Below are 72,089 nucleotides of genomic sequence, written 5' to 3' on the forward strand. Positions count from 1 at the left end.
TTTTCAATGTTTAAGTATGCAACAATGCTCAAAGCAAGATATATGAATAATTTATTTCAATTCACCTTATCCTCAAGCATTTCTACAACAATCAAAACTATCCTCCACCGGTAAACCAAAATAAATATTTTTATACAACAAATAATTTTCCAACAACATATATAATCTCTTCAATTTCAAAATGGGACTGATATTACATATCTAACTCCACCATCATCATCAACACATACATTGCTCCATTCTTACCGAGCCCAACATCATTTTCATTTTCTTTCATAAACCAAATGTCCATAATTTTGGAACAAAAACCCCCTTTACTTACAAAAATTAATTTTAAGTAAAGAGATCCACCATTTTAACATCTCTCAATCACAAGCACATTCTCGCAACCTTTGGAAAATTGATTTTGAATAAGAAATGCCAAAATTGGACTGCTTTGCCAGATACAGAGTCGCCACCTAGATATTTTATTTTTGGAGAAATTTAGGAAACCCATGACTCATACCAAAGGCCACGTGTCCGTCATCACCAAAGTTGCCTCGACCCGGAAACTTAGGTACGAGAGAGGAAGGTCATGAATTGAGCACCCTCGCTCGCTCGATCAAAGATCGGCCTCTACTAATCATGATATGATTTTTCTCAACATTATGTGCTCTTGTTCCGGTTATTAGGCTAACATTACTATGTGATGCGCGCATACAAGTATAGACTAGTTTGTCTGAATTTGAACAACTCAATTTCATGTTTGTTTTGCGAAAAGGGTTTGATTTTGCCACCTCAAGTGGGCTTAAAGTTTGCGAATTTGCCACTCGACAAAGTGGGCTTAAACATGCATTCTTTGAAACATTTCAATTCAAGCAACAAGCCTTCATCCACAGGCATTCAAGCAGTTTAGCAAGCAAGCACTTAGCCTCATGGCAAGCATGCTAGATATGGCAATCACTCACACTCATGCAAGTATGCTAAAGCATTAAAAACTCACCTAGTACTCCAAGCTAAGATAAAACAAATGAGTTAGAAAAAATGCATGTTTCCTAATTATGTCAAATGTTTAATGCAACGCATGCAATATGCAATTACTAGGCTCAGCTACTAAGCATGGCATATGAATTGATTCAGGACATGCGATCTAAGCACATATTCAACGAAGTATTGAAATAACAATGCAGTAAGAATGAAGCGCCGAGCCTTGGTGCACGCAATACAAAATGAATGGATGAAAGCATAAGGTATGCTAATCGGCACGTGATGCTCCTAATCTAACCATCAAAAGCAGTTAAATAAAAGAGAGAAAGACGTGGGGTTGGAAGACATACACATTATTACATTTTGCTCTCACGAAGTAGAGTCCGAATGAATTAAGCTAACTAGCTAATTAAGCTAATTAAGTTGATTATTACAAAACTTGAATGAATAATTAACTAACTATCTAAGCTAATTAATTAATAATTTAACTAGGCTAAGCTAATTAAATATTACATAACAAACTAATCAGCTACAACTAATAATTAAACTAAGTAACTAAACTAAGCTAATTAGCTACTTTGCCTCGGGAAACGTAGGCTATGTATGTGTATGCTCGATCTCCACCCGAAAAGACCACCGTTTGACTCCCGAAAGCTTCTGTTTGCACAATTGAACACTTCCAGAACAATTTTGCTCCACCTTACCAACACTCTGCTGAGATTTGCATCAGTGGCCAACCGGCCACTAGTGAAGATTGCCGACCATCTGCCGGCCATGGATGGTGGTCTGCCGACCACCTGCCGACCATGGAAAGTGGCCATCCAGCCACTGATGCACTAGTTCATCTTGCTGCAATAGAGGACAAACAGAGCAAAAAGAGCGTATACTCACAGATTGTTTGCACAACTCACCCGTCCTTTTCATGAACAAATCCAAGGAAAGGCGAACTTAAGCCACAAACCACCAACTCAAGAAGTTTCATTGCATAATGGCTTATGATTCAAGATGTGCAAGTTTAATAAATGCAAAATGAGACACAAACCTCCTCCCTTTCATGGAAGATCGAGGGAAGAAATTGACCTTGGAGACTTGGATCATTTCATCACTAGCAGGTATGAAATGGTCAAAGTTCCATGTGTTCAATTAACGTCCGATTGAACACACCAAGTTATTATCTTGCTCATCCTTTAGTCCCAAGTTTTAGTTACTCATTTTACTTTACCAACCATTCTTTAACCCAATTAAGTTCATTGGATGAATTAAAGTCCTCTAATGGAAAGAGGGCTCAAAACACAAGTTGCTTTAGGTATGAAAGAAGTATCATACTGTTAGTAATGAACCCCCTAAGGGATTAAACCATTAAGTATGAAACCTCAATTCCACACTTAGGCAAACAAATGATTTGAAACCACTTTCAAAGCAAAATTAAAAGCCAAGAAAGGAGGGAGGTTGCAGAGATGATTAGTGCTAAAATTAAGTGTGAAAAAGCAATAAAACATGCAATCAACTAAAAAAAGTGGTGTCTAAAGGCCTAAAACACCAGGCTTGTGAGGACTATTACACTACAACTATGCAATATGAGACTCAAATGGAATATCCAACACAAAACAGAGTTAAAATAGTTCAAAATAAAGCCTAAAGCATACTAGAATAAAGCTATTACAAGCTAGAAAAATAAGCTAAAGCATGGCACCAACTAGGCTAGCCAACAAGACACAAAGAGGGGAGGCTACCCCCTCTAAATTTGGAATTCAAAACCTGATTTTTAACGCTGAAAATATTTTGAAAATCAGTTTTTAAAGGCCCTAAAAAAGATGGTTTAAAAATTGGAAACAAAGGTGAAATGGCCTTACAAACAAGGAATGAAGAGGGGTGAACCACCCCGAAACCTTAAATGGCCAAAAACACCAATTTCAACCCACAAAAATAGAGTTTTTATAGTTCAAAAATAGCCCAAAATAGTGGGAAAAAGATAAGAAAACAAGTATGTAAAGCAAGCTAATAAAGCAAGTATGATACCTTTTGAAGAGAAAAGTAACTCTAGGCTACAATTCAAGCCAAAACCAACTTCAAGAGCTCCAAGAAGGTCTCAAGGAACCTCAGTTCAAAGGTGAGAGGATTTGGCTAAGTATAGACAAGAGTGTAGTGTAAGTAGGCAAAAGTGTAGAGCATTTGTAGAGAGAGAGGAACATTTTTTAGTCTACAATTTTCAAACCTCCAAACATGAGAGAGGGGGTCCTTATATATAGAAAATATGAAATTTCTACAAGGAGATCCAACTCTCCACGTGTAGACAGCTGGCATAAAATATCTACAGAAAACATTGGTGGTCAGCAAGCTACATCAGTGGCCGACAAACCAAAAGTGATGGCCGACAGCCTCTAGGGATGGCCGGCAAGCCACCAGAGGTTGCAGGCTGGAAAGACCAAGGTGTAGACACCCCATTTTTGACCGTCATCAAGACTTGGACGTCACCATTTGAACATTCGGTGATTATCCATGTTTGTGTTCGTTTGGAGTTCCCGGAGGTCTCGGCTCGCGCGTCTTGCCTCAGGATCTCCGAACTTGACTGTTTAGTGTCTGGTTTCACACCAAACACTTGTGTTTTGCCTTTGAGGGGCAGGGTAGGGCTTGTAGACCATCCCCACCCACCACCGGCAGTGGCTAGAGGCCACCGGCTGGTTTTTGCTGCCACCGGCAATGTATATTGCCGGTCGGCACTATTTGTTGCCGGTCAGCACTTCTTGGTGCCGACCGGCACTCTTTTTGGCCAAGATGGCATTTTTGGCCGGCCGACTACTGTGCATCTGCTTTTGCAGATATTTTAAGACAGCTGTCTTGCTTTTGGCTCCCCTCCATACACGTGTATGGAGGGATCTCTCTCTTGGAAGCTTGTCTTGTAAGCTTTACAAGACAAAAAGCTTCTATATAGAGAGAGGCTTGTCTCTTGGCTTAAGAGGTTAGACACTTAAGATATTTTGAGAGCTTAGACAGCCATTGTTAGGGTTTGAGTTCTAGGGTTAGGGTTAGATACACATCCTATCTCTCTTTCCCTCTCTTTTGTGCTCTTGTGTGTGTTTTAGTCCATACTATTGCACACAAGCACCTAGTGTTTCACCTTCCTCTTGGAACTGAGGTTCTAAGGGACTGATTTTGAAGTTTTGGTGTTGGATTCAAGCTAAGGAAGGCCATTGGAGCATCATTGTTGAAGAAGGCTTCAAGGGTAAGAATCTCACCCCTTTTTACCCCATTTTTGCATTGTATTTCTACCTATCTTAAATTCGTTTTTAAGCTTAGTGTATAATACAAAAAAGTTCTGTTTTTAAGCCCTCTTGGTTGTTTATTAAGAGTGTTTTGTGTTTTGGGTAAGTTTGAATACCCTTAGGCCTTGAAAGGCCTCATTTTGTGCCCTTTTGTGTGAACTCCGGGATTTTGGTGTTGGGGTCTCTTCACCACTGAAATCTTGAGGGATTTCAGTGGTGAAGGTGATGCCTTGAATTCCCAAGAAGGAGAGGGCCACCCCCTCTCCTTGTTGTCCTTGAAAAGGGCATGTTTTGGCCTCTTGAGGGAGCACCATGTTAGAGGGTGTATTGACCATGACTTTGCTGCTTTTTATGCTTAATATGTCATGTTATGCCTCTGTTTTTACTTGGTTTTGGTACTCCATGCATGTTTAGCATAGTTTCCTTGTAATGCCTTGTGATGCCTTAACATGTCTTGGGTTGTGTGCCTTTGTTTCTAGCATGTTTTAGGCTTACACTCATGAAGATTTTGTGCTTATCTTGACATGTTTTAGGTCTGTCCATAAGTGTTTGGGTTGATTTTGGCATGCTTGGTATAGCTCCTTTGTATTTGGGCTTGTTGGCCTTGAGCATATGAATGTATAGCATGACATCTTTGCATTGATTTGGTGATTTGGGGTCACTTTATATATTATTTCAGTCCCATTTTCATGCCTATGTGTTTGCCTTGAATGCATCTTTAATGCCTCATAAGCTTGTGTAGCAATGCTCCTTGTTTTGGCACTTGTGCATGCCTCTAAATTTGAGCCACTTAGATGCCATCTAAGTAGTCCTTTAGCCTTGTTTTAACATGCTAAAAACCTGTTTTTAGTTGCTTAATGCATGCCATGTTTGTTGTGATAAACGTGCTTCAAAGCTTCATGACTTGCCTCAAGTACTTGGACCATGCTTGCATGCATTTGCTTGTCTTGTTTAACATGATTTGGCATCATTTTATGACATGATTTTTAATGCTTATGTTGCATGCTATGTGTCCATAATTACCCCCTTTCAAATGTGTTTGAGGGTTGTTCAATTTGTGCCTAAGTGTTGGCCTTTCAACATATGTATGTGTGCATGTGTATTTGGTCCCTCATTATAGCATTTTGGCTACTGTTTTGGGCCCTATTTAGAGTTGCCTAATTCATGTTTAAGTCCATCTTTCCATCTATTTGCATTTCCATATGTATGCTTGTATGCTTGCATAAGTTTGTTGACATGCCATGTTGCATCCTTAGCTTGTATGCCTAGATTGCATTGCATCTTGCATGCATGCCTTGTTCCTTGGCTTAGTGATAGGAATTGGGCCTTGTTTGATTTGATTTGGTTTGCATGCATTTGAAATCAAAGTTGTATACTTGGTTCCTTGGGCCATCATGCATGGAAATGCGTGATTGGTGGTCCGAGAATCAAGGCACATGCCCCTTTGAGTCATTATCATGATAAGGGACATGGTTGGTGCATATATGCCTTGAATTGTGCTGCCATGCTTTGCCTTGCCCTCTGTTGCTGTCATTTGCAGATTCTGTAGGAAAACTCTGCCGACCGGCAGTGTAAGGTGCCGACCGGCAATAATTTCCTAGCCGACAGCTTCACTTTGTGCCGGTGGCCACATCCCACTGCCGGTGGCAATTCCATTCAGCCGATGGTGATCTCCATTTCCCAAGGAAGCAGTCCTGAGGTTTTGGCAACTTCCAGAGGAGTGAAGGAAGGAAAACAGAGGCAGCCTATGCATGGCGGCACGTTTCCCGAGGCGATTTTCCTGCTTTCTTAGTTTAATTAAATTTTCTTAGTTGATTAGGCAATTTGTAATATTAATTAGCTTGCGTAGTTAATTAATTTGTAATATTTATTTGGTCTCTCCGAGTGAGGGCAAATCTGTAATAAGTGTGTGTGGGTGGTGTGTATGTCTTCCAATCCCCACTTCTTTCTTCCCTTTTATTTACCTGCTTATGATGGTAGATTAGGGCATCTTTAGTTTAGCATACCTTATGCTATGCATGCGTGCATTCATGCATTATACTGCATGCATTAGGCTCGGTACATCACGCTAACTGCATCTGTACTTCAATTCAGATGATCACGCTAATAGCAGGCATACTGTCATGGCAACACTGAGATGATCACGTTTGGGACTCCATATCGACAAATGATGTTGTTTCGAATGAACTTTGCCACATGCATTGCTTTCAACATTGCGTAGGACTGAGCTTCCACCCACTTCGTGAAGTAATCAAGTACCACCAGAATGTATTCATGCCCATTTGATCCTTTCGGTGTGACTACGCCGATGATGTCAATTCCCCAGACTGAGAAACGCCATGGTAAAGTCATGTGGTATAGCTTCGATGGCAGGATATTCATGCGATTAGAATGAATTTGGCATTTGTGGCATCACTGAACAAAACCAATACAATCCTCCTCCATGGTAGACCAGTAGTAACCTTGCTTGAGAATCTTCCGGAATAACATTACCCCGTTCATGTGCACTCCGCACTCTCCCCTATGGATGGCCTCCATTAGGCACTTTGATTCCTCTGCATCGACACACATCTTGTACATTCCCAGATGTCCCATCTTGTACAGTTTACCTCCATAGATGATAAATTGAACAACCATCTGTCGTATTGCCCTTTTGTCGTTGACATTTACCACTAGTGGATAAACCTCCTTTTCCAAGAAGTTCCAGACATCATAGAACTAAGGGTTTTGATCTTCCAGGCTGGCGTATACCTCTGCTTAGGAAGTGTAGGCAAGAGTGTAGTGTAAGTAGGCAAAAGTGTAGAGAATTTGTAGAGAGAGAAGAAAAATTTTGAGTTTAAAATTTTCTAACCTCAAAACATGAGAGAGGGGGTTCCTATATATAGAAAACATAATATTTCTACAAGGAGATCCAGCCCTCCACATGTGGACAGATACAAGTATCTACGCAAACAGCTGGCACATAAAATATCTACAGAAAACACTGGTGGTCGACAAGCCACATCAGTGGCCGAAAAACCAAAACTGATGGCTGGTAGCGTCTAGGGAAGGCGGGCAGCCTCTAGAGATGGCCGGCAGGCCACTAGAGGTTGCAGACTGGAAAGACCAAGGCATGGTCCAAAAATGAGACAAAAAGGATGCAGGGTTTGAAAGGTTCAAAGTTGTGGCGTTCCACTAAGGACTTTGAGGGCTTGGTGAGCAAACAGACTCATCATCGGATGTATCTACAAGGACATCCAAGTCGTAAGGGCCGTCAAAAATAGGGTGTCTACAACGGCTCTGTTCATTTGCAATCCTAGGTTTGATTAATGTATATATTAATGCATAAAATGGGGATTTCTCTTTAACTTTAGTTATTGTTCAATTAAATCTCATTTAGTTACGTTGTAGAAACCCCAAATTTTCATAAAATTAAGATGCGTTGGGATTTTGGAAATTGAATTTGAAACATTGTGATTGATGAGACTCTTGACAGGTGATAAATATTGAATATTGAATATTGTGAATTGTTGAGATTTTGGGAAGCTATACTGATTTCGGAAATGCTGATATTATGTTGGATTATATCATTGTTGTTACTCTTTAATTTTTTAATTATAGTTAACTATTTTGGCTATTGGTGAAGGATAGTATTGCAGTGCGATAGAAATTACATGTGATTTAGGCAATTGATCTATTTACAAATCATGCATCTCATTGATCATATCATGGGTTTGTGAGCTTACTTTTGTATCATGGAAATGGTTGTGTTGAGAACACATAGTTTGTTTTTTAGAAAAATGAATAAATATTGTGGTAAATCTAGTTAGGGGGTGTAGTTGTGGTTAATTTGGCTTTCGGTCCATTGTAAAAGTTTGAAAACACAAGCATAGTAGGTTCCAAGTTCCTTCCGATTAGGAGCCGGTAAACTGGATTGGTAGTGCTGTTTGAGATAGTTGCAGACACCAGCCTAAGAATTACCAGTGTTGTATTTACTGCCTTGTTTTCTATTAAAATGAAAAGCGTTTGAACTGTGATGTTGGAACTAGTGCATGGCATTGTTTATCAAGTGAAAGCTCATATTTTTGTCATGGCATTTCATATCCATTCATCGTATGATATTGTTAAAAATCATATATGTCATTAAGATTATCATTGCTTCGTTTTCTTGCTTATTCCTACGTGAAAATAACTCTTCAAATGTTGACGTCGTGCCTCTGTTAAGGTGATGGTGTGGGAGGATCTTAGAGCTTGAGGCTCTTTTACTTTATATATATATATATATATATATTCTATGCTTAGCCAAGGGCTTGGATGTTTTGGACTTATGTCTCACTCTTCTGGTGTAATCGGGCTATGCCCTTGAACTTGTAACCTTTAAGGCATAAACTTGTTATAGTTTAAAGTTTCTTTTAAATACTAGTATGCTATGGATTTATGCTTTAAAGTCTGTGGATTTGATGTTGGATTTAACATGCAGTATTTATCGAATGAATGAGATTAATTATAGTTTTCGCTTGTTTAGTTGAGAAATGAACGTTAAATTGAAGGGCATGATGGTTAGTTCGGGTATCCATATTTTTGGGGCACTACAGCACTGAATTAAAAAATATGTAGGGCAAACTCTAAAATTTACAAATTGATTGGGTGTTTATGGTTTGCCTTCTTGGTGGTTTTTGTTGACATTTTTGTTGGCTTTTTTCCTTCTTGAATTAACATTTTTTTTTTAAAAAAAAAAAATTCAAAAGTTTTAGACTTACGGGTTCTACTTGATGAGACAAACCAATTTTTGTACGGCCGTGGCATAGAGCTACGAGCGTGTGCCACGGCCGTACAACAAAAATATACGGCTACGATAAAAACATACGACTGCGGTAAAAACATACGGCTACGGTCAAGATGAGCTGTAATCAGTGTGTTTCAGAGGATTTTCTCATTTTCAATCATTCTTATTCTATTCTTGCTCCTTTTCTAGAAAATACAAGGTTTTAATTTAAATATGAACTTAAACATCATAGAATGCTTGGATTTAACAAGCCTAAAAATAATTTGAAAATGGTTTTGAGGGTCAAAAAACTGTTTTGGCTAAAATGGGTGTAAGGTTGGGATCCACTTTCTGTTGTACAAATTGTGTATTGAAATAAAAATAAATAGATTCATAGTTAACTAAATTGAAATTATAGAATAAAAAATCATGGGACTACATTATACAACTTGATGAACAGAAACATTCGACAACACAAAATACTAAATAAAATAGTAAAAAGAAGCAAGCCAAAGGCTGTGTGATACCACAATCTCCTTAAAACAGATTCGTTGTCTCACCGTGGGTGCTGGTGGTATGTTGGTGCCTATCTCCCAGGATACAACGATTAAGAACTCGCTAACGCATAAGCACTTTCAGTTTGGCTCTAGCGAGCTAACAAGGGCAACACTCTCTCACACAGGAAGAATATATTATGAGCAGACCAACTATCACTCGAGAGCAAAGAAATTTTGTGTGACAAACAAAGAGGGAGGTCTCTTTTTATACACAAAGGGGAAGAGACGAGAAGCCTTTCAACAACAAATGTAGCAAAACTAAGGGGACATAAGTGTGTAAGTTACAATGCAACATCCCAAAATAAATAATAATGATCCAACTCATAACATTACTTACAAATGATCAACAATATCATATCATCTATTTCATCCATATCTTTGATCACTACAAAAGATGACATATGCAATACACATTCAAAAATCCTAGATTTTGAATCTGTAGCGTATGGCATGGATACATGATATAAAACAAAAGTAAAACCAAATAATTATATGCCCTAATGACTATAACTTTTCAAGTCGATGCTTGGGTACAACAAAATGAGTTTAACTTAATACAAATAAAGCCCAAGGCTTAAACAAAAATAATTATATCAATAAACAAAAATGAAGTCTTTAGCCCTAAATCCTCCCAAGCTACGTCCTTGGTGGAGACATATCAACACCTGAAAGTTGTTTTCCACATAGGTGAGCCACAGTCCAGTAGGGATACTCTAACACAGTATATAAATCTTAGCAAAATTATAAGTTGAATGCACATGCATGCCATTTGTCAAACATTCCTAGTTTTTCATCTCAAACAATGCAATATCATATTATAAATCAATTCATAAAGATAATCATTTTATAACAGAAAACAGGGTAGTGAATACAACACACTATGAATCTCTAGGTGTGTGTCTGCTAGTAGGCTATACAATCACTACCAAAGCCATTTTATCAGTACTAACTGAAAGGATCAGCACCTAATTGCGAGAGTTTCTGAACTTACACCAAGGATACACAGACCAACATAATAACCACAATTACACCCCCTAATCAGATTCACCAAGGTATTCACCATTTTTTCTCAAAATCAATACATTTACAATGTTCAATATGAATTGATACTCAATGCACAATGTATGAGAAATTAGTTTTAATTGAACCTAATCCTCATGCAATGTCTACAACAACAAAAAGTATCCTTCACCGATAGTCCAAACAGTTATTTCTATACAAAGATAGTTTCCAATCATAATATATAATTCCATCCATTTACGATAGGAGTGATATTACATATCTAACTCCACCATCATCATCAACATAATCATCATTTTAATCTTACAAAAACCCACAACATTTTTCATTTCCTTACACAATTCCAAATATTCGAAATTTAGGACAAAACCCCCTTTATTTTACAACATCAATTGCAAGAAGAAATATACACTATTTTAACATATTTCAATCATAAACTCATTCCCACAACCATTTTCAAGAATACATTTAGAAAACCCCTCTTTTCATTTCAAATCCAAACCCTGGGTCTTCCCAAAATTTCCAAATCATTAACCATTTTCAAAGAGCAAATAACTAGGCTAAAAGTTATATAAAAGAGTCAAATAAATCCCTACCTCAAAGTAGAAGACAAGAGGAAGCAAAGGGTAGAATTTGACAGAGCGGAAAACACTTACTTCTCCGATTAAAACGAAGCCCTTGACGCGCTCAACGTTTTTCTCTAAATGACCAGGGTGAGGAAACCAACGGATTTAGAGTATTTGGAGCTAGAGTACAAGAACTAAAGAGAGAAGGTAAAGATTTTAGAGTTTTGAAACGTTTAGGGAGAGAGAAAGAGATGAAAAAGTGACTCAAAATGGCCCTCTTTCAGACTGGTATACACATAGACTGCTCGATCGACCAAAACATTGCTCGAGCGAACAAACACAAAAAGTTGACACAGCTTAAGCGACCAAAACAATCACTCGAGCGCACAATGACCCCCTCCTAGTAGTTTTATAGACTGCAAAAGATTGCTTGAGCACAGATATCGCACTTCCAATAGTTTTACAGACTGTACAAGAGCACTTGAGCCAAGAAAAACCGCTCGAGCGAAAAAGTAAAAATCTGGGCAACAAATCATTAAAAACTAAATTCCCAACCTATTTGAAACGCAACCAAAACTCCTAATAACCAATCTCAACAAGAAATAAGATGCAAATGAGATAAACAACAATTAAGTACACGGGTTCTCAGATTCTAACGCAAGAAAATGGGTCGAGTCTAAACCAGAATCATTATATACACACAATATACACGTGTGTATATATATTAGTAGCCACTTAACAGACTTAGCCCAAAAAGAATAGGTTGATAGACCACCAGTCCGGCCCAGCTCAAACCTAACCCATTCCAACAAACCTTAAGCCCAAGCCCAAGCCCAAGTCCCAAGTCCCACGATTCACGACCCACGAATCACAGACCTTCGAAAAATTTAGATGTCCTAAATGGCTCATGCTCTTATCACAAACTTGGGAGTAAAATATTCATCAATGCTTTCCTCTACAATCAATGTGTGACATGTGATTATACACTATTTCCAATACCTTATTCATGAGCCCAACTTTGTCAGACAATTTCTCATTTAATTTTCAATAGTTTTTTATCATTCTTTTTGTGGTGTGAAGATCTTCTTACAAAGAATCTAAACCCATTTGATCCCACCTCAGCCTGTGGTTGGAACCTACTTTAATTTCACATTAAAGTCACCATCAAACCATTTTTTTCCCACACTTTCACCCATGGTTCATGCTGAAGATAGTTAAAGTCATGCGTATTTGTTTTTAACATCAGGTGACTAGGAAGAAGCACCCAAGTCTTAGGGCCAATTAAAATAGAGGTGTCTACAAACACCACCTGAATCTAGTGAGCCATAAGCAGCAATACTCTGTCAGTGACCATCACTAAGCGTCACCTATTGATTTCTAACTGGAAGGAACTTGAACCTACATCGTGTGAGTTTTTTAACTTTTACCATAGACTATCGAGCCAAATTATCCTCACCATCATTTATACATGACACAAATTTACCATTTCCATTAAATTAAAAATTCATGAAATTTAAATGAAATAATGCAACATATATATGCCATCATTCAATTTTAATAAAATGTGCTCAATGCACCTCCGTTCAACAAAGGGTTTTCATTCCATGAATTCAACAATTCATTATGCAATAGAAATAGGTCATCTTATTGTGTAAATTTCTACAACAATATCATTCTCCACACATGACCAACAACAATTTCTAACAATGATATAATTTTATGAAGTATACCTATGTATTCCCAATTTCAATATAACATCACTATTTCAATATAACAATTTATTTATTTATTTATTTTATTATATTTTTTTTGGGTGCAATGTCACAAATTATGGTTCTTTACAAAATTGGGGTTTTCTCAATATGAAGCATCCACATACAATTTTATATCATGAAAATAGGTTTAGCAAGAAAATTATAGAGAAATATCTAATTAGACCCAAACACTAATCCTCTATTATGAAATTTCCCAAAACTCTATCAACAACTCAACATTTGTAATCAAAATACCCACACATACATCGATAAACACATATTAAACAAATCAAAGAAAAATCCTACCTCTTGGAGAGAAGAGAAGAAACACAAATTCTTGAAATTATACGAATCAACTTTTGGTTTGGATAAAAACGTAACCCTCATCAAGATCTACAATGTTAATTCTCAGGTCAGAGAATCAGTTCCAACTCGATGGGCTCCAAATGCAATGTCGAAGTTTAGAGTTATGGTGGAATAATGCATAGAGAGAGAGAGAGAGAGAGAGAGAATGAAACGAGAAAATGAGAAGAGATGAAGAAATGGGTTGAGATAGAAAAGGGGATCCCAAAACGCGTGGTTGGGAGGTTGCCATGTGTAGCTTCTTAGCCTTGGCTGCACATGTGAAGTTGGCCGCCATATGTGCGGAGCCCCATGGTCACACGTGCAGTTTCACTCAAGCCAAAAACTAGAATTCCCTACATAGCTGCACTTGTGGAGTCGATGGCCACACTTGTGAAACCCCTTAGGCCATGTTTGTTTGGGCGGACTGAATTAGCATTCCCATGACTAATAATCCTAGGATTACGAATCCGTTGGATTATGTATCCTATCTTAACTAATAGTCAAGTTTAAAATAATTAGTCTGTACTTCAATTGTTTAACCAAATATCGGATTAATAATTTTATTGGACTATTAGTCCAATCCCAAACTCATATCCACCCAAATAAACATGGCTTTACTGCACGTGCAGGAAGAACCATTGAACGTATGAGGCTCAGCCCAGCCACCCCAATTTGCACGTACAGGGCAATCTCGCCGCACGTGCGGTTTGACCTGCCTAGGCCCACTTCTTCTTGAGGTGTTTCCAAGCTCATATTTTTTTTCCTTACACCTAAAACTCAAATATTAAAAGCGTTATATGCTAAATAGGAATTAACGTTAACTCAACCAATTTATTAAAACACAATCCATCAAATAAAAGGTCTAAAAGTGAATTGAGCATTCATACAAGTGGATTCAAATTGGGTTTAAGATAAAATTAAGGCCAAGGTGGAGGCAAAGCCTAAAGGAAAGTGTTTGTTTCACGGTCCAATAGCTCACTGGAAGAGTAATAATCTTATCTAATTTGCTGGTAAGAAAAACTCCGAGTATAATTAAATCACTTGTATTGAAAGCTTTTTATACAATTAGGGCATGTTTGATTAGTAAGATTATTTCATAGAATTTGGATTGCTAGTTCATGGACTCATAATTTTATGTTTGATTGCAAATTTTATTAACCAAATTACATATATAGCGGATATTTAATCTAACAAAATTGGTGAATTTTTAATATGGAGAGGGGTTGGGAATCATAATTTCAAATATGAAAAAAAAAAAAAGTAATAAATGATTATCTCACTAATTTAATTAAATAACTAATCATGTACTAATTCATAAAATTATTAATCCTTTCATTATTAATTTTGTTAATCAAATAAGGACTTAATATTTTCAATATCTGGTTTGTTGAACTTGGAGTCACTAGAATTATCATGCATTATGCCTCTATGCTGGCCCAGGCAAGTAAGAGAGGCCTGTTCCTTGAGCCTCTAAATTTGGACTGAAAATAGGGGCTCTCAAATATAATTTTATGTTTTGGATATAAAAAAAAATATCCAAATACTATAGGGCCAATAGAACATGAGGCCTAAAAAAAAAAAAGAAACATAGCCCATAGATTGAATGGGTTAGCTTTGTTCTTCATTAAAAAAGATATGATGGATAAATTCGATTATACAAGTTTCATTAATGATTGTGCAGCTAAAAATGTGAGAAGCGTAATATTTATGTAATAGTTGGTTCCATTGTAAACTGGATATTACTAAACTATAAAACAACAAGACCAGATTTTTTTTTTTTTTTTTGAGTATTTGTAATGATTGCTTCATATCTTAATATATGAAAGAAAATTTTTATTTATAATTTTAATGATTATATGTGCAAATAATTTCTTCTTTTTTTTTTGTGGTTACAAACAAATAAAAAAAGTTGTAACGTATCGTTTTATTTATAATTTTTTTTTTAATATAAGAGAGATCCCATTTCGAAAATTCACCGTAGGCCTCCTAAATCTGAGGCTCACGGTGCTTCTATGAATCTATAATGGTTTTCAACGTTATGTCTTACTATGGGCAAAATATTTGAAGGTGTGTGGACTCTTCTATGAAACCTCATATTGCTATCAAATTAATGTAGTAGACAATAATGTTTACCTTCGTGATGGAAGTGTCTTTGTAGTGGCTGAAAGTTTCCATGAATTGTGCCTTGCTCCTCGTACACACAATTCTAATGATCTCTTCATGATTAAAAACCTCGTCTTTCATAAAATTGTGCAGAATATTAACCTCTGATTTAACAAAAGAAAAAAATATATTATTTATTATATCATTTCACCAATGGCAAATATGTTTTTTTTTTTTTAATACAAATAATCAATACATAAACAATAGAATAATTAAATAAATTCATATACAAAAATATGATCTCCCACTCTCAAAATATTTTGGGAAATTTACGTGTAGATTTCAATAGATAAACTTATTGTCCAATAGATCCAATGAGAATTGATGACATTTTTTTTATCAAATATTATTAAAAAAATGTCACTAATTGTTAATTTCAGAGACAGATAAAATTTTGTTATAAAAAATATCATTAATTATGAGTTTTAGCGATATTTTAAAAACTAATTACAAAAAAGCGTTACTACTTTTTAACTTTCAATGATAGTTTGAAAAATTTGTTACAGAAAAACGTCATTAATTATACGTTTTAACGACAATTTATACAGATCGTAATTAAAAAAAGTCACATATACAAAAAAAAAAATTTATCACAAAAATATTGTTTTTAATAATAATTTTATTAAGACTTATTTGTAATAAAATTTAATAAAAATTAAGTCTAATTACTAAGATTTACTAGCAGTTTACAATTTTTTCACGAAAGAGACTCGTGTGTTCTCCCTCCCGTTCCCCTGCCCACTCTTCGAATTGGTTACATAAGTCAGGGATTCAGGGTAGTACCATTCCGAATTAGTTACTCAGGTCAGGTCAGGGTAGTACCATTCCTTAATTCAGCAATAAATAATGAATTACTAAGATTCTTTCTCCCTCCTTTCCCAAGAAATGTCTTCGTTCTCTTATAGCATCTCCAACTAAATCCTTTCATCAAGAGAATGAAAATAAATTTTTTAATTTAAAAAGTAAATATAGACTATATATATTATTGGATAAATTACACTGACACCCCTTGAAGTTTATAATTATTACAGTTCATCCCCTCACATTTAGAAAATTACACTGACCTCCCTGTTGATTTAGGGGTGGTTTGAGATGATCTAAACAAGTGTACTTTTGACTTTTTGTAAAATATGGATTGGGTATGGGTTAAGTTTGAAGTGATGTGGTAAAGAGGTGATGTGACTTAAATAAGATAGTAACTTTTTGACTTTTTAACTTTTTTAGAGTACCCCAAACAATGCCTTAATTTTATATATGATAATCATTACGATGAGGGAGGGAATTGTTATTAAACTTTAAACCTCATGGGACAATCTGTAAAGAAACTTCAAATCTCATGGAGAGGGATGTAATTTTCAAAATGTAAGAGAGGAAACTGTAATAAATATAAACCTCATGGGGGTATCAATGTAACTTATCCATCATTATTCATTCAAATTCCAACCACAAACCTTCACAACCCTTCATTTTCTTCCGCATTAGGTGTCACCAGACGTCCGGCCGGTCAACAACAATTTTTTTTTTTTTTTTAAACATTAATCATGATTTTCTTCTCTAAAGATTTATCTCCAAAATATTTTCATCAAAAAATAATTTTTGTTTCATTAACAAGTATTTAATTTTAAAATTTTTGTAAAATATATTCAATATTATACTCATTTTAAAGGTATGATTTCATATTTTTTAATGATGTCAATTTTATAAAAATTAAATTTACATATTAAAAGTGATTTGTAATATAATAAAAAATATAGAATGAATAGTACTTTGGAGGGGATCCTCTATTTTTTATCCTCTCTCCAAATAAAAAATAGAGGATCAACTCATCCTCTTCCCAAATAGAGACGGATTTAGAGGATGAGTTGAAAGAAAAAATCTTTCATATTTAAAGTAATGGAGGTTGCATTGGAAATGCTCTTAAGTCTACTAAATATTGATTTTGTGTTTTTATGATATATTATTTTTTTTATAAATGAAGAAAAGATAATAAGAAATATTTTAGAAATTTTAGATTTTTTAGGTAATTGTTCTTGTAAATTTAATACTTATACTTTTTTACATTAATTTTTATAATTTTTTTTATCCAAGTTTTGTGGGCTTATCTAATTAAAAAGGTTTTTGTAAAAATATACCTTTAGGTTGTGTTTGGTTCATGAATTTGTGAAAAAATTTGGAAAAGTAAAAATAAAGCTAAGTGAAATGTGAATAAAGTGTATCTATATTTTACCTAACTTTATTTATTTATTTGTATATTTATTTTTATCAACAAAAAAGAAACATTTATTGATGAAAACCAATGCAAAATATATGGACATTACATCAATAGGAGAACGCGGGGGGGGGGGGGGGGGGTGTTTATTCGCACATATCATCATGGCTAAACTTTCAAATTCTAACTAAATTAACACTAAGAAGCTAGCACAATCAATATGACTGCACCAACACAAGGGTTGGTGAGGAACCAATCAAAATACCAGCAATGAACACCTCCATGAACGAGAAAAACGTACACAAAACATACTAGCTAACCACACACTAACCACTAGCTACACCCAAACAATAACCTCATGGACATAACCTAATTTGATTCAGATTTTCCACAATATCATGCACTGAATAGGGGACATTAGTCAGATTAGACTTAACCCACTTAATAGGAATATTATATTTCATTTAATTTCACATACTTTTTCTTTTTTATTTTCAATATCATGCATTGAATAGGGGAGGGCGCCGCACATATCATCATGGTTGAACTTTCAAATTCCAACTAAATTAACACTAAGAAGCTAGCACAATCAATATGACTGCACCAATGCAAGGGTTGGTGAGGAACCAATCAAAATACCAGCAATGAACACCTCCATGAACGAAAAAAACATACACAAAACATACTAGCTAACCACACACTAACCACTAGCTACACCCAAACAATCACCTCATGGACATAACCTAATTTGATTCAGATTTTCCACAATATCATGCACTGAATAGGGGACATTAGTCAGATTAGACTTAACCCACTTAAATGGAATATTATATTTCACTTAATTTCACATATTTTTTCTTTTTTATTTTCAAAATTTTTTTTCAAATTTATGAACTAAATATCGTCTTAGACATCTAACATGAATTCTCGCAAATTTTAATGTGGCATAGCGATTCTTAATTAAAGAGTGGCCTTTAAAGCAGAGAAGAAATCAGAATGATCGCATGAAACAATTAATTGGAAACAACTCTTCTGCATTAATATTGCAAAAATAAATGAAATGTTTTGCTAAAAATGTTAGTGCCTGAAACTTTAATGAATCCCAACTCCACTGGACCACTACCTTAAATCGCTTCTTAGCACAACAGTAATAATAATAAATACCATACCCAAAAAAAAATTAATAATAATAATAGAAAGTAAAAGTATCTCGTACTGCCTTTACTGGTTAGGTGGCCTTTTGGTCTGGTTAAGTTACATTGATAACTCATCATGAATGAGCAGAGAGTGTTTTTTAAGTTATGGCTAAAAGCATAGCTCTCGTAGGATTTTCAGTGTGTTATAAAGTTTTAAAATGCATATATATATGGCTCTCAGTTCCTTCTGTGCTATAAAGATGATCCTTAAAGATACATTAAGATCGAGGGAGATTCAGTTAGTAATGACTCTTTCCATGAACTCAAGATGGTGGTGTTTGAACACAAATTAGGAAAGAGCCATTCTCATGTTGATTGTTTTCCCCAAAATATTGGTTGAAAATTTCAAAATTTGTAAGAGGAAATTTCCAGCGCCTTACTAATTTAATAGAAAGTAAAGGGCTTGAAAGCTTACTTTATTATTATGACAAGGGCAAAGGCCCTTTTTATAGATTAAGAGGTGAAAGGTACCTTCTAACTCAGCTTCATCATCTAGCTCCAGCAATTCAAGAAAACATTTCCTGCAAAGTACTTTCCGGATTTTTTATTAATTAAAAAATCTCTCCTAAACGATGAAATAAATATCGCAAATGAAATTTATTTATTGGGCATATGTTTTGAAGAGGTGAGGGTGGATGTAGGAGTGGGGTGGGGTAGGGGTCCGGGCTCAGGCCGGCCCATGGCAGATTGTGTGAGCTATTGTCTTTTGGTCGGGGTCCGGCCGGGTCAGCCCTTGGACCAAAAAGTGGCACCCATCCACTTAGATTAGGGCCTAGGGCTGGGCCGTGAGCCTGGCTTAGCCGACATTTTTTTTTTATATACAAAAAATAAACGATAAATATATTATGTATACAGATTATTTATGAGAGATAAAAAATAAAAGAAAAATTATATTAGAGTATTTTAGTTTGGTTATATTTCTTGTGGTGGTATTTAAATTTTAGTTTGATAATGAACTTATAACTAAAATGGTGCGTTTGTTTGGACGGACTGGATAAGGGGGGATTGTAATCCATCGGACTATTAGTCCTGGGATATATTGCCCCGAGACTATTTGATTGGACTAAATTTGTATCCTATGTTTGTTTAGCCGTGTGATTAGATGTCTAGATTGGACTATTTTTAGTTATCCAATGTTTGTTTTGTAATATTATGGAGAAGGATAAATGCTCAAATGACTATTTTATTATTTTCAATTATTTACTAAGTAATAGCAATATTAAACATAGCTTTAATATTTTAATTATTTTTAGCTAGATTAAATAAAAATTTATTTTATTTTATTTTTTGCACAATATTTTAATTTATTATTTTCAATTAAATGAAATTTATAATTTATATTTTTTATTTAATATATAATTTTAAATTAACGGCAATAAAAAATAATTTTATTTAATATATAAATTAAATTTTCAACAACACAAAAAAATTTAATTTATAAGGCCATGATTTATAATTTATTATTTTTAAATAAATTTAATTTATAATTTATATTTTTTATTTAATATATAATTTTAAATTAACAACACTAAAAAAATAATTTAATTTAATATGTAAATTTAATTTTTTAACAACACTAAAAAAAATTAAATTATAAGGCCATAATTTATAATTTATTATTTTTAATTAAATTTAATTTATAATTTATAATTAAAATTTTTTATTTAATATATAATTTTAAATTAACAATGCTAAAAAAATAATTTATAAATGTTCAAAAGACTATTTTATCCTTTTCTAATTGTTTGCTAAGTAATAGCATGGAGGGTAAAATAGACATTTCACAAAATAATCCCATGGGATATCAATCCCATGATTTTTATCCCACCTCCCCCCATGGGATAGAATGGTCCCATATTTGTGGGACTAATAGCCCAGAGCAAAAAAAATGAAACAAACAATAAACTATTAGTCCGGTGGGACTAATAATCCAATCCCACCTCCTAATCCTTCAAAACAAACACACCCAAAATGTATAAAATTATGTCATTTTTTTTCTTTTCGAAAGACTAATTTTATATATATCAAAATAAAACTTGCAATATTACAATTATTAAATTAAATAGATAACATTTATTGAATGAATAATTTTTATTTCAAAATGAAATAAAGTATTACAAAAATTTATATCATTAAATAAAAATATATATAGATTATGGATGATAGTAATGCAATTGTATCATTATAGGTTAAGTACATCCCAACTAGATTAACACTTACTAGCTTACCAATCATTTGCATTATACTCCAGCTCAATAATCTAATACAAAAAAATTAATGAAATGAAATAGTGAAAAATAAATTGTTTATTAATCATCGGAAGAGGCAGACAATTCACTCGCGTTGCCTGAGGATATGTCATTCAAATCAATTTGAATTATCTCATTTTCATTATAATTTTGTCTTCTCATAAACGCATACATATGATCTTTGAATATCATCAGTGCTTCAACCATTTGCGGTGAAAACCTACTGCAGTAATCGTTCAGCACCCGTTCACCAGCACTAAAAGCTGTTTCAGAAACAATTGTAGAAATAGCAACGGTTAGTATATCATAAGCCATCTGTAAAAGCACAGGCCACATAGGTGCGTTTTGTTTCCACTAATTTAAAATATCAAAATCTTTGGTATCATCCATAGGTGGGCTACCCAAATAATGTTGAAATTCAGAATTACTTACGCTTGTATGTTGAGATATTCTTATACTTTTCATTACTGAAAAACACTTAATCTTCTGCCTCGAGATGAGGTTGTTGGTGTAGTGTGTATAAGTGTATTTGCAGATGCAGCTGCCCTGTATTCTTTAAATAATGTTTTGCATATGTTCATAATACGGGTAAATTGCTTTTGATTAGTGAAAATATGTCCTAAAAATTATTGTAAACCAATTTCTCTACACCTAGGATCAATTATTATGCCTAAACCTAAAAATGAGGCAATGGATCAAAATATTTATCAATTTTTTCTTTCATGCAGTAATAATGGTTACTACAACAAAAAAGGAATTTGTTGATAGACTGATTTTGTCTCCAAACATCAAATTTTTGTGACCAAAGAGATCTGTGACAAAAAAAAAAATTTGTCACCATGTTTGTTGCCCATATGTTGTCGCTGAAAGTACCTGGTGATGAAAAATAGTTTTGTCGCCTCTTTTTTATTTTTGGCGACGAAATTTTTCATCTCCAAATGTTGCATTTTTCGTCCTCTATAACATCAATTTCGTCACTAGAATTAGGCAAGATTTTATTTTAATTGTTTTGGCGACGAAATATTTCATCACCAAATAGGTTTTAGTGACAAAATTTATCCTCACCAATGATATAGATTAAGTTGACAAAAAAATTCATCACTAAAATGAGCACAAAAGAAAATTCTTCAATGACAAAAAACATTTTGTCGCCAAATATTTCAATTTAGCAACAAAATATTAAGCAAATATGACAAAATTATTTGTTTGGTACTATATCATTAGTGACAAAATTATTCGTCATGTTATTTGAAAACTAATAGCACCATTTTTTTTCGTCACTAAAAATATTTTAAAAATTTTAAAATGAGGGTAATATTTTCAATTTAAAATTTTTCTTTTCACCAAAACTTCCCTGCGCATTTCAATAACCTGTTCAATAAAATATCTATTACAAATCAATACAAAAATCTGTTTATTTTCATAAACACCACAGTCAAATTTCAACACAATATCCACAAAAATACAATATCAACTGCATGCGGATTACCAAACATGTTTCCTAATATCCACAAAAAACATATCTACTAATATCCACAAAAATACAATATCAACCGCATGTGGATTACCAAACACGTCTCCTAATATCCAAAAAAAACATGTTTACTAATATCCATAAAAATATAAAATCAAGTACGAATTACCAAACATATCTTGTAATACCCACAAAAATATAAAATTTATAACGCGACCAAAACACATGTAAGGTAATATGAATAAAAACACAAAATGAGCTAGCTTTTGCTCTCCAAATTACCCAACATGTCCATATCTAATCTCGAATCTTCAACAAAACAAAACACACACAAAAAACACAAAAAAACACAAAAAAAGAAAAAAGAAAAAAAGATGCAAATTAGACAATTATTATCTTATCAATTAAATATGCAATTTAACATGCATTTTTCCACTTAGTTTTGAAATCTAGAGTCCCGTGCTAGCTCCGTAAGTTTCCACAACTTACATTGGTCCCTCCTGAAGTGTTTGAGGTATTCCCCGGGTCTTCTCGTGCCTGTTACATAATTTTGGCTCCCGATGGCCTATTTACAAGCTTAGGTGTTGGAAAAATGCATTTTTTGATGTAGTTTTCAAACAGAAAGTCTCGTGCTAGTTCTGTAAGTTTACACAAGTTACAATGGTCACTTCTGAAGTGTTTAAGGTGTTCCCTAGGCCTTCTCGTGGTTGTTTAACGATTTTAGCCCCCGATGACCTATTTTTAAGCTTAAGTGTTGAAAAAGTACATTTTTTGACTTAGTTTTCAAGCTGGGAGTCCCGTGCTAGTTCAGTAAGTTTTCACAACTTACATTGGTCCCTCCTGAAGTGTTTGAGGTATTCCCCGGGTCTTCTCATGCCTATTACACAATTTTGGCTCCTGATGGCCTATTTACAAGCTTAAGTGTTGGAAAAATGCATTTTTTGATGTAGTTTTCAAACCGGAAGTCTCGTGCTAGTTCTGTAAGTTTACACAAGTTACAATGGTCACTTCTGAAGTGTTTGAGGTGTTCCCTAGGACTTCTCGTGGTTGTTTAACGATTTTAGCCCCCGATGACCTATTTTCAAGCTTAAGTGTTGAAAAAGTGCATTTTTTGACTTAGTTTTCAAGCTGGGAGTCCCGTGCTAGTTCCGTAAGTTTCCATAACTTACATGGGTCTCTCCCAAAGTGTTTGAGGTGTTCCCCAGGCTTTTCTCATGGATGTTACGTGATTTTAGCTCCAGATGGCCTATTTTTAAGCTTTAGTGTTGGAAAATACGTTTTTAGATTTAGTTTTCAAACCGGAAGTCCTGTGCTAGTTCTGTAACTTTACACAAGTTATAATGGTCCCTTTCGAGGTGTTTGAGGTGTTTCCCAAGCCTTCTCGTGGTTGTTTCATGATTTTGGACCTCGATAACCTATTTCCAAGCTTAAGAGTTGGAAAAGTGCCTTTTTTGACTTAGTTTTCAAACTGAGAGTCCCGTGCTAATTCCGTAAGTTTTCACAACTTACATTGGTCCATACCGAGGTATTTGAGGTGTTCCCCTGGCCTTCCCATGCCTATTACACGATTTTGGCCCCCCGATGGCCTATTTACAAGCTTAACTGTTGAAAAAATGCATTTTTCGACCTAGTTTTCAAATCGGTAGTCCCGTGCTAGTTCTATAAGTTTACAAAAGTTACAATGGTCACTTCCATGGTGTTTGAGGTGTTCCCCGGGCCTTCTCATGTTGTTTAACAATTTTGTCCCATGATGGCCTATTTTCAAGCTTTAGTGTTGAAAAGTGTATTTTTTTTTACTTAGTTTTCAAACCGGGAGTGCCATGTTAATTCTGTAAGTTTTCATTACTTACATTGGTCCCTCCCAAAGTGTTTAAGGTGTTCTCTGAACTTTCTCGTGGCTGTTACACGATTTTGGCCCCCAATGGCCTATTTTCAAGCTTCAGTGTCGGAAAAATGGATTTTTAGATTTAGTTTTCAAACCGGGAATCCCATGCTAGTTTTGTAAGTTCACACAAGTTACAATGGTCCCTTCCGAGGTGATTGAGGTATTCCCCGTGCCTTCCCATGATTGTTTCATGATTTTGTCCCTCGATGGCCTATTTTCAAGCTTAAGAGTTGGAAAATTGCCTTTTTTGACTTAGTTTTCAAACTGGGAGTCCCGTGCTACTTCCATAAGTTTCCACAACACACATTGGTTCCTCCCGATGTGTTTTAGGTGTTTTTCATGCCTTTTCGTGACTGTTACATGATTTTGGCCCCCGATGGCTTATTTTCAAGCTTAAGTGTAAGAAAAGTGTATTTTTCGACTTAGTTTCAAAACCGGAAGTCCTGTGCTAGTTCCGTAAGTTTTCACAACTTACATTGGTCTCTTTTGAAGTTTTTGAGGTGTTCCCTAGGCCTTCTCGTGAGTGTTACACGATTTTGGCCCCCAATGGCCTATTTTTAAGTTTAAGTGTTAGAAAAATATATTTTTCGACTTTGTTTTCAAATTGGGAGTCCCGTGCTAGTTCCGTAAGTTTCAACAACTTACATTGGTCCCTCCCAAGGTCTTTGAGGTGTTCCCCAAGCCTTCTAGTGACTGTTATACGATTTTGGCCCCCAATGGCCTATTTTCAAGCTTAAGTGTTAGAAAAGTGCATTTTGCGACTTAGTTTTCAAACCGGGAGTCCCGTGCCAGTTCCGTAAGTTTCAACAACTTACATTGGTTTCTCCCGAGGTGTTTGAGGTGTTCCCCAGAACTTCCCGTAGCTGTTACATGATTTTGGCCCCTGATGGCCTGTTTTCATGCTTAAGTGTGAGAAAAATGCATTTTTCGACTTAGTTTTCAAACCAGGAGTCCTATGCTAGTTCCGTAAGTTTCCACAACTTACATTGGTCCCTCCTGAGGTGTTTGAGGTGTTTCCTAGACCTTCTCATGACTGTTACACGATTTTGATCCCCGACGGCCTATTTTCAAGCTAAGTGTCAAAAAAGTACATTTTTTGACTTAGTTTTCAAGTCGGGAGTCCCATGCTAGTTCCATAAGTTTTCGTAACTTACATTGGTCCCTCTCAAAATGTTTGAGGTGTTCTCTAGGGCCTTCTCATGACGGTGACACGATTTTTGCCCCCGATGAGCTATTTTCAAGCTTAAGTGTTAGAAAAGTGCATTTTTCTACTTAGTTTTCAATCCGAGAGTCCCATGTTAGTTCCATAAGTTTCATTAACTCACATTAGTCCCACCCAAGGTGTTTGAGGTGATCCCCACGTCTTCTCGTGACTGTTACACAATTTTAGCCCCCGATGGCCTATTATCAAGCTTAAGTGTTGGAAAAGTACATTGTTTGACTTAGTTTCGTGCCTAAGTGTTGGAATAGTGCAAATTTCAAAGTAGTTTTTAAATCGGGGAGCCACATGCTTGTTTGGTAAGTTTGCACAACTTATGTTGCTCCATCTCAAGTTGTTTGTGATGTTTCCTGGGCCTTTACATGCTTATTTTACTATTTTCCCGAGACCTTTTGTGCCTAAATGTCAAAGTAGTTTTTTATTCTACCCTAGTTGGAAAAGAAATCTTCTACTAAATTAACATAGAAACATAATATACTAACCAAGAAGTGAAAGGTAGAAGATTTTCGAAAGCAAGGTTAAGACGATTGCCAAAAATAGACACACTTTCCTTGTTAGAACCAGTAAGATTTAGTGAATGCTTCCCCATTGCAAGTGTGTCAAACCTGGCATACACCTGTTATAAAGAAATGTGTTACTTGTGTCAAAAAATGTGCAAAGGTAATAAATCCAACACACAAATTCGAGATCAAATGTTTTGGAATAAGAACTGCTCTAATAGAATTATAAAAAGGTATAATATCTGATGTATGGGCTTCACAGAACACATTATATAAAATTACAAGAACGGTGACTATGAGGACAAGCCTTATACCCTGGACAAAAGATGCAACAACATGAAATGAGCTCCCACGCCATCATTTCCAAGAATAACTATAAGATGTCCCAGAAGAGTCTTCCTCATCTCTTTCACCAAATTGGATTTTGGCAATAGTATCAAAATGTAGAGGGTTCATTGAATAACATGGTGAACTAAGCAAGAAAATAAAGCACAGAAAAAAAGAAGAAGAAAACCTTGGCAGATTACAAATCAATAATATCAATTACATAGAGATAAAGCAAGTAAATTCAACGACCTCCACTATGAAGGAACAAGAAAGAAAATCATGAACTGCAAGCTTCCGATGTATAAGACAATGGAGGTATGGCACCTACAAAGAGAACTAGTTACAACATAACCTATACCAGTGCAAAAGAAAATCTTTAGAGTTGAAAGACAATAGTGAAAATACACAACCAATTTAGTAATAGCAAGACATAAATTGGTAAATGAAAATCTTATATTATGCAAATGATGAATATACGAAGCAGAGCATAAATATGCAAAAGCAACATAAAAGTTGCACTAAGGATTTAAATCTAAAGTTAATTATAATTTTTATCCAATGCATGATCTGACTTGATAGAAATTTAATTATCTGACATATCTTGAGAATCCTAATTACATTTGTCACTCCTAACTCATGGTTTTAGCTTAAACCAAAACTTGATGCTTTGAGAGATGTGGTGAACTATAGTTTTCATAAATTCTCTAAACTGAGGTAGCATGAATCAGTTGGAAAATTCAAAATTTAAAGGTTAAAGATTCATAGCTAATCTCAAGTCATAGAGATTGAAACTCTATCAAGCTAATTACTCTGTGATTATGACTCCATACTCCATTTAATTTAAAGTCCTTTCTTCTCAAACTAATGGTTTAATTCCAGTCCAACTGCCATTGTAATACCAAACATACCATCCTAATGGCACAATCATACGCCACTAACAAACACATGTCAAAAGTTTGATTGAGAGAGTTGCTAGATTTACCAGTCAGGTGGAACAATCTTCAATAGTGACAACAGGGGGGAAAAAAACAGGTGGTTCACTTAGATATCTCACTCCATTGAAACTGTGAAAATATTATAAATTTAATATTGAGTTGGTCGACTTTCTATAACATTATGTTGATCATTAAAACTATCAAGTTGCTCCATAATTCTAAAAAGAATCTCATCTCGATGGTTTTTAGGAAATATCCCTCCAAAAAATGTATGTATATATATTCTGGAATGCATAGACATGTTTAGAACTTGCTCTAAACAATAGGATCTTTTGATAAGGCAGAGCAGTAGTGCAACCACAGGCAGAACAGCAGTAGCTACAGCAGCCAACTGTAGCCAAAGCCACTACAGTTAGCTGCAGCCAAGGCCACAGTCCACAGACAGATCAACAACAATAGCCAACCACCAAGATCACAGTCCACAGACAGAGTAGCTAATACTCCAGCAGTTGCTGCATCACTAATATATCAAATTCAGGTACTTTTTCTTTCAAAGTGGAAATGGTCTGAATGGTTCTGAACTCCTAAATGACTGAAAACTTCACATCTTATGAGAACAAACTCATGAAACCTAGAGATTCATATCTTTTAAGAAACTGATTTATATTGATTTCCTTGTTGAGAAGCCAAATTGTGGATATTTTTATTTTTCCAAAAAAGGCATGCCCATTAGAAATATAATGAATCAATTATGTCTTACATGGATGGACTTTAATTGTTCCAAGTTATATGAATCATATCGAGACCCAAAGATGTTTTTAACTAAAGATGAAATATAGCATTTTAAGTTAGTGACATATTGGCTAAGCTCCAAACATTGTATACAACATACATACATATAAATACCTCTAAGTGAAGGGGGGTGCAGCTCATGAGACTCAAATCACTAAGCCAAGTCCTGTAATTGAGAAGCCCTTTTGATCATGGTATTTTTTTCTAATTTAATAAAAAAATAGCAATCCAAAAGCATAAAGTAGGCAACAAATTAATCATCATTTTAGTGGGTCATGCAAGAGTTCTTAAGTAAGCTAAGAAATTAAGTACTAAAATTCAAATAAAAATGAGGTACTAAGCATTATCCTCTGCTTTTGGGAATCAATTAATTGACTCAAGGTAGAACGAGATTGAAACAAACCCAAAATCACAAGAATTCCACTAAAAAAAATATCGAATTCAAAGAAAAACTGAAGTTATCAAGGTATCTTTTGACCTTCTTTACAAAAAATAAGCAAACAATGATTCAATGGAAGCTGCGTAAATGGCCAAATTCCACAACCCCAATACACAATCTTCTTCGTTCGACACAAATGCAGTCCTTGGGCCTATTTTCTAGAGGTAAGATTAGATTAACACGAACAAATAAGCAAACCCACTAAAAAGCGAGGCAAACCTAGAATTGGTAATGCAGCACCAATCAAATATTTGGCTTTCACAAGCGCTTACTAGCACAAATCAACCCAACAAGAAGAAAATCAAGACATGTGAATCGAAAAGAACAGTTATAAAACCCTAATAAAAATTAGCAAAGACATATATGACAGAGAATGAAATTCGAGTATCAAATCAGAAATTCAGAAAGGGTTTGTACCTATAGAGAGACTGATTGAAATGAAAAAAATCTAGAGAGAGAAAAAGAGAGGTGGGGGGGAAAGCACAGGGCCTGTTTGGGAATTTTGAAGAGGAAATTCAAAAATGGAGTGAATATGAAAGAGACAGAGAGAGAGACAGATAGAGAGAGACAGAGAAAGAGAGAGAGGGGGGGAATCCAAACATACCACAAGAATAGAACCGTCAATCGTCGCCGCCGCCAAACCAGTCTCGCCGCCGAATGGAGAGCACCGTTCCAAGTCAAAGTTCCGCACCGCACAAACCAATCTTTCCTTCGAACCCTCTCTCTTCTCCCTTTTTTCTACTAGGTTTTGCAGCTTACAAATTTCTATGTTCAGAAGCCAAAGTGTTCTTTAAAAAATTAGTAGCCTGTTTTTCATTGTGCCTAATTTCCGAAATTGGTGACAAAATTATTTTCTCACCAAAAGACAAAATTATTGACCACGAAAATATTTTTCTCACTAAATGATATTAAAATATTAAAAATTATTAGTGACAAAAATATATATGTCACTAATAATTTTATAATTGGTGACCAATTTTTTCCTCATCAAAAGTCTTAAAATTTTGGCGCCATTCAAAAAACTTAGCAGGAAAATCTTCGATGACAAAAAAATAAAAATAATGACGAAAAATAATTTCGTCACCTAATTTTTTTTATTATATATGTAGATTGGTAACGAAATTTTATTTTTCTCGCTAAAACTTGTACATTTGGAGACGAAATATTATTTTCTTCACTAAAAGGTACGTCGTTCGTGATACAATTTATTTTTGTCATTAGTTTTCATCTCCAAAGACTCTTTTTGTTGTAGTGGGTTACATAATATTCATTATCGATATGTTTTGCCAAACTTTCATTATTTCTGCTAACACATGTAAAACAAATGGTGAAGTAGGAATATATATATATATATATATATATAAGAAAATAATTTTGTTGCAGTATCAAAAACTTTTAGAAATTTTTTTATATAAGGCTATTTGGGGCCAATTAGGTTTTGTAAGAGTCAGTACTCCATCTATTGATATTGTTATAAAAAATAAATCTATTGCTTTTTCTTTGTTTATAAACTCTTTTTAACATATTATACATTGAATTCCAACTGCTGTCTATATCTAAAATTAATTTTTTAAATGGCATACCTTCTCGTTGACAAATTTTTTTATATTCCGAAATTCGATTAGCAGAAGACCTAATAGTAACAACTACATTTTTTTTATAACCAATACATCAGCCTCATATATATGCATAACTTCTTTAATAATCAAGTTTAAAATATAAGCACAACAACAAACATGAAATAAATCACTATTAACAAGTAATTATAAAGTTGATTGTAAATGAGCTATAGTCTTATTATAATATGTTGCATTATCTAAACTAATGGTAAATATTTTATTTTGCAAAGCCTATTCATATAGTACATTTCTTATTTCTACACCAAGCGAATGACCAATATATGGAAGTTCAACTAATCTAAATGAAATAATTCTCTTATTTAATTTCAAATCATTATTAATAAATACTTTGATATTCTAAACCATTATTTGACCACAAATCAGATATTAAACAAATTCTTCTATTCAAAGTTTTGAAGATGTCAGATAATTCATTTTTAAAATGCACAAATTTCTTTAAAATCCTATTTCTAGTAGTATTTCTTGAAAAATTTTGATATTGAGGTATAAAACTTTTGTAAACCATTTGTAAAAAATTGGGACATTCGCTAGTAGTAAAAGTATAACGCCATCAAATTATTTAAATGAAAACATTACTCATAATTTGTTTAACTCCAAATCATTGATCTTCAACTAATAACATTAATCTAGCACTCTATTTCTCATATTGATCTATAATCTAAAAAATACAAAATAAAAGTACAAATTTCATATTTAACTTTTAGTTACATCAACATTAGCATAGTTCAAGAAGTTAGAGGAGATAATATGAAAATGCCCTATAGACTTACAAATATCAAGGCCACATCTTGTTATAACAAAATGGACTCGCGGTCCCAAAATACATATGCTCGGAGCTTTGACAAAATACATCCGTGAGCTTTCGTGTTCCAACCAACACAAAAAATTCACATCTTTCTCACTAAGGTGGTGGCACATCACCAAATCCTGAAATGTTAGATAGGAGTGAGTTAGATGCTCGGTAGAAATACTTTTAATAAAGTATATAATTATTCAAAAATTCACATGGCATTATCACAACCAAACATATTTAATTCAACTCATAATATTAATTTAAGAAAGAATACATGAATTCATAACTTTCATAATTTCACAATTCAACATCAGGGGGTAAATATACCATGAAGTCCCTAAAGAGAGTCTCAATACATATATATACATAGGTTTATATCCAAAGCATCTCCACATTTGTCAGCTATTAATAGGGCAGGAAATGGGCACCCAAAATCATCCATTTTTTCACTTTTTTCGACTACAATATAGCAGGACCAGTGGACACTCAAAAATAGTTTCCTACATTCGTTCTGCAATAAGCTCAAGAAAGGGCAATTAAGCACCTAAACTTCCCCCCCCCCCCCTCGCCGCGGGTATCAACCACATACAACCCTTTCAAAAACTGACTCCCTACCTAGACTCACATGCTATTTACCACCTCCCCTTAAACAACTTTTCCAAGATTTCTATGTATTTATACATTCTTTAGGTAAAGGGTAATTGTACACCACTCAAGAAATTTAATGGAGTAATGAGTGTAGACGTCCCCGAACGTCCCGGGAGGAATGAGGTCCCGTTCTGTTCATATTGGGTTCACTACAGTTCGGACTCTCAAATTTTCACGGTTCTTAATCTGAACCAAAGAGTCCAAATCCGGCAAATCGTTTTGAGAAAACAGATTTTGAAAGAAGTGCCAAACATGGACTGCTTTGCCAGATACAGAGTCGCCACCTAAATATTTTATTTTGGAGAAATTTAGGAAACCCTGACTCATTTGCCTAAGGCCACGTGTCCGTCATCACCAAAGTTGCCTCGGCTCGGGAACTTGGGTACGATTAGGGAAGGTCACTTCATGAGCACCCCCACTCGCCCGATCAAAGATCGGCCTCCACTAACCATGATATCTATTTTTGAAAACATTATGCGTTCTTACCCCGGTTATTAGCCTAGATTTACTATGTGATGCGCACAGCATACAAGTATAGACTGGATCGTCTGAATTGGAACAAAACATTTCATGTTTATTTTTGAAAGTGGTTTGATGGTGCTACCCGCAAGTAGGCTAAGACGTGGATTTTCCACCCTTGGGTGGGCTAAGAAAAAAACATGATTTTGCCACTATCTAGTGGGCTTAAAACTCGCATTTAATGAATCGTTCCCATCCAAATAACCCAACCTTCACCCACAGGCACTCAGGCAGTTATATCACATAAGCAATTAGCCTCATGGTAAGCATGCTATCATGGCAATCAATCACACACATACAAGTATGCTAAAGCATAAAACTTACCGAGTACTCCAAGCCAAAACAGAAGCTAGGTTAGAAATCCATGCATGATCCTAACTATACAGAAATGCCTAATGCAACACATGCAAAAATGCAACTATAGCAGGCTCCGTTATTCTAAACATGGCATATGAAATGCTACAGCTAACATGTATTCAACTTGGAATTGAAAATACAATGCGGTTAGTATGATGCGTCGAGCCTGGTGCATGCAAAACAGACGAATAAATGAAAACATGCTATCATACTGTATGCTAATTGAAACATGCCCTAATCTAACCATCATAAGCGGGTAAATAAAAGGGAGAAAGACGTGGGTTTGGAAGACATACATCACACACACGCACACTTATTACAGTTGTGCCCTCGCTCGGAGGGTTCGAATAAATAATACAGTCCCGAATAAATAATTACAGTCCAAATAATTACAAAACCCTAATTAATTAACAAATTAATCTAGGAAAGTAGTAAATTGGCACACAAATCCATGGACTGCCTCAGCTCTGTTTCGAATGATGGATGATGCATGCTTGAGTTGCCTTGCGTGAAAATCCACTCCGATGCCCCGGTTTGCCTCTGTTTGCAATTATTCTTGGAATGCGTGTCAAGCTCCGGAAGGCTGTCGATTTCTAATTTGCTGCAACAGAGAGCAACAAAGGGGCATGGCAAAGTATTTTCACATATGTATGCATGACTACTCTTCAGGGAGTGTAGTCCTCGATCCTCGTGCCACCAATCACGCATCTCGATGCATGATGGCCGAGAAGTCGAATTGCATGACTCAATATGAAATGAATGCACATATGGACACAACAAGGCCTAGACTCCATCATGGATAATCCGGAATGTCGGCGACAGGGAATTGAGGCGCGTTCCGTCACTCGGAGTACGAAACGTCCCTCGTTTCCCGTGCTTGGGCTAACTTCTATCCCAAGCACTATGCAATATGCATGACATGCATGAATGCAATCCTAACATGCAACCTAGCATACACAATACTATGAAATGGCATACACAATGCACGATGTAACGAGGCATACACAATGCTCTAACATACAACCTTGCATACGCAATGCTATGAAATAAAATGGCATACACAATGCATAATGGACTTACACCAACATGAGTGGACCTCAGCCACACTCACATCAGTAGCCATTAGGTGAAAATGAGACTCTCAAAATGCGTGCACGCATGCACGCAAACCGAGGACCGAACATAAGGCATAACATGTAACTCTAACAAGGCATGGCAAGGGATGCAAGATGGCATGCAAACTCACAAATTCCAGCACTGAAATATGATGCTAAATAGCCCCGAAACATGGAAAAATGGCACCCGATGCATGAGATGAAACCCGAAACTTGAAACTAGGCACATGGAATGACTTATAGCTATACAAAGCATGCATTATTTGATCATGAAGCATGAAGACAGAGCCAAGGCAGTCCCAAAACATGAACATTTCTAGTTCAAATCATGGTGAAAAGATGCTAGCATGGTGGACAAAAATAGCATGCAATCTTGACTAGCAAACATGGTTTACAATGCAAGTATATGAAGAAAATGTAATCTCACAAAACCAGAAAAAATCAGTGAATAAAATATGTGAAAATAGGCCCAAATAACCACTGAAATGAAGCCAACACATGCAAAAATGATGAGCTCCTTTAGAGGGCCATGCAACGGATTATTAAGCACATACAAGGTGGACACTTAGCATGGAATAAAAAACTATGAAAATCAAATACGGTAGTCTCAAAACTCACCAAATTGACCCTGGAAAGTGGCTTCAAAGCATGCAAGATAGGGTCTCTTTGGAAGGCCAAAAAGACCACCAAACAAGAGAAGGAGAGAGAGGGTCACCCCCCTCTAATTTTGGCTCTCAAAACAGTGTCTTAGCCACTGAAAATCCACTAGATTTCAGTGTCTAGAAGGCCAAAACAAGGCCAATGCAAATGCTCACATGTATGGCTCAAAACATGAAGAAATAAGGCATGCAAGGAAGGAGATGGCCTCAAAAAAGAAAATGCCCTTAATCAAACATCAAGAGGGCCTCAAAAAAAACTTTTTTTAGTTTATAACAAATCTCAAAAACAAACACAAATACGGCTAAACTATTATGCAAAAATGGCCCTAAAAGAGAGTATAGAGACAAGGGACAAAAGCTGGCCCCAAAAAGTGAAGAGCCCTTCAACAAAGTTGAAGATGGGCTCAAAATGAAGCACTTTACAGTTTACATTAAGTCTCAAAAATGAACAAAAGTGAGGCTAAATCAGCATGCAAGAAAAAGGCCTAAAAGAGGGATCAACAGGCAAGTGGTAGCAGCTGACCTCAAACAAAGGAGAGCCCTTCAACAAAGTTGAAGAGAGGCTAAAAACAAGGCATTTCACAGTTTGTGACCAAGTCCAAAACAGCTCACAAGCAAGCCTAAAATATCATGCAAAAATAGCATGCAAAATAAGGCAAGAAAAGGGGAAATAGGGACTCACCCTTGAAGAGAAGCTTTCTAGAAGCTTTTGGTCCAAATTTTTGAACTTTTAACCTTTGAAAATAGCCTCCAAGGTTCTGGAATGAGTAGTGGAGGTGTTGTGCTATGGGTTGTAGTGAAAATATGCAAGAAATATGGACTTTTAGCACCAAAAGAGAGAGATAAATGGAGATGTATGTATAATTCCAGCCCAAAAGCTTCTAACCCTTAACAATGGAGGTGGAGTGTGTTATATAGAGGGAGAGAGGCTAAGCTTATTTTTGAAATCAAAAATGGGGGAAAAAACCAATTTGAATGGACCAAAACAAGAGGCAAAATCTCGGACAGTGGATCCAGTGGAAAATAGCTGGCATAGCTGGAATACACTCATAGGGGCAAGAATGGCCGGCCAGCTCAAAAGGGCCAAAGTGGTCAACCGACCAGGCAAGTGGTAGGCCGACCAGTATAAGTGGCCGGCCGACCAGGTGTCAAAAGGGTCAAGCCCTAAAACTGGTCAACCATGTAGCCCTTGAAGTTAGCTTTCCAATGCCGCAAACCTTGCATCAAAATTCCTCCTGTGAAAAACGTTATGCCAGTTTCCGTGAAGCCGCGCAGATTCGGTCCAACCGGATTGATCCCCTACTTCAACCAACCATATCTCCCTCGTCCGGACTTGGCTCTAGAAGATTCTTGAGTGAAAAATGAAGCCCCGGAAGTAAGCTTTCCAACGGTGGTGGCCCCATATCTTAATTCATCCTGTGTAAAGAGTTATGCCCGTTTTGGTGAAGCCGCGCAGATGTTTTCCTCCTTCCCGGATTTATGCTGAATCACTTTTGACCAAAAAAAGCTGGTTTTTCAGAAAAATTGCTGGCCTCCCACTCTCCTTCAACCTTTCTAACAATGAAAATAAGGTCTCCACCAAAAATGAACCAAGACGGATGCAAAACGGAGGTTCGGGGGCCGAAACACGCAGTTCGGGGCCCCGAAAACAGGCTGTTAGGCACCGGAAGTGGCGTTCGACCACGAAGTTGGTCCCTCGGACCACAGTGTCCCTCAAAAGGGAGGAAATAAGGCGTATGCCAAAAACCAGAGCAAACGGAGGTGGTTAAGCGGTCCCGAACCGAGGCACACGGCCGACAGCTCCGAAAAACTGGAAACCGGGCTCCAAACGGGAAAAAAAAATGGCCTACGACCATGAAACGTAGCCTACGGCCACTGAGAGATGATCTACGAGACCTCTCCCTCCCTTTGGGAAGAGAAAACGGAGAAAACGGGACCCGGTTCGCAAACCGAGGCAAGGTACAAAAGAGTCCGAAAGTCCAGAGGCAAGGCTTATAGCCGGGACTCTGAAACTTCTGAACGAGCACAATGTGCGACATCACTAAGCGCTCAATCGGTGATGTCCGAGTCTTAAGGTCAGTCAAAAATGGGGTGTCTACAATGAGGAACAATATTCATAGTTCAAGAAAAATCTTAAAAGGTTCTAATTTCACAAGTCTCAATCAATACATATTCAAAATTAGGGTTTTTGTAAGATTTGAGGCTTTTGTCCCTTTAACATATATAATATTAATTTTCATCAAAAACTCACATAATCCATGGCTAAAAGTAGAAATCTTAAGAAAATTTCTAGAGAAAATACTATTTCTATAAGAAAAGCTACATTTTATAACTTCAACTTCCATCAACTCAACCATGTCATGGTAACACCACATAATCTTCTCCAAATCAAAGAGATAAAGGGATAAAAGTAGTCATACCTCAAGTTTCAAGACCAAAAAGTTAGATGATCAACGAACTCTTTGTGAAATTCCAATTCAACCGGTAGAAAGCTTTGTCCTAACTCAAACTTCAACTATTGCATGCAATAGGTTTGTGAATCTAGGTAGAAATGGAAGATTTCTAGAGAGAAGAAGGTAGTGTTTTTGGAGCTAGAGAGAGAGGAAAGAAGGGAGAAAAGAAAGAGTGAAGAAAATGATCTAAAAGTCACTTTTTAAGTGGCTGATATCACACAGGCCGCTCGAGTGGTGAATGAGGCCTCTTAACATCTTTACCTGCAAAATGGGATATTGGGGACCCCCTTATCTTCGCTCGAGCGACCATTTATTTGCTTGAGTGGTCCCTTGACCTGCAAAATAAACTACTAGAAGCACCTCATCTATGCTCGAGTAGTATTTCCACCGCTCGAGTGGTCACCTGAAACGAATTGTCACAAAAAGTTTGTTCTTTTTTAATAATATGATTAACTACAGAATTTTGTGCACGTATAGGATTATATGAAAATATTTGCAAATGACCAGTTGATGACACCCTTAACTGCATTTGACTTGTAATATCAAATTGTTGACTTTGTAAATATTTGTTTGCATGCCTTTTTAGATGACTAGTACCCCTTACAAATATAGCACTAAGGAAATGTGCACAATATACATTTTGCTTTAAATGTAATTGTACCATTTGGATTATTTATGGATATTTTTTCGAAATGATTCCACACACTACTAGTTATGCCCCTAGATGATGATCCAGAAGGGATATTAGGTACATTAGAAGGAGAATCAGCATATTCATGTTGTGTATTATATGCATTAATATCGACATAAATATTAGGAATATTAGGATCCATAGTAATTAAGTAAAATAATATATAAGAACTAACAATTAATTTAAATAATAAGCAAAAAATAACAACTAATATATATTAAAAATAGTTAAAGTAAAAAAAATGAGTAACTAATAAATTTAATTCAACTAATTAATGTTACTAACTGGCGAATGTGATACAAAAATTAGTTTCTTCTGATAAAAGCTTCTTTTTACATAATTGTAATTGTTACTTAGGGATGAGACTTCCAAATTAATTGAGAGAGTTGAGAGAGATTGAGAGTTTGAAAGAGAGAATTGTTTGTGAGAAATGAAATGGGAGAGCAGGATATTTATAGAAGTTTGGGAGGAAGTGGGTTAATTTGTGTAAAAAAAATATTTGGACCGTTGAAAGTAAAACGGTCAAATGACCATTTCAATTTTATTTTATTTTATATTTGAATTTTGACCGTTGGATGCATAGAGTCGTGTGGGGGGGAGGTTTGGGTTACGAGTCTGGCCGCCTGTGGGGCGAAATTGTTTTGGACCGGGTCGAGTTGGGCGGGCCAGGTCATGGGCTGGGTATAACTTTAAAATGATGGCCTAGGCCCATATCCAGGGTCACGATCTGGGTTCAGGCCTGAGCCTAACAAGATCGGGCCCACCCTAAGCCGCAGGCGGGTTTCAGGCCATTGTCCATTTTTACACCCCTAAGTACAGGCTATAAAACGAAGAGGTTGGTGTGGTTAGGGATGGAGAGGAAGGGGTACACATTGGTGCAACTAGTAGTACCAACAGTATTGTAAGACAAAAAGAGTAGAGGACACGAAAAAATTTGTGCATTGACAAAATATTTCCTAATTTAATGTGTAAAAGGACTACATTATTCATTTTTTGTCAGTTTAATAAATGAAATTAGATTAATGATTCAAATTAATACTCATTTAAAATTTTAAGATTTTGTTTAATAAAATTAAAAATTGGGTCATTTTTCAGAAAGTCCTATTCTTAATTATTATATTCCATTTAATCCATCTTCTTTCTTAATATTTCATTAGGTCCTATTTAGAATAATATGACTAAATTACCCTTTCAACTTTTTGTGCATGTTTCCATTTTGAAACAATATACAGTAAAAAAATAACAACAATTCATCTTTACATGGAGAAAATCTCTCCTTATTCCAAGGAGAATCTCTACATTTTAGGGATAAAATCTTTCCCTTGTTCCATAAAGAAAATGTCTCCCTAATTCTATGGAGAAAATCTATCCTTTATTCCATAAAAAAATATGTCACATTTTTAAAACCTTAAATAGTCTACTTTGAAAAATCTCTCACTAAATGTTAATGTTAACTTTCATATTACAAATGATGCTGATAAATAATATTCCCTCAAAGAACCATACACTGTGAACATTCACATTGTTTGTGCTAGTATGACTATTTTTCAATGTGAATATTAACATTAGTTGTGATTTGCTGTGAGTAATGTATAGTTAATGTTGTCATGTTATTTTGGTATTATAGAGATACTGTGAACATTCACATTGTTAGTAATTGTTTGTTATTATGTGCATATAACCATTGACTTGGTGTGCATTGTGGTACATGTAATGTTGATGTGAACATTCACATCTCTATGTTATATTATTAAGATGCACAATATGTTGTGACCAAAATATCACATTGTTATTTTCACTTGTATGACTATATCTAATTGTGAATATTACATTCATTAAAGATGTGATAATCACTATACTAATGTGAACATTCACATCATGTAATAATCATGTAAAAATCATGAAACTTCATACAATAATCAATGATATGTGAACGTGAACATTCACATTATACAACAATCATACAATCATCAATTTACATTGCACATCATAGAATAATCACATGTTTCTAATGTTGAAGTTGACATCACCAAATGCAAAATATTAAAATTTGATAATCTGCAACAACAATTACTTTAGTGGATGTTTACATTCACATCACAAAAATACCCAATCAATAAGCATATATATACATTGATATAAAATACCATATCAATCCATCTCAAAATAAAAAGTCAAATCCAACCTTAATAAATTATTGAATAATTCTGAACATACATTAATACCAATGCATATTTATACGCAGTTGCAAAACGAAAACGGTGCTAACCTTGCCCCAATGATATCTAAATGGAAGAAAATAAAGTTTTGAACTACAACAATGGAAAAACACATAGTTTTGAACCATAACAATGGAATAACACAAGGTTTGGAACTGTAACAATGGAAGACTGATGATGATGAGCTCCATTTGGGTTTCTTCTATTTTGTTTTTTTTCTATGATGATCATCACCTAATTCATCTCTTTGGGTTTTTGTTGTTTTGTGATTTTCCCCAATTCTTAAATGGGCAAGTTAAAGAGAGATAGAGAGCATGGGAGAGAGTATGAGAGGAAGTTTCTTTATGCATTATTTTTCAACCATATTTTCTTGTCCATATTATAATTTAATAATATATGTTTAGTTTTTAAAAAAACCTACCCACTAATTTTAAAATTGTCCAAAAAAAAAAAAAAAAAAAACAAGTAGATTACAATTGTGTGTAATACTCTATCAAAAATAGAATAAATGGTACATTAGTCCCAAAAAATTATAAATAAGGAAAAAAGGACTATCTATGGGATACAAGTCTAAATATATAGGACTAAGCGGAACCTGAGAAAACTTTATGGACTTATTGGGTTATAAGTCCTTTAAGTGGGATTTATAAATAAATATCTCTTAAAAATTTAGGATTTAAGTTGTTACATGCATAAAAAAAAAAATTAAAAATATTATTATATACCTTATACATACATTTAATATTTATTCTATGAATACATGTAAGAAATAAAATGAAATGATAAAATAAGAGTACAATTTTTTTTTTAATTGCATTTTCTTATCTATTAAGAACATATATTTGTTAATAAAACTTAAAATAATTGAATATGTGTAGCTCGGCTTTTTGTGGCCCCTTTCGGAAGAATGAATACCCTTTACAGTTCGGACTCCACTTGTGTTGGTTCTGAATCTGATTTCACAAGTGCAATGTGAAATAGTGGAAACACAAAATGAGTCCAAATCCGGCAATTTCTTTTGGAAAATCGATGTTTGAATCAAATGCCAAAAACAGACTGCTTTGCCAGATTTTAGAGTCGCCACCTAAATATTTATTTTGGAAAATTTAGGAAACCCGTGACTCGTGCCAAAGGCCACTAGTCCGTCGTTACCAAAGTGTCTTGGTTCAGGAACTTAGGTATGAGAGGGGAAGGTCAATAATGAGCACCCCACTCACCAGATCAAAGATCGGCCTCTACTAATTATGATATGATTCTTATGTACAGTATATGTTCTTATTTTATTTTTAACATACAAGTATAGACTAATTTCACTAACAGTTGGAACGTTTGATTTCATGTTTGTTTTGAAAAACAAGTGTTTTGCATATGTATCACTTGAAAAGGTGATCTCATATATATACATTAATCAAAGTATCCCAATGTCAGTGAATAGCCTTCATCCACAGGCATTCAAGTAGTTTAACAATTAAGCATTTAGCCTCATGGCAGTATGTTTGATACGACAACAATCACACTTATACAATATGCTAAAGCATAAAAAACTTACCTCATACTCCAAGCCAAAAAAGAAACTAGTTAGAAAAATGCATGATCCTAACTATGTAATACGGCTAATGCAACACATACAATATGCAATTAATAAGCTCGGCTACTAGCATGGAATGCGAGTCAATTCCAGGCATGTGATAGCGCACGTATTCAAGTAAAGAGCATGAATTTGACATTTGAATAATATGATGAGTCAAACTTTTATGCATGCAATACAAATGGATGCAAACATGAGTATGCTAAATTAAACATAATTTCCTTAAACTAACCATCATAAGTTGGTAAATAAAAGGGAGAAAGACGTGGGGTTGGAAGACATACACATTATTACAAGTTTTTCTGCCCTTGCACAGGAGGATCCGAATGTCCAAGTGTCCAAAAAAATAATTATTACAAATCCAAATGAATAATAATAACTAAAGGGGGGCTGTCAAATTTATTACAACAAATAATATGTAATGATTGCGCAATACTCCTCAGGAATTACTTTGTCTGCCTTACTGGAATTTGTTCTGTTTCACCCCTAGTCACTACTTTCGACAAAAAGTGTATTTTTTTTCAATTTATTGGAGCCTTGCTGACCCAAAATGTGACTCAGTTGAGTCCCAAATAAATCCAATCATACCTTGTTTTCTTTGCGGAAATTTGTTTTTTGCGCCTGAGGTGAAACAGTGTAGATAGGGTATTCCTAGCCATATTTGTCTCTTCTACCCTTCTCTATCATAGAAAATACTCAAGAGAGGAGCGAACTCGGTTCCCAAACCATCAATGGTTGCAAGTTGATTTGCATGATGATTTTGGGCAAGATAGGACAAAGATCAATAAATGCAATGCATAATAACCACCCCTCCCTCCTATCATGAAGTGAATTCGAGTAGAGACGCTTCAAGATTCATCAAATTATAATGAATTGATGTAAGACACGCCTTGACACAATAAACTCAGTATAACGTCTGACTGAATTCAATGAATCATATTGGTTCTTTATGTTGGTTGATTCATTTTAAACTCAATTTTATTAGCCTCTTTTATATTACCTTTCCTTTTCTTTAATCCATTAAGTCCACGGTGATGTTTACATCCACTAAGTTCAAAATACAATAAAGGAAAATAAGTGTCGACTTAACTCGAGGAAATAAACCTTATTTTCTTCGGAGGAAATTATAAAGGAAGAGTCAAACTTATTTACAAGTTAGGGATTTCAAGTCAAACCCAAGATGCTCAACAAGAACTAGTCAAACTCAGAAGAATGATAATAACTTAGAAAAACCCAAAGTGAACGATAATGGCTTGAAATCCAAATTTGATAATAAGTGATAATGACACTTTCCTTGGTGATTTCCAAGGGTCAATTAATTCCTTAAAAGTAGACTCACTGATGATAAAAAGAACTGAAAAATAAATTATTGTACTTTAGTTTAAGAAAGTTTTTATGCCTTTGGTAGTGAACCTCCGAAGAGATTAAACCATTAAGCATGAGAAAAGTTTTTTTTTTTTTTATACTTGAACCACAATCTTAATTTTTCACAACTTTTTAATCAAAACAATTGAAGAATGGAGGGAGGTTGCAGAGGTGATTATCCAAAGTTGATTAATTGGTTAATATAACACAAACATAATCTATGAAACAAACTTATTGAAATAAATTAAACAACCCCTAAATAACATACAATAGTGCTGAAATTAAACTATAGAAGGTGCACAATCATAGAGAGATTAAAGCTAGTACAAGTATGAAGAAGGGTGGCTAATCCCTCCCCACTTTTACAACTTCAAATCACATAGTTTAGATGTTGAAAAACAATCCCAAAACAGTCCCAAATCAGCCCCAAAACAGTGGTAAAAGTTGACGAAAACAAGTGGGAAGCACAAGGATTTAAGCTCGGAGTAAGGCACAAGCAAGGGGGATTAACCCTTCCACCTTTGGGTATCTTTTAATCACAAGTTTCAACCCTCAAAACAGTCCAAAAATAGTATGAAAACACAAGAAAAAGATGAACAAAGATTGAAATAAAAGCAAGAAAGCTTTATCTCTTGTAGAGAAGGTGTTCTTGTTGTAAATCAAACTTGATTCCAAAGCACCCTCAACTTTGAGTATGATTTTCAATTCTCAAATCAAGTTCAAGTTCAAGCTCTTATATGGTATGTATGGATGATATGAGATCTTCAAGCCTTGTGGAAGAACAAGAAGGATGATAGCTTTGATCTTTTCTAACTCTCTATATTTCTGACTCACTCTTGATATTTCTAACTCACTTGATATTGATTTGATCTCTCTAACCAAATTCTATATATGTTTTTCAACCTCTAACCAAATTCTATATATATTTTTCAACCTCCTTATAGCAGTCTGGACCCTGCTATTTATAGGCCCCAAGCACCCAAGCAGGTTTGATCAAAATATCTACAGAATTGGGCAGCTGGCAGAACACTGCTGATACTGCCTGAAAAGTCAAGATGTCAGCCCAGACCTTGGTGTGTCCGGCCATATTACTAAGGTCCGGCCGGACTTCAGTGTATTTCCACTATTTCTTACTTTCAGAATCAATGCAGGTTGGTACAAGATGCAATACTGAAATTCTGTAGTAGAAATATAGTGGGTATGGCAGGTTGGAATTGTTTAGAGCTCGAACTTGAATTCTTTTATTAAGAATTTAAACCACTGACTCAATGTAATCATCATCATCGAGTGCTCGGAATCAAGCACCTAAGCCTTACGAGCGGTCAAAATTGGGGTGTCTACAGTTCCCCCTCTTTGACAGAGCTCGAAGTCATTTTATGACGTGAGTGAATGTCAAAGCCCGAAGATGACCCATTTGACAAGATCGTAAGACTTTGGCAAAAACGAACAAATGCCCACACAATTGGTTAAACCCGAGGGTTGCCTACGTATCCCGTTGCAAGGAATCACACCTACGTAGTTCAGGGGCAAGATGCAAAATGATACGTAAAACATAACTTATGATCATGTATTAAAATGCAAAACATAACTTATGATCAAGCAATGAAATGCAATCAAGACAATAATGTGACACTGAACGAAAGTATAAATCAGAGCAAAACAAATCCAACCATGTTTCACACGAGCAATAGTGAAGTCTAATCGCTCCGTTCGCTAGAGGAGGAATAGTGAAATCCAATCGCTTCGTTTGCAAGAGGAGGAATAGTGAAGTCCAATCGTGTCTTTTTGCGAGAAAAGGAATAGTGAAATCCAAGCGCGTCTTTTCGCGAGAGGAGGAACAGGGAAGCCCAAATGCATCTTTTCACAAGAGGAGGAATGGTGACGTCCAATTGTGCCTTTTCGCGAGAGGAGAAATGGTGAAGTCCAATTGCATCTTTTCCTGAGAGGAGGAATCGTGAAGTCCAAACGCATCTTTTCTTGAGAGGAGGAATGGTGAAGTCCAATCGCGTCTTTTCGCGAGAGGAGGAAGGTAAAGTCCAAACGCGTCTTTTCGCAAGAGGAAGAAGTTGAAGTCCAAACGCGTCTTTTTGCTCGAGGAGGAATAGTGAAGTCCAAATGCGTCTTTTCGTGAGAAAAGGAAGGTGAAGTCCAAATGCGTCTTTTCGCGAGACAAGGAAGGTGAAGTCCAAATGCGTCTTTTCGCGAGAGGAGGAAGGTGAAGTCCAAATGCGTCTTTTCGCAAGCGGAGGAAGTTGAAGTCCAAATGCGCCTTTTTGTTAGAGAAGGAAGGTGAAGTCCAAACACGTCTTTTCATGACCGAACGGAGGAAGGTGAAGTCCAAACGCGTCTTTTCGTGAGAGGAGGAATGGTGAAGTCCAATTGCGTCTTTTCACGAGAGGAGGAAGGTGAAGTCCAAACGCATCTTTTCGCGAGAGGAAGAAGTTGAAGACCAAACGCATATTTTTGCGAGAGGAAGAAGTTGAAGTCCAAACGCGTCTTTTCGCGAGAAGAGGAATAGTGAAGTCCAAACGCATCTTTTCGCGAGAAAAGGAAGGTGAAGTCCAAACGCGTCTTTTCGCGAGACGAGGAAGGTGAAGTCCAAACGCGTCTTTTCGCGAGAGGAGGAGTGATGAAGTCCAATCGCATCTTTTCGCGAGAGGAGGAAGGTGAAGTCCAAACGCGTCTTTTCACGAAAGGAGGACTGGTGAAGTCCAATCGCGTCTTTTTGCGAGAGGAGGAAGGTATGGTAGAATGATTTCTTTGTTTTTGTTTGATTTGATTGATTTTTTGAATTTTGAATCTTTTTTTTTTACATATACGGATATATACGTGGATATATACAGAAGATATATACGATATGCGTATGCAAAACACGCAAAAAGAAAGGAACAAAATGCATGAATGTGGGGATATAGGGTTTCAAACCCCTGACCTCAGGCTTAGTCTCTTGTTTTCTCAACCACTGAGCCATGCCACTCTTGTGACAAAATATGCAAACAAGTATATATATATATATATATATAAGTATATGAGACATATATACATAAAACTAAAAGAAAACAAATGAAACAAATATTGTGGGGTTCGAACCCCCGACCTCGGGCTCAGCCTTTCAGCCTGCAAGCACTGAGCCAAAGCCACTCTTGTATAAAAAATTCAAACAAATATGTATATAATACATAAATATACAATACATATACATGTATGTATACAATTCTCCCGCCCCTCTCTCTTTCTGGAAAACCATGTCTGACACACGGCCTCATTTTTTTGTGTCAGCCGGTGTCAGCTGGCGAACAAATGCCTCGGCCCTCTCTCCTTCTTTGTATGTTTCTCTCGTCTCCTTCTTCTCTTCTTTCTTCCGTCTCCTTCTTCTCTTGCTTCTTCCTTCTCTTTCTTCTCTTCCTCCTCTATTTTCTTCTTCTCTTCTTTCTCTGAGAGAAACAGGGCAGAGGGACTAAGAGAGACAGAACTTAGTCCGCTCTCTACCATTTCTCTGCAACTCCTTTCTTTTACACCTCTCTCATTTCACAAATGGCTTCGTCCTGCCCCCTCTCTCTCTTTCTGGATCTTAATGATCCCTCAAGCTCCCTTGGGCCAAGTGCTCATGCTCTTACTCATTCTAGTCTTTCTACACTGACAATTGAGCAAGTGATGGCTGCTCAAACTGACATTGAGGCCAACCACTACACGTGGAAGTCGTGTATGGAGACAGTGGCCGCGGTCACCAACTTGTCTCACCGTCTGCAAAACAGGACGTGTGAGGTACATCGGGTTAATGCCCAACTCACTCTACTTCAGCATATGTACAAGGATGAGCGAGCAGAGATTTGCATACTGAAGGCGGAGAACAAAGAACTAAAACGAAAGGCCACCTCCATGGATAATAAAGAGGTAAAATGACAGGCCACTTCTATGGCCCGGTTCGGAGCACCGTCGTACTTTGCCTTTGATGGTCGGTGAAGAGTTAACTCTCTTGGTGAAAACACTGCGGCAGGGCCTTCGAAGGTCTCCTAGAACGAAATTGAGATAAAGAAATCGGCGGGAGAGTCAAGCAAATAAGGTCGGCGTATGGCCGTTTGCCGGAGGTCGGCGTGTGGCCGTTGCCAGACAAGAAAGAAGAACAAGATCCCTCTTTTTTTTTCTTTTTTTTTTTCTCTCTTTTTTTTTTTTGTGTTTTTCGTTTATTTTTTCTTTCCTTTTTTTCTCTCTCTCTCTCTCTCTTTTTAATTATTTTGTTCTGTTATTAATTTTTGTTTTGTTTTTTTTGTTTTGTTTTTTTGTACAAATGTGATCAATAAAACAAGTTTTTATTTTTATTTTTTTTATGTAACTCCGAATAACATATCCGAATAATGGACATAAAATAGACACTTTTTTACAACTCCGAATTCCGAGTAAGAAATCCAAATAATGAACATAAAATGGACACAAAACACATAAAACTTGATAAATAAACCCAAAACTAGACACAAAATGGACCCAAACAAAGCCACATGTACGGAATAGAATACCAACTTTACATATTTATTGGAAGAAAATAAAATAAACAAAATTCGTTCTTGCATTTATTTACTTATTTATTTAATAGTATTATTATTAGATATTACTATTATTATTCAACTCAAAATAAACAAATTGACTTATATATATATACTCAAATAAAATAAAAAAACACATTTTGTATGAATAAAAGAAAACAACCCCAGGCTTTTCTATATATATATATATATATTATGAAATAAAACTGTACAACAAAAGGATTTGATTTTCCTCCCCTCTACTCTCCTTTGTTTTTTTGTAAAACAACAATTAATAAAACGACACAAACAAAATGATTTGATGATGATTTTCTTTTTTCTTTTTTTGTTTTTATATATTCATTTACTCAAAATGAAATAAAACTGTACAAGAAAAGGATTTGATTTTCCCCTCGTCTACTCTCTTTTTCTTTTTTTTTTTGTAAAACAACAATTAATAAAACGACACAAACAAAAGGATTTAATGATGATTATATATATATATATATATATTCAAAGATATAAAGTATAAACATATTATTATTATTATTATTATTATTATTATTATTATTATTATTATTATTATTATTATTATTATTATTATTATTATTATTATTATTATTATCATCAAAGTCCGGCTAGATCTCAATGAGGTATGGCCGGACATACGGACATCCAACCGGACTTCGACGGCGGCAGGGGCAGATTCGGGAAGCCCTCGACTTTTCTCGTTTTAAAACAAAACAAACCCCTCATTTCCTCACACTTCCATATCCAAAAATTACCCTGCTCTCTCTCTCTAGCATCCCCCTCTCCCTAGATTTCTCTTTTCTTGCTTTTACCCAACGATCCATGCCATTTTTTCTTTGAAACCCTTGTTTTTCTCTACATTTTGAATCGAACAAAAGTTGGTTTAGCGCAAGTTTCGGTTCTCTTTGTTTTTCTCACTGTTACCCACACTTTTCCTCTTTCTCCCTTTGATTTTCCATCCTCTCTTCGATTTCTCTCTCTTAAGGTTTGAGATTTTGGGATTTTTACCCATTTTCACTTAGTTCCCCACTTTTTCTTCACTCTTCCCCACCTTTCCTCATGGCTAATGACGAAGTTCCCCTTCCGGATCCGGCCATTGATATTTGTGCCGCCCTTGGTGCAGATATAGAGGCCGAGGATGCTCCCACTTTGCTTCCCGTTGCGGATAGGCCATTTGAAGCGGCCACTTACTAGCCACGCACTCACATTCTCCTGCTAAGCGGGATTTCACGATTTATGGGCTTCATCCTTGGGCTGCAGGAGGACACACTTCTACGCGAGCCCACAGAGCACTTATCTACCGACGCCTCCACGGTAAGCAATTTTTCTTTGTTTTGTACATATGTTTGAAACTTATGAACAAACCATTCACCTTTGTAGTACATACATTGATCCATTTCCTATTTATAGGTCGTAGCCAGGAGGATGATCGACTATGGGACCATATCGGGTACTCGGCGCTGGTATGAGCGGCTCCCCGCGGAGGTGTGCACATTGGTTGATGTAGCTGGCTTTGGGCCCTTCTGTTCCGGGCTTATACAGATGCGGGCTGAGTTAGTGTCATATGGAGCTTTAGCGGAGAGGTGGCGAGACACCACAGACTCGTTCCACTTCTCTTCGATCGAGGAGATGACGTTGACGCCATATGATTTTTCCATGCTGACTGGCCTGCGAGTCGGAGTTGGTGTCCCTACCCCATTTGATCCATATATGGCGCAGTGGAGAGCTGCACAGCTCCAGCTTCTTGGAGCGATCCCGAACTTCAGCAGTCGGGGGATGGTGTGCTACAGCTGGTTCTACGATCACTTCATCGGCATTCAGCCAGCTACTGCAGATGAGATTCCTCAGTACACTCGTGGCTTATGGCTTCCTTATGTATCTTCTCGGTACTACCCTGTTTGCGAACGGGGAGAATACAATGGGGATATATCTTCTTGGAGCACTGGTGCGTCTACCGTGGGTAGCAGAGTATGACTGGGGTGGCGCCAGCTTGGCCACCTTATATTGCTACATGAGCTCCGTGTCCCACCTCAAGGCAGATTTACTTGGTGGGTACTAAAGAGTTTAGGAGGTACGCGTCTCACCCCTTTACTTTTCTATTCAACTTTGCATTCTGTGCTTTGCATTTCCTGTTCATCTTTACTCTATATTTCATATCCGCTCATCTGCTTTATCCATGCTCATCTATTTATAGCTCTGCGTTCACATGTATTTCACCACTCTAGCTTCAGTCCCAGAGAGGCCGATTGTGTTGTGAGTACCCCGCTCTTGGTACTACAACTCACGGTTTAGACGTTGTTGCCTAGTAGACCAAACCTTCCTATACTTCCGCCGCTTCTTTGATATGATCACTGCGGACCAGGTAACACAATATCATTTTTTGCATTACATAGCACTATTCCCATATTGTACTAGCATCGTCATACTGTTGACATCTAGCAGTGCACTGTTTTGCTCATTACACACTGATTTTCTGACACTGCACTGATTTCTGACACTAAATGATAGCTGACACTGCACTGTCGCTGCACTGATAACTAACATTGCACTGACATCTGACACTGTACGGATTCACATATTGATTGGCATCCCTGAGCAGGTATCTCCTTAGCGTCCAGAGCGACTTATGCTGCTGCCTGGTATGCCTCTACCATGCGGATTCTGTTCGAGGGCCCCTTTGGTCGGGCCTATTATCTGGGGGAGAGGTTCATCTGCCAGACCCGAGGCGTTGCCCATCCAGGTGTTCTGCATCCTCCTCCTCCAAGCATAAGGTCAGTTGATGAGATACAGGACAGACCTACGATCGACCTCTTGATGGAGGGAGAGGATGGTGATAGATATCATATGGCTGGCGACTTCATTACTTTCTTGCACACTCGGGTGATGGTGCCCCTCACCCCAGGAGTGGCCCATGTTGTTCCGGAGGTCGCGGCTATTGCAGCTGGCGCTGGTGATGCCCCTGCTAGAGGTGCCCTGGCTGTTGCTCCTATTCCTGGGTTTCTTGTGATTCCCAAGGAGATCACATACATGCACCCAAATGGGGTGCTCGAGTAGATTCCGATCGATGAGATCAAAGAGAGGGACTGCCAGATAGTTTTTGCTCCAAGCATCGAGTAGGTACACATTTCCTTATTATTTCCACTCACTGCACATGATCTTGTTTTATTGCTTCTGTTTCTAGCTATATTTCTCAAACTCCACTCTTTCTTTTGCAGGTACCTCGGGCATTTGCGGATGACCTTGCTCGGACAGTCGATCGGCTACTCCTCATGGTGTGACAGAGTCAGACCACTCTAGCTGCTCATAGGCTTGATGTAAGCTTTACCCCTAGTTTACAGTCATTTCTTTCCGACTCTGTTTTTCATTTTATAACTCCTTTCCTTCTTCTTTTCTGCTTGGACCAACACCGACGACACCTGCAGGACCTCCTCCAGCTAGGAGACAAAGGTGGGGGCCTAGTAAGGGGCAGAGGAGGAGCTGACCGAGGGAGAGGCCGAGTGAGGCAGCGCTCATCTTCTAAGGAGTCCTTTGAGGGCTCTCCGACCCCTAAGGAGGAGGGAGAGGAGTTTGACCTACAGTCTGGGAGTGTCAGCGATGACAGTGATGTATCTCCTGTGCAGCCAAGGAGAAGGTGAGTTAGAATAGACTATTGACGATGATGATGACTTTCTCTCTTTTATTTTGCTTTTTTTAAAAATTTTTTTGTTTCTATTTCTTTGATTTGTAGTTTTAAACACTAGCTTCAGGTAAACACTTTATTATTGAAAACCTTTCTTTTTTGTTATGTTTTATTTTGTAAAACAATGATCGGTGTTGAACCCGTTAGTTTATAAAAACAAGTTTTTTTGTGGATGATCTCTTCTTGAGAATTTCTTGTTTGCATATGATGAATGAACAGCAATTTGCATGATAATCTTCCCGATACTTGTGCTTGATTCATGAATCGGATAACAACTTTCAATTGGACAAAATGCACAATACAACTTGATAATAAGAAAATATATTGGAAACAACTCAAAACCATTACAATAGACTTGGTATAAGCAAAACAAGACTCAAAATACATCCACAACACAAGAGGCCAAAGAGCAGCCATTTCTGCTGGTGCATTGTGTGTCCCACTACTGAGATACGGCTTGATCTCAGTAGGCACGGTCGGACCCCACTGAGGTACGACGGGACTATTATGAGAGGTTTGGTGGGTGCCCAGTTGTCACCCACTACTCCATCGCTAAACATCACAAATTCTATAAATGGTGCTCCCATTCTGTTGTTTCTGGCAAAAGAGCAAGTCTTTTACATTTTACTCTCAAAATGGAGATGTTGCTCATCCATAGGCTCCAAGACTGGATAACCACTTTTGACGGTTCAGAAAATGTGAACTTTTGCAATTTCGGCCTAAACACTCTTTTTCCATTGAGCCGCACTTCACTTTGTTTTCCATTTCTCCATGTTCCTGCTCGGTGCTGGAATCCAATCATGCATGTAGTCCTCTTTGTTCACAAGAGATGTGTTTGACACTTGGAGAATTTCAAGCATTGATAGAATCTCAACGTGATAAGGAAATCATGCTTCAACCCTGTTTTAGCCATGCTCAAGCTTTAGGACAGATGTGTGGGCTTACTTTGCATGAGGCGCGATCCTTGGCTCATAATGGGGAATAAGGCATTCCGAATTTGACTAGTCAGTTTTCCCCTACCGGTGATAAAGAAAACCTCATTTGGCGGGGTTATCATCAGCATGCCTTCTGCTTATGCTTACTTGCACATTTCCTTCTTGTCCTTAGCCATGGTGGAGCTAGTATTAAACTGATCGAAGTAGCCCAATGCCTTAAGGAGGGTAAGAGTTGTATGGGCTTAGTGTTGGCCAAGACTTTGACAGGTTTAGATGCTTTTCATCAACGAGAGACTACTCGTTTTGCGGGGAGTCCATTACTTCTCCAGGTATTATTTCCTACCCTTGTTATTTATGTTCCTCACATCACTTGGCACACAATCTCTGTTTTTTTCTCGAAATCATTTTCTTACTTTTCCCTCAACGTACATCTCTCTATTATTTTGTTCTCTCTTATTTTCTTTCTCTCCCCAGGTATGGTTAATGAATAAGCTGAAAGTAATAAACCCCTGCAACGAGTACTCGGCCAGAGCTTATTCTCTTCGCTCACAGCTAGTGGAGTTCTCCTCAGAAGGAATGTGGTGTCATTGGATGCACATCAAGTCCACGGCTGACATTGCTTGGCGTAGCCCTTGGCTTAGTTTGGCTAAGATGAGTTACAGCATGTTCCGGCAACCAGGCATACAGTTGATTGGCATTACACACTTTGTGTTCTATTTTCTATCCAGGTTCAGACGCAATTTGGACATGATCAGACTTGTCCGAATAAAGGGGTAAAGTACCCAGCTTCGTTTCCTATTCGTAGTTCGTACTTGCCCCGATACCTCACTCCTTGGAGCACAAGAGATATTCTGACTCCGGCCTTGAATTTCAGTTGCATCCTTCCTAGCGAGTACTTGGTTTGGCTCGAGGACGAGGAACAAGTTAGGCCGACTTCGGTTACAGAGACTTCCATGGGTATGAGAAAGAGATAGAGAATCGACACTTGACTCATCTATGCTCCTAGTTTGTTCCTTCGTCTTTTCTTTTCAAGCTTTTATTTATTTATTTATTTATTTTTAATTTTTTTTTATGTAAAAACAACTTTGTTTTAGAGAATGTATTTGTGTTAAAATCAACAAAATTAAAGTGAGTACTAAAAAGTTCCTTTTGTGTTATAAAAAGTAAAATTGTGAGAAACTTTTCACACCCATTTTCGAAAATGGTCACCATCGAAAACACACGGAATCAATCCCAAACTGTACAACCCCAAATCGAAAAATCATAACTACCCCTCAAATTTCATTGATCATTACTGCTTCATCCTGTGACTGACCTTTCTGCCCGAATGGAAGCAACAAAACCAAGCTGTCAAACGATGGAGAATGATGGATTGATTAAACCAGATGAACAGGAAAGTTGAGTTGAAAATGGTTATGGCCGAACTTCGGGAGGAAGTTGTCTACGTATCCCAAAGATGAGAATTAGGCCTTACGTAGTTTGCTGAGAGTTCACTCGAGTATTTATTCTCTCCTTTTGCACTCTAATTTTTGCCAAGGTTGCCCTTTCGGGTTTTCGGCCTTGAGAGCTCAATTTTTCTTTATCTCTAATTTTTCATGCTATAACTTGTGCTTAGGTCGCCCTTCGGGTTTTCGGCCTAGCGAGCCTCTCAGGGATAATATTTCTTTAACTTGTCCATGTTGATCGGTAGTGAAAACTCCAAGCCATCCAAATCAATAAGAATAATTGCTCCTCCAGACCAAATTGACTTAATGATATAAAGGCCAGTCCAGTTAGGTTTGAACTTGCCCTTGGGGTCATGGATGGGGGCTCGGTTATCTTTGAGCACCATATCTCATTCCTTGAGATTTCTAGACTTGACTTTCTTATTAAAAGCCCTAGCAATTCTACGCTGGTAGCCTTGGAAGTGATATAAGGCCTTCAACCTCCTTTCGTTGAATAACATCAATTCTTCAAATCTACTCTATTGCCAATCCGCCTCTGCTATCTGACATTCGGTCATAATTCTCAGTGACGGTACTTCAATCTCAATTGGCAGAACAACTTCCATCCCATAAACTAGAGAATAGAGGGTTGCCCTGTAGATGTTCGGATTGATGTTTTGTAGCCCTAGAGTGCAAATGGCAATTTCTCCAGCCAGTCTCTATAGGTTTCCACTATCATATGCAGGATTCTCTTGATATTTTTGTTTCTAACCTCAATGGCTCCATTGCTCTGCGGTCTATATGTTGATGACTTACGAAAAGCCACGTTGTATTTCTCAAGCAGGTCTATCACCTCTTTCTTGAAATGTGAGCCGTTATCTGAGATGATCTCGTTCGGCACCCCATACCTACAGATGATGTTGTTTTTGATAAACTTGGCTACATGCGATGCTTTTAGCACGGAATAGGATTGGGCCTCCACCTACTTTGTGAAGTAGTCGATTGCTACTAAAATGAACTCGTGCCCGTTTAACCCCTTTGGCATGACTGGGCCGATAACGTCAATTTCTCAAATCGAGAAAGGCCATGGTGAAGTCATATTGTACAGCTTCGATGGCAAAACGTTCATGCGATTGGCATGGATTTGACATTTGCGGCATCGTCGTGCAAAGCCAATAGAGTCCTCTTCCATGGTTAGCTAGTAGTAGCCTTATCTAAGGATTTTCCGAGCTAGCATTACATCGTTCATCTAAGCTTCACACTCTCCTTTGTGAATAGCTTCCATAAGGTGCCTTGATTCTTCTTCCTCAACACACAGGCTATGCATTCCCAAATAGCCTCTTTTGTACAACTTGTTTCTGTACATGATAAATTGGATGGCTAGCCGCCATATTTCCCTTTTTTTCCTTGGCATTTAACCCTATTAGATATTCCTCTTTTTCCAGGAAATTCCAAATGTCGTAATACCAGGGGTTCGTATCTTGAAACTCATTTATTGCGGCAATGGTCTCATAAGCCAGCGTATACTTCTGTTCAATAATAATCGAATGCATCTTTACTCCAAGCAGGATGTCTACCATGGAAGATAGGGTTGCTAAAGCATCAGCAAACCGATTGTTCTCTCTTAGCAGATGGGTGAACGTCAATTTTTCAAACCTCAGAATTACCATATCTAGGGCCTGATGATAAACCTTCATTTTCTCTTCTTTAACCTGCCAAACTCTATTGGCTTGAGAGACAACCAAATTCGAATCCCCAATGACGTCCAAACTTATTGCCCCTAGTTCTAGGGCAGTTTCCAAGCCAGCAATACACGCTTCGTATTCTGCTTCATTGTTGGACACTTTAAACCGGAGTTTGAAAGCTAAAGGTATATGTGAATCATCAGGTGCTATGAGCAATACACCTATCTCATAACCATATTGATTTGATCCTCCATCAAATTACATCGTCCATGTTTCCTCTTCTATCTGTAGGATTTTTTCATCTGGGAATAAATATTCCATTGCTTCATTATCTCCTTCTATCGGATGTTTAGCCAGGAATTCCGCTGTGGCCCTCCCTTTGACTGATGTGCGCGTGACATACTTGAGGTAAATTTCAGAGAAAAGAAACAACCAATGAGCTAGCTTACCCGTAAATGCTGGTTTCTCAAAGAGATGTTTGATGGGATCTAATCTAAAAAACAAAATTATAGAATGCGCTAACAGGTAGTGTCTCAACTACCTCGTTGCCCAAACTAAAGCTAATGAAGGTTTCTCATGGGAAGTGTAGCAAGTTTCATAATCCAGCATCTTCTTGCTTAGATAGTAGATGGCCTTCTCTACCTTAGCTTCTGATTCTTGCGCTAGCATGCACCTCATGGTCGAATCTGTCACTGACAAATACAAGAGCATTGGTTTTCCTAGTTCTGGTGGCGATAATACAGGTGGATTCTGAAGGTACTGCTTCACCTGTTCAAAGGCAAACTGACATCGATCATTCCATTGGAACTTCTTTCATTTCTTCAACAAACCAAACAGTGATTCACAAATCAAGGTTAATTTTGAGATGAACCGTCTTATAAATTGCACCTTACCCAGAAAGCTGTGCACCTCATTTTCAGTCCTCGGTGGTGGCATTTCTACGATGGCCTTGATTTTGGAGGGATCTACTTCAATTCCCCTTTGTGTAATCAGAAATCCAAACAATTGTCCTGCAGTCACACCGAAGGTGCATTTCTACGGGTTCAACCTCAATTTGTACTCCCTGATCCACTCAAAGAATTTTTCCAATGCGGTATAGTGGCCTTCTCACTCTTTAGACTTGACAATCATATCGTCAACATACACCTCAACCTCCTTGTGGATCATGTCGTGTAAGATGATGGTCACAGCTCTCTGATATGTAGCCCGACATTTTTCAATCCAAAAGGCATAACTCTATAGCAGTAGGTACCCCACGGCGTGGTGAAAATAGCTTTCTTTCTATCCTTTAGTGCCATCAAAATTTGATTATACTCGAAAAACCCATCCATGAATGAAAGCAAAGCATGGCCAGCTGTAAGGTGTACTAGTTCATCGATATGGGGTAATGGAAAGTCATCTTCGGGCTAGCTCTATTCAGATCCCGGAAGTCGATGCAGACTCTGATTCTGCCGTCTTTTTTTGGAATCGAAACGATATTAGCCAACCAAGTCAGGTACTCAAATACCATGAAGAAACCCGCATCAATCTGTTTGTTGACCTCCTCTTTAATCTTCAATGCCCAATCTAGGCGAACTCTACACAGTTTCTGTTTGACAGGTTGGGCTTCAGGGTTAAAGGGGATCTGGTGTTGTACAATCTCAGGATCAATTCCAGGCATATCTTCGTAGAACCACGCAAAAAAATCTTTGAATTTTTTTAATAAAGCGATTAAACACTCGTGTTCCTCTAAAGACAACGTAGATCCAATCTAGACCAAACAGGGATCCTCCTCAGTACCCAAATTAATTGCAATAATTTCATCTGTGCAGGGCTTAACACGCCTTTCCTCCTCTTTGTAAACCAAATTTTTTAAAGCCCGAGGAATTTCTTCTTCTTCGTTTAAGTCAAAATATTGAAAATCAAGATTAATACAACAATCTAAAGGCACAGAGAAGTAAGCAATGTCTACAACATTCCCGTAAGTAAAGTCTGGGTCCTCGATTACAGTTGACTCAAAAGAAAAACTAAAAGACGGCTTTGACAAGACTTTGGTATCCGGGTTACCAACCCCGGAAGTACCAGACTTAGAAGAACTCGAATCTGACTCAGACTCAGTGTAATCAGATTTGGACTCGTCATCTGATTTAGAACTGCTAATGATGATCCCTTTCTCAAATTTCTAGACTAGGTGTGGAGCCTCAGATGCATCCACAACAAGATTAGAGAAATCCGCAGTTGGTTTATCCCCGATCATTGAGATAGTAAAACTATCCCCAAGTTGTTAGACTCTGTTCCAACTGTAGAATTCATTAGTAGGTCAGTCAGTGTCTTTCCTAATAACTCTTCTTCTTCTTCAACATCCACATTTGCAGCCATGCCTTGATCTGTATTAATGGTCAGGTCCATCTGCTTAGCTTCCTCTTCTGGTAACTAGTGCCCGAAGAAGATCTCAAACCCGGGATACATTGTCTTTGTCTCCTGGTCAAACCAAGGCTCTGGAAATCTACAAAAGAGAAAATCTTCCCCTTGGAGGACAAAACGTCCGTTCGAGGTTCCCCGTATTGGCTTGTGGACTAACTCGTACTGTTTTCTAACCTTTTTTGCTTTAATGCTTCCTCTCAACTCAACTCCCTTCCTTTGCCAATCTCCTGCAATAGGTTTGTATCCCAGCCCAAAAGTATGGGGATTATGAATCATCTCCTTGGCAGCAAGACCTCCTTGCCTGCCACTCATGCCCAGTCCTGATCCAGGCATATGTCCCTATTTGTTCATCATATAGATGGACTAAGCACTCACATAAGTTCCGTCATCTTCTGCCATGATGGTTTGAACCGCCTGGGCCTCTGTCAGCGAGAAGCCAGAAATGAATACATCCTCTTCCCTATGCATGATTTCCAATACTGGTGTGGTAGTCCCTTGGGGAGGATGGATTGCAGAATTACCGTACATAGTAGCAATTCCACCTTTAAAGGGATATTTCACCAACTGATGAACTGTTGATGACACAGCCTTTATCTAATGCAACCAAGGCCTTCCCAATAGTAGATTGAAAGTTGTTGGTACATCCATTACATGGAATTTAACTTCATGTTCAGAGGGGCCGATTAGGATATGGCTCTTGAACGTTCCCATAACATCCCGGCTCGTGTTGTCATAAGCTCGAACGGAATGGGTTGTGGGCGTGAAGTCAACAGGCCTCAAACCTATGGCATAAGCAGTCCATACCGGGCATACATTAATTGCTAATCTAGTATCCACTAACACCACCGGAATCCACTTTTTTCGGCTCTCCAGAGTCATGTACAAGGGTCGATTGTGGTTAGCACCCTCAGTTGGCAGCTCTTTATCCATGAAAGATATTACTGGCATAACATCTCCGGATATGACTAACGACACTAGTTGATCAGTGGTAGTGTTAATAGGCAGTTTGATCCGATTTATTGCCTCTAGCAGTGCTTGCCTATGCTCATGGGAAGCCATTATCAGTCCCCAGATTGATACATCTGCCTGAATGTTCTTGAGTTGCTTCAAGACCAGGTTTTCTTCACAATCCTTCTCTTTTATGTTCATAACCTCTTTGTTAGAGGATTCTGGTTGATCTAAAGCTGCAGGTTTGAAGTACCAACCACTCCGGGTCATGTAATTGATCTCATCCGCGTACCACGTATCGTCGAGGGTATCAGATTTCCACCATTCATTCGTGTATACGTAACTCAAATCATTATCTTGCCACCACTCCCCTGCAGTCATGGCCAAGTGTTTATCAGGCTTTACCTGGAGCATGTTCACATCATGCCATTCCTTTTCCACTATGGTTTTGGTTTCTGCATTCCAGAATGGCATTTTTTTGTTATCACTTCCTCACTCCGAGGCCATCTTCCTTTGGTTTGCTTCCATCCTTTCTTGCTGGAATTGTTCCAACACTTGTTCTGTGCTAATCAAGGATGTAGCCTAAGATTTTCCTTCATGATCCCTCTTGTCTGTTCTGCCTCATCCAGCTCTTCGTTACTGAGCCAACCGTTGCTTATTTTTGGCTGATTTGAATCCCACCAGCCTACCAAGACACTGCTTGTATCCTCTTCGTCAAAGAAATAGAGATTGGCTAGGTCTTCTTCCACTTGGGCTAGGTTTTCCTTCTGCTCAACCAAGTCATTTAGGCTTTGTTTAGGCCAATCGTCCTAGTGTTGCCCTAATTGGCCTTCCCCGATAACATTGACACTGAGAACATTTGGCAATATAACCACTGGTTTTGGCTGATCAATAGTCACAATGTAAAAGCTGGGATCATACTCCTCTGCAAGTGAGGCCCCCTTTTCTATGACACAGCTACCAGACAGCCTGGTCTTTGATGTATTCTCCCTTTCTCTGTTTCTGCCATCACATTCTTGGGTTAGATTTGTGGGGTTAAGTCTATCATGCACATGTCTGTGCCTTCTAGAAAAACCACCTCTGGTTTTGGTAGGTGGGATGAGGTAATATATGTGCTGGGGTTGAAGGTAAGTGGTAGTGTTTGGATATGGTTAATATTCCTGAGGGGTGGAACTTGGTTGTGTGCGGGAAGTGGGTTGGTCGTTACATTTGGTTTAGGAGGGGTGATGATTTTGTTACCAATGAGATCCTGGATCTCATGACGTAGACGAATGCATGAGTCTGTAGGATGGCCGTGTTGTTAGTGGAAAGAACAATACTGAGTTGGGTCGTGTCTAGCTAGTAGTGGGTTTGGGAGAGGTCGTGGATCGAGAGGCTTGAGATGTCCCCTTTCTAGCAACATCTTGAGGGCATGGGTCAGACTCATATGGAGAGGGGTAAAAGTTCTTTGGTACCAAAGTTGACCATTTTGTGCGGTTTGTGAGTTTGTAGCAGCAGCAAAGGGATCGGTCATCTTGACTGATGATGTAGCCAAGGTACTAACATCCACAAACCGCGGAATAGTGCTAGTACCAACATTGATACTCTGAGTGAATGGCCTTTTTGCAGGTTCACTAGTTCTATGGATAATCCCCTTTTTGAATACACTTTCAATTTGGACCTCCAACTCGTATAGTGAAGCAAATGTAGACAACAAAGTCACTATCATCCTTTGTAGGATATCAGGCTCGAGATTATGGACCACTAGCCTAACTTCCTCCCTTTCAGAGGATCTGTTTGTTATCTGCGTTGCCTTTGCTCTCCATCTGGCGACAAAATCAATAAAAGGTTCTTTGGGGTTCTGGGTAGTTACCTCCAACTGACTGATGGTTACCTCGATTTGAGTGTTATATGAATACTGGTTAACAAACCCCTCAGACAGTTCTTCACAGTTCTGCTTCATAGAATCCTCCAGTTTTGCATACCAGATGGCCATTACATTAGACAGAGTTCTCCTAAACAAAGACAATTTCTAAGCACGAGAAAGACCCATTGGCTTCAAAACATCTGAAAACAGGCAGACATGTAGAATTGGATCCCCACTTCCATCGAATCTGTCGATGTGGGGCATTTTAAACTTCTTTGGTAGTCTGACTGAAGTCTCATAGTATCCATCTTCAATTTCTGGAATAGAATTGAAGCCTTGGGATTTTTTTAGCACTTTCTCTAGCCTGGCAATTTTTATCATGGCTAGATGATCGTTGATGTCAAAGAAAGGGAGTTCCCCATGTGGTTGTGCCAAGGACCTATAAGCTGGAGCCTGTGGAAACACCTCTTGGGGATCTGGGACCTGGGGATTTTCCATTGGTGGAGGAAGATTGGGATTTGGCTGAGCAGTAGGGATTGCATGCATTGTAGATGCAGATGTCCCAGATGGACGTCGCAGATCAGTGATGACCTCATCATGTGGGCCATCCGTTGACTTACGATATCCATTGTTCTGTAAATAGCTGCCATCATGGCAGCAAGTTCTTCTACATTCTGTGCCATCCTTGTTCTAGGAGGGTGAGACGTTGGTGAATTTTATGTACGAACAAGTGTTGGCAGAGTGCTTTGTACCGATGCTGATGCCTGTTTGTTCCTTCTTCGTCGAGTAACTGACGAGAGGGAAACTAACACTGGTTGACTGTTAACAATATTTTGAGTTTTACACAGTCTGCAGGAACAAGTCCATACAACTTGAGGGATATCGGGTCTTTCTGAAGCTATGATGAAAAACTACCTAGCAAAAGTAAGAAGGAAGAAAAAAACAAAATCAAAAATCGGATAGCACTTCGGCCCAGTTTTCAAAAATCACAACACGCAGCTAAACTGTGATCCCCACTGAACTTTGTTCTCAAGCTGACTACTCATTTGTACCACTGATATGAACCACCTTGTAAAGTTTCACTGTAAAAACACATACCATGTAAAAGAACCAAAACACCCCTATGAGGGGGGTAGGGTTACCCTGTCCTAGATTTTGACATGATCTAGGTTGCACTATTTCAAGCAAATGGTTTCATAACATCCTGTAGGGCTGGCATCTTGTCCTAATTTGGAATAGTCACTAGAGCGTACTATATGCATTAGGTCAAATAGTCACAGAGGACACCTCACAAGACTACCTAATATACCTCTCACACCTAACATCGAGAGGTGAAAGGAGGATCAAACGGTATAGCGGTAATCCAGATCCAAGGGTTGTGTTCCCAACATGGTAAAACCCATGACCGGTCAGCCTTTTGGCAAGCTTTGTAGGCAAGCCTCCAGCAAACCATCCAAGAATAGCAGATGGCAAACACAAGGGCTTTAAGCGCACCGATGCAAATGCAATGCAAAGAACATATAAATGTAGATAAAAATTCACATAATAATTTTCAAGTCAAGTTCTCTAAATCCCCAGCAGAGTCGCCATAAATTGTAGCTCGGCTTTTCGCGCCCCCTTTTGGAAGAATAAATAGCCCGTACAGTTCAGACTCCACTTGTGTTGGTTCTGAATCTGATTTCACAAGTGCAATGTGAAACAGTGGAAACACAAAAAGAGTCCAAATCCGGCAATTTCTTTTAGAAAATCGATGTTTGAATCAAATGCCAAAAATAGACTGCTTTGCCAAATTTCAAAGTCGCCACCTAAATATTTATTTTGGAAAATTTAAGAAACCCGTCACTCGTGCTAAAGGCCACTAGTTCATCGTTACCAAAGTGTCTTAGTTCGGGAACTTAGGTATGAGAGGGGAAGGTTAATAATGAGCACCCCACTCACCCGATCAAAGATTGGCCTCTACTAATTATGATGTAATTCTTATGTACAGTATATGTTTTTATTTTATTTTTAACATACAAGGATAGACTAATTTCACTAATAGTTGGAACGATTGATTTCATGTTTGTTTTGAAAAACAAGTGTTTTACATATGTATCACTTGAAAAAGTGATATCATATATATACATTAATCAAAGTATCCCAATGTCAATGAATAGCCTTCATCCACAGGCATTCAAGCAGTTTAACAATTAAGTATTTAGCCTCATGGTAGTATGTTTAATACGACAGCAATCAAACTTATGCAATATGCTAAAGCATAAAAATTTATCTCGTACTCCAAGCCAAGAAAGGAACTAGTTAGAAAAATGCATGATCCTAACTATGTAATATGGCTAATGCAACACATACAATATGCAATCAATAAGCTCGGCTACTAGCATGGCATGCTAGTCAATTCAAGGCATGTGATAGCGCACGTATTCAAGTAAAGAGTTTGAATTTGACATTTGAATAATATAATGAGCCGAACTTTTATGTATGCAATACAAGTAGATGCAAACATGAGTATGCTAAATTAAACATGATGTCCTTAAACTAACCATCATAAGCTGGAAAATAGAAAGGAAAAAGACGTGGAGTTGAAAGACATACATCTTATTACAAGTTTGTCTACCCTCGCACAGGAGGGTCCGAATGTCCAAATGTCTGAATAAATAATTGTTACAAATCCGAATGAATAATAATAACTAAAAGGGGGCTGTCTAATTTATTACAACAAATAATATGTAATGATTGTGCGATGCTCTTCAAGAATTACTCTGTCTGCCTTGCTGGAATTTGTTCTGTTTCGCCCCTAGTCATAGCTTTTGACCAAAAGTGTATTGTTTTGCAATTTATTGGAGCCTTGCTGATCCAAAATGTGACTCAGTCGAGTCCCAAATAAATCCAATCATACCTTGTTTTCTTTGCGAAAATCTGTTTTTTGTGCCTGAGGTGAAACAGTGCAGACAGGGTATTCCTAGCCATGTTTGTCTCTTCTACCTTTCTCTATCATAGAAAATACTCAAGAGAGGAGCGAACTCGGTTTCCAAACCATCAATGGTTACAAGTTTATTTGCATGATGATTTCGGGCACGATAGGACAAAGATCAATAAATGCAATGCATAATAGCCACCCATCCCTCCTATCATGAAGTGAATTCAAGAAGGGAAGTAGAAACGCTTCAAGATTCATCAAATTATCATGAATTGATGTAAGACACGCCTTGACACAATAAACTCGGTATAACGTCCGACCGAATTCAATCAATCACATTGGTTCTTTATGTTGGTTTATTCATTTTAAACTCAATTTTATTAGCCTCTTTTATATTACCATTCATTTTCTTTAATCCATTAAGTCCACGATGATATTTACATCCACTAAGTCCGAAATAGAATAAAGGAAAATAAATGTCGACTTAACCCGAGGAAATAAACCTTATTTTTTTTGGAGGAAATTACAACGGAAGAGTCAAACTTATTTACAATTTAGGGATTTCGAGTCAAATCCAAGATGCGCAACAAAAACTAGTCAAACTCAGAAGAGCGATAATGACTTAAAAAAATCCAAAGTGAACGATAATGACTTGAAATCCAAACTTGATAATAAGTGATAATGACACTTTCCTTGGTGATTTCCAAGAGTCAATTAATCCCTTAAAAGTAGACACACTGGTGGTAAAAAGAACTGAAAAATAAATGATTGTACTTTAGTTTAAGAAAGTTTTTATGCCTTTGGTAGTGAACCTCCGAAGAGATTAAACCATTAAGCATGAGAAAGTTTTATGCCTTTGATAGTGAACCACTTACGAGATTAAACCATTAAGCATGAGAAAAGTTTCTTTCTTATACTTGAACCACAATCTTAATTTTTCACAACTTTTTAATCAAAATAATCGAAGAATGGAGGGAGGTTGCAGAGGTGATTATGCAAAGTTGATTAATTGGTTAATATAACACAAACATAATATATGAAACAAACTTATTGAAATAAATTAAACAGCCCCTAAATAACATACCATAGTACTGAAATTAAACTATAGAAGGTGCACAATCATAGAGAGATTAAATCTAGTACAAGTATGAGAAAGGGTACCCCTCCCCACTTTTACAACTTCAAATCACATAGTTTAGATATTGAAAAATAGCCCCAAAACAGTGGCAAAAGTTGACGAAAACAAGTGGGAAACACAAAGATTTAAGCTAGGAGTAAGGTACAAGCAAGGGGGGTTAACCCTTCCACCTTTGGATAGCATTTAATCACAAGTTTCGGCCCTCAAAACAGTCCAAAAAAATAGTATGAAAACATAAGAAAAAGATGAACAAAGATTGAAATAAAAGAAAGAAAGCTTTACCTCTTGTAGAGAAGGTGTTCATGTGGTAAATCAAACTTGATTCCAAAGCACCCTCAAGTTTAAGTATGATTTTCAATTCTCAAATCAAGTTCAAGTTCAAGCTCTTGTATGGTTTGTATGGATGATATGAGAGCTTCAAGCCTTGTGGAAGAACAAGAAGGATGATAGCTTTGATATTTTCTAACTCTTGATATTTCTAACGCACTCTTGATATTTCTAACTCACTTGATATTGATTCGATCTCTCTAACCAAATTCTATATATGTTTTTCAACTTCTAACCAAATTCTATATATGTTTTTCAACTTCTAACCAAATTCTATATATGTTTTTCAACCTCTAACCAAGTTTTATATATGTTTTTCAACCTCCTTACAGCAGTCTGAACCCTGCTACTTATAGGCCCCGAGCAGGTTTGATCAAAATATCTGCAGAATTGGGCAGCTGGCAGAACACTGCTGATACTGCCTGAAAAGTCAAGACGTCTGGCCGGATCTTGGTGTCTCCAACTGGACTTCAGTGTATTTCCACTATTTCTTACTTTCAGAATCAATACAGGTTGATACAAGGTGCAATACTAAAATTCTGGGGTAGAAATACAATGGATATGACTGGTTGGAATTGTTTAGAGCTCGAACTTGGATTCTTTTATTGAGAATTTAAACCATTGACTCAATGTAATCGTCATCATCGAGTGCTTGGAATTAAGCACCTAAGCCTTACGAGCAGTCAAAATTGGGGTGTTTACAATATGTTCTTTACAATAAGGGCACTCGGGTCATAAATTTAATTTTAATTTTTTTTTAATAATAGTCTCAAACTTTATTCTTTTAGAGCCAAAAGCATAAAATAATTTGAAATGTCTTATTACCCCTAGTTACTTGTCTACTTTATTTTTATTTTTTTATAACTTAGTATCCTGCCCATTGAATTGACTAATACGAAAGACTAATCCCACCGTCCATTTGCAGGGGTTCCAATTAAAGTCAGAGAAAAGCCCTATATGGACTGGTCTCGAGAAATTATTTGTACTTAGGAAGTTTCGAACTTGAGACCTTAGAGCGAGCACGCCCCTAAACCACAAGTTTTGACAACCAGACCAACCGTTTAAAGTTACTTATCTATTTATCTATTCACTTCCCACTTTTCTATCCATATATTTGTCCAATTGTCATTTATCTATCTCTCTATTTGTTTACATGTCACTTTTTTGTCTACTTAATCCGTCAATCCATCCATGTCATTACCATCACTAATAAGAAAATTAGTAGTTAAATGAAAAAATTATTTCATAACCTAGGATTAGTGCTCCACACCTTCAAAAAAATTTGACACATCATATTATTTTAAATAATAAAAGTAAATTTAGGACACCATAACATGAACTTGTCTCAAGATCATTGAATAGCTTCTTAATTAGTTAAATTAGTCTACCAACTCATATTTACTCGAAAAAAAAATGACATCATCACAAAATTATTGGTTGATGAAGAAGAAGAGGGAAGAAAAGCGTGTTGGTTTGGCCATAAAAGAGTATAAAGATACATGTCAGAGTGTGTGTGTATATATATATATATCTAGAGAGAGAGAGAGAGAGAGAGAGAGAGAGAGAGAGAAGTAAATGAGGTAGAAAGGGAGGCGGTAAAGGAGATGACGATGAGGGGTTTTGGGAGGAACTGGGGAGAGTCTGCAAGTTGTCTGCTAGATATACTTTCATATATAATTCATTCACGAAGGAGGCTTTCAATGTGCAGAGAGACACGGCATCTCCGTGCTCCCCTCCTCCTATCATCTCATTATTCTAATATAGGAAAAGTTAGAGGTTATGAAAATTTTTTTATGAAAATAATTATGAAATATTTATGATTTTTGAATTATCTTGATTAATGTATGATTCTTTATTTTAAGTATAATTCAAAAATGACAAAATTTTTATAATTATTTTTATGAAAATTTTTTCATGATACATTGTTGTTTCAATATATATCCATTTTCAAGTTGAAGAGGGTGTTCGTTTTGGGATACTCGCAGAGTGTGGGCTGAGAAAGAGAGAGAGAGAGAGGGGAGTAATTGCAAAGTTGAGCATGGGAGTGCGTTTCATTTAAATGAGAGAGAGAGAGAGAGAGAGAGAGAGAGAGGGAGTAGTTTGGATTTTTCCCAAGTGCTTCCCAAATAAATCCACGTTTTTGCTATCATCCATCATCAATCAAACATTTACCTTTCTCAACAACTCTCCTCTTCTGTAACATGATGGCTTAAAGCGTACATACGTTGCATCTAGAATGTAATGCTATGATTCTTAGAACATATATATACATATATAGGAGGATTCTACCATATACATCAGTGAAAGGAGTGTACCATATGTACACTTAGGTGATATTTGGAAAATGAAATATTTTCTTTTTTTATATTAAAATTTATAAAAAGATAAAATAGATTAAAATAATCAATAAAATAAAATATCACATAAACCTATAATCATATCCGATTACAAAAAAATTCTAATCATCTTCACGAATACAAAAAATTTAACTTATTAAAATAGTAACTTCCCAAACACTCACTTAGCCTTTGTTTGGGAACTTGGTTTGGGGCTAAAATAGTCACAAAAAACAAAATAGGCTATTTTAGCCACAAAAAACAAAACATCAAATCCAACCCATAATCATTACAATCATCTCTCACAAAAAAAGCCAAAAAAGCCAAAAAGCCAAAAAGCCCTTCCCAAACTAGGCTAAAATAGCCCAGGCTAAAATAGCCAAAAAGCCAAAAAGCCAAAAAGCCAACCCACTTCCCAAACGGAGGCTTAATTATGATATTTTATTTTTTATAGTTATAATCAAATTTCTTTTTTAGTTATGACATTATATTAGTTATGATTTATGTAATCTTTGATTATGTTTCTTGTCGTCGTGTTTGATTATTTTATTTTATTTTTTTGTAGTTATGGCTAAAAAAAATAAAAAATTATGCCATTTTATTTCTGTAATCCTAAATAGAGTAAGATGCATCTTATAAGATGCGTATCGCGCGCGCGCTCACACACACACATATATATATATATATATATATTGATGAGGGTAATTCTCTCCATTGCATATGTAACGGGAAAAAAATTAGGGCGAATTACACTAAAGGTCCGTATAGTTTAGGACTTGTATCACTTTAATTCCTGACTTTTCAATTGTGACATATTTGATCATAAATTTTAAATCTTATTCCAAATAAGGAAAATATCTTTATTCAATCTCAATGGTAAAGTCAGCAATTTAATAAAATATAAACTAATTTGACAAAAATTAATGTCAAAAAATATTTTAAAATTTTTATACCCACTAATGATAAAATTATGTAAAATTGATAAATCTTTACACATTTATTCTTTTTTTACCAAATTAATTTTTATTATATGTTTGGATGATGATTTTGTAATGTGTGGTTTTTATTTTCATTAAATTAGTTTCTACTTTTTCAAAAGTCAAATATGACAACAAATTTGATATCATTATTAAACCAATCCATTAAATAAAAAAAATTCAGAATTAAAAATATTTCATATATTAAATATATCGATTACACATTAAAAGTCTAACAACCACTCATTACATGACCATCATCCAAATACATAATAAAAATTAATTTGGTGAAAAAAAATAAATGTGTAAAAGATTTATCAATTTTACATAATTTTATCTTTGTTGAGTAGAAATAATTTTAAAAAATTTAAAAATATTTTTTTGATATTTATTTTTGTCCAATTAGTTTATATTTTATCAAATTGATGACTTTGCCCTTGAAATTGAACAATGGTATCTTCAATTGTCCTTATTTGGAACAAGATTCCAAATTTAAGATCAAATATGTCACAATTAAAAAGTCAGGGACTAAAGTGACACAAGGCCCAAACTATGGAAATTGTTAGTGTAATTTGCCTAAAAAAATATGAGTAATGTTATTTTATATACACCATTTTGAGGATATGTTTTATGTGTAGATGTCATACCTGAATCCAATATGAGTCAAAATTTAAAATAAAAAAATAAAAAAATAGTTATGACTCGTATATGGAATATTTAAAAAACTCTTGAATTATAACTAAAATAATATCATAACTAATTTCATAATAAATTATAACACAAAACTATAAAGATCATAAGCAAAGATGCATGGTACATACCTTAAAAGAGGTGTTTACCATAGAATTTCCCAAATTGCATAATCTGGCTCAATAGTCCATTTATTCGTTAGGTCATATTGACTAAGGGTGTGCGCAGTGCGATTTAGGTGTTTGAGAGTAAAATTATAAATCGAATGATGGATTAGCGAGTTGGCAGATTAACGAATTGGCGAATTAGTAAATTGCGATTTGAACAGTTTGGATAGATTAGGGGATTGAAAAATATTATAATCAATTATCAAACTTTTACATAATATATAATACTAATTTACATAATATTTTTCATATATATAACTACTAATTGTAATAAATATCACATATCAAATATTTTTTGCACTCATTTTTATTTTGATATTTTATTATAGGTTAAAAAATATGTGTATTAACCGTAGCGGAGTAGAGTAATTTCAAAGACAAATTATAAATTTTAAAGTTTAAATTGTGGTCAGCGGATAGAGTGATGCAGATTGATGAAGATCGATATGGTTTTAGTGGATTAGACGATTTTTTGCATAACCCTAATATAGACAATAAATCATAACCAAAGACTAAAGATCATAACCAAAGCTGCACACTTCGAGGGGGTGTGTAGCATAAAATTCCTCAACTTCTTAATCTGGCTCAACACTCCGTTTATTCGTTAGGTGATATTGAAAATTACTTAGGGTTGTTTTAGCAATTTACAATAATAGCTATAACGCTAAAAAGTCAAAAAAATTATACAAAAAAGTTAAAGATTTCATTTTTCCTATACTTTTTACATATTTTTTTTCATAAAAGTAAAACATTTATAAAAAATATACTAATTTTTTTCACCCTATATTTTAGCAAAAATGTTGAAAAAGTTACTTAAAATAGCCTATTTTCAAACCATTCTTTTAAACTATTTAATATTTTTTTTCTCTCTCTTTATGTGTGTATATATATATATATATATATTGTTCTATACTATTTACAGAGGTGCCGTTTGGTAACACTTACGTTTTCAATTTTCTGTTTATATTTACAAAAATTTTAAAAACTAAAATAAAAACTTATTTGGTAAAATTTTTGATTTATAAATCAATAGTCTCAGTTTATAAATTTGGCCAAAAAATGAAAACACAAAAATGTGTTTCCGTTTTGAGTTTTGAGTTTTGAGTTTTTTTTTTTTTACCACCCAACATTAACCACCACCCGCCACCTACTCCCCACCACCACCTGCCGCTACCACTCACCACTCACCTGCCACCACCACTCACCACCCGCCACCACCACCCACCAGCCACCACCACTCACCTGCCACCCACTCGCCACCACCATACACCCCTCGCCGCCGCCGCCACCGCCACCATCACCACCACCGACCACCCACCTGCCATCCACCGGCCACCACCTACCACCCGCTATTACCATCCACTGCCCGCCACCACCACCACCACCCGCCACCTACTTGCCACCACCACTCACCACCCACCTACCACCACCACCAGCCGCCTGCCACTCACCCGCCACCCACCTGCCACCACCATCCACCATCCACCACCCACCACCCACCCGCCACCACTACCACCACCCGTCACCACCACCACTACCATCATCTCCCACTCGCTACCACCTACCACCCGCCACCGTCACCCACCTACCACCATCACCCGCCACCATCACCCACCCACCCACCCACCATCACCACCTACTACCCACCATCACCCGCCATCCGCCACCCACCTGCCACCACCACCCACCACCCGCCACCGTCACCCACTCACCCGCCACCACCACCACCCGCCACCCACCCGCCACCACCACCCACCCACCACCACCCGTCACCTACCCGCCACCACCACCCACCCGCCACCACCCATCACTACCCGCCATCTGCCATCCACCTGCCACCACGACCCACCACCTGCCACCATCACCACCCACTTGCTACCACCCACCACCCGCCACCGTCACCCACCCACCCACCCACCACCACCACCCACCGTCACCACTTTTTACCACCGTCTTCCGCCGCTACTTGCCACCACTTGCTATTTCTCACTCTTTTTTATATTTTTAAATTTTTTTAAACATTTTGTCAATTACCAAACACGTTTGTAGTTTATGTTTTTCTAAAAATAAAAAAAAATAAACAAAAAGCAGTTTGTAAAATTTTGTAAATATAAACTGAAAACGTAAACGTTACCAAACACACCCATAGTATCTCAAATGAGTTCTTTAAAACAAGTCTACTAACTATTATAGCTAACTTCATCATATTTTACTCATTTAAATGGATTAATTACTACAATAGTTATTTTAAGAAGATTCTTCCAAAAGCTAGTTACATTTAGAAAGTCTTAAGAAGCTTTTTAAATGTAACACTTTGGATCTCCACTTGACCCAATTTCCCATACCCATTTGATGGTTGAGCACAACCTGTTTATTTCATTGAGTATGTGTATATTTGTTTGCATTGTCATCACACATAATTAATGTTGTAATATTATTTTTTTTTTCACTCTTGTGATTAAGACTTGATATTTGGTTGTGGTTGTATCGAGTTAAAGATTAAAAACTAGGATTTTCTAAGCAGAGCAATCGAGTGCATCGAGGGGTGATTGATTGCCACACTTGCAATTCATCTAGTGTATTTTTTAAAAGCTAGTGATTGATAGGCGATCGACTGCTTAGCGATTGCTTCATTGACTCATTTTTCAAAATTTCAGCAGAACATAGCGATCAATTGGGGATTGATTGCATATTGAGAGCGACCGATTGGTCCTTAGGGGCGATCGATCGATTGTCCGACAAATTCATTTATATATTCAATTTTTTTTCTCTCTCCACATCCCCTCATTTAATCTCTTTTCTCTCTTCCTTTGTTCTGTCTCAATTTTCTTCACCCAACCACTTTGTCTACACAAATCCCTTATATTAGTGGTCTTAAAGTACTAATCACTCAAAAACACGAGTATTAACATCATAGATCAGAGCTGATCTTCATTTCACCAACTTTCAGACTTTGTTCCTTTTCCTCTTCTTCTTTTGAGGTAGGGTCTTCTTATATTTATTTAATATAGGTTTATATATGTATATATGGTAATTTTGGTATACTCCTTTGACAGATTGGTAGACATATTTGAGAAAATGCATGCTAGAGGTTAGGATTTGAATTTTGTTATGTATTTCTTTGTAGCTTTTTCATTAAACATATTTATATATATATATATATATATTTTATATCAAATAGCAAGTGGGTGTTTAATTTGAGAAAGTCTGAATTTTAATAAAACCCTAATTTGTGAAATCTCTCATATTGTTGAAATTGTTATCTCGATTTTGAAATTGAAGATAATTACTTGTGGATTATGGAATTATTACTCATGTTACAAATTGTATTGTTGACCATTTGTGGAGAATGACATGGATGTAGAATTAATCATCATAGAATGAACTAAAATTCATTGTGTTGCATCATGAATTGTT

At 36.7% G+C, this 72,089-nt stretch overlaps 1 long non-coding RNA gene across 1 annotated transcript; it reads right to left on the reverse strand.

Annotated features, from left to right (window-relative positions):
• Positions 1-21,859: 21,859 nt before the first annotated feature.
• LOC114306691 (uncharacterized) lies at positions 21,860-29,394 on the reverse strand. The gene is made up of 4 exons (XR_014338203.1): positions 29,208-29,394; positions 28,279-28,330; positions 26,093-26,761; positions 21,860-22,815 (listed from the first exon to the last, which is right to left on the reverse strand). It is a non-coding gene; the product is annotated as an uncharacterized LOC114306691 (long non-coding RNA).
• Positions 29,395-72,089: the final 42,695 nt, after the last annotated feature.

The sequence above is a fragment of the Camellia sinensis genome, chromosome 1 (assembly GCF_055761805.1).
Source record: "Camellia sinensis isolate YWXY chromosome 1, ASM5576180v1, whole genome shotgun sequence".
In the NCBI taxonomy this organism is placed as follows: Eukaryota; Viridiplantae; Streptophyta; class Magnoliopsida; order Ericales; family Theaceae; genus Camellia; species Camellia sinensis.